At 37.9% G+C, this 72,089-nt stretch overlaps 4 protein-coding genes across 6 annotated transcripts; 1 reads left to right on the forward strand and 3 right to left on the reverse strand.

Moving 5' to 3' along the window:
* Positions 1-7,508: 7,508 nt before the first annotated feature.
* On the reverse strand, positions 7,509-17,517 carry LOC110900052 (DEAD-box ATP-dependent RNA helicase 1-like). The gene is made up of 9 exons (XM_022146957.2): positions 17,322-17,517; positions 16,124-16,358; positions 15,221-15,475; positions 14,988-15,142; positions 13,792-13,969; positions 10,900-11,087; positions 9,622-9,826; positions 8,709-8,814; positions 7,509-7,796 (listed from the first exon to the last, which is right to left on the reverse strand). The coding sequence occupies exons 1-9, from the start codon at positions 17,450-17,452 to the stop codon at positions 7,708-7,710; spliced, it is 1,542 nt and encodes a 513-aa protein (XP_022002649.1). The 5' UTR covers positions 17,453-17,517; the 3' UTR covers positions 7,509-7,707.
* A 3,860-nt stretch (positions 17,518-21,377) lies between these two features.
* On the reverse strand, positions 21,378-26,101 carry LOC110900051 (DEAD-box ATP-dependent RNA helicase 1-like). 3 transcript variants are annotated; one of them, XR_004876479.1, is made up of 4 exons: positions 25,888-26,101; positions 24,654-24,888; positions 23,691-23,898; positions 21,386-21,564 (listed from the first exon to the last, which is right to left on the reverse strand). XR_004876479.1 is itself a non-coding variant. In XM_022146955.2 (3 exons), exons 1-3 carry the CDS (start codon positions 26,016-26,018, stop codon positions 21,538-21,540), a joined length of 393 nt encoding a protein of 130 aa, XP_022002647.1. In that variant the 5' UTR covers positions 26,019-26,100; the 3' UTR covers positions 21,378-21,537. The 3 variants fall into 3 exon arrangements, 1 of the variants encoding a protein (XP_022002647.1); XR_004876478.1 differs by lacking the exon at positions 21,386-21,564 and adding an exon at positions 22,076-22,091; XM_022146955.2 differs by lacking the exon at positions 23,691-23,898 and having other exon boundaries at positions 21,378-21,564; positions 25,888-26,100.
* Positions 26,102-49,962: 23,861 nt separating this feature from the next.
* On the forward strand, positions 49,963-51,739 carry LOC110903490 (serpin-ZX). The gene is made up of 2 exons (XM_022149393.2): positions 49,963-50,505; positions 50,793-51,739. Exons 1-2 carry the CDS (start codon positions 49,963-49,965, stop codon positions 51,585-51,587), a joined length of 1,338 nt encoding a protein of 445 aa, XP_022005085.2. The 3' UTR covers positions 51,588-51,739.
* Positions 51,740-52,735: 996 nt separating this feature from the next.
* Positions 52,736-58,550, reverse strand: LOC110900050. The gene is made up of 5 exons (XM_022146954.2): positions 58,347-58,550; positions 55,496-55,610; positions 54,530-54,619; positions 53,109-53,207; positions 52,736-52,991 (listed from the first exon to the last, which is right to left on the reverse strand). The coding sequence occupies exons 1-5, from the start codon at positions 58,412-58,414 to the stop codon at positions 52,890-52,892; spliced, it is 474 nt and encodes a 157-aa protein (XP_022002646.1). The 5' UTR covers positions 58,415-58,550; the 3' UTR covers positions 52,736-52,889.
* Between the last annotated feature and the right edge of the window lie 13,539 nt (positions 58,551-72,089).

Raw genomic sequence — 72,089 nt, forward strand, 5'->3', positions numbered from 1 at the left:
TATTTTTTTGATTTTTTTTAGAATTTTTTGGATTTTTTCTTATTTTTTTGATTTTTAATTATTTTTTTGGATTTTTTAGAATTTTTTGGATTTTTATTATTATTTTTTATTTTTCTGATTTTTTGGAATATTTTTATTATTTTTAATTTTTTTATTATCTTTAAAATTTTTATTATTTGTGAAGCCAACATGTACGAACACTCGAATAGGATGAAAAATCTGTCTGTGATGCTCTTTTTGAGTTATCCATGTACTCTGTGTAATACCCATCATAACCCACGAATTATTTTAAATAGATATCATATAACCCATCCTGACCCATCCTTAGTTATTTCTTAACCCATTATAACCCATTCTCATTTTTAAAATGACCCAAAATAACCCAAAAAACCCAAATGGGTTTTATTTGCCAGGCCTAGTGTTAACGCCTATCGTACGCGCGTCCACACAGCAAGTTACATACACCTCCTTTAGTCGCTTGCCACGTGGCATCAAAAGGCACACACGTAGTTGGACCAATAGCAAACAACATGCCACGCACCCGCCGCTGCACGTGGCTTTAAATTAACGAGTTTAGTCATTTGATGTAAGGAGGTGGGGTATGGTGAGGCATGGGTTAACACAGTGGTTTGAGGGGTTTCGCTAGGCTGACCAACATTGAAGACGGTATGGTGGGGTGGGGGTTTGGGGCGTGGCCAGCCCAAATGGCTGTTTTATATTTTTAAAACAAAAAATTTAAATTTTTTAATGTTTTTTAAATAAAGAAAATTACATAAAAAATTCCTAACGCTTATAATTTTTATTTATCTCTTCTCTCGTCTTCAACATTAGTTCTAACTCTTCACCCTCTAAGTGATCAATGGGCTGGGCTAGAAATTTCATATCATCTCGTCTTTGTTTCAGGGCATCCCTAGCTTCTTTGCTCTTCCGAATTTCGGCCCTTTGTTGTTGGAATACGTTGAATGTATCTAACTTGCATGCAATGTCATCCAACTGATCGCTGTATATTCCCCTACGAGAGCCCGAACTCCCAACTGAAGGCGATGTCGTACCCGATCTTTATTTTTGAGCGCGCCTTTTTGCGGCATCTCTTCCGTATTCAGGCCGGTTTGGCGAATCATCCAAAAAGTCCTCTAACTCTTGATCTCGTGCATCAGATTGGGCTTGGGACGAGGCCCTTGACCTTTTGGAAGACGTGTTAGTTTCGCTACCACTGGGGATATTCGCCCACTTTGGATGGAACTTACAAATCTCCCAACAATGCATGAAACGGAAGTCGCTCCCCACATTTGTTTTGAATGTAACCAATGCATTTGTCACAAAGTCGGCTTCGGTTTCACCACTTTTTGGGTTTGGATACGGAAGGACCATCGTTGGGTGGTTGAGTTTCGGGGACGGTTTCGGTTTGGGAAAGGTTGATGGAGGTTGGTGAAAGGTTGATGGGCGTTTGTGGAGTCGGCCTAGGTATAGAATCGTTGGTGTGTGGGAAGTTAGTAAACAAACGATTCCCAAGATACGATGCATAACCCGCCATATCGGGCATAGAGGAGTGTAATAAAAATGGACGAGGCATTGGACGATTGGGTGGTGGGCTAGGATTTTCTTGGAATGCCCACATGTTGTTCGGGTCATAACCACGATTATGAGGATGCATTTTTCGTTTTGTAGAATGAGAATAGAGATGATTATAGAAGATGTGGAGTGTATTGTGGTTGAATGTGGTAAAAAAAAAAAAAAAAGAAGTGTGAGTTTTATAGTGAAAAATAAAAAAAAAAATTAACATAGACGTTGGCCAACGGCTAGTTTGGTTTGGCCAACGAGAACCCGCCATGTCATACTGATAGACCCGCCCCACACCCGGCTTTAAACTCCCGCCCCTTGGGCCACGCCCCAACCCAAGCCCACCCGGGGTGGTGGCTTGGGCGTTTTCAGCCAACCCACGCCCCAACCCAAGCCTCATACCCCACAGTCTAAGGTGATGGGTGTGGTATACCGCCCCTACCACATCACCCTTTTGGCGCCCCATAGCGTCCCTAATACATTTCCTGGGCGCCAAAGGGGGCGTTATCGTCCTCTTCGCCATTCTCTTAACGGGCGTTAAGGGCTGCATATATGATGGCCACTTTTCAAGAGCCAATCACATTTTTTTCTTCTTTTTTTTTTCTTTTTTCTTTATTAATAGATAAAGGGGCTTCATACCATTGCATGCAAGTTAAAAAGAGGGCTTTAAAGCCCCTGACATGGACCATACGTGATGTGGTGTGATAAAGCCCCTAGGGGCTTTATACCACACTCACTAGCCAAACTAGACAATGAATGTAGGTTGTATTAGTGACATTGGAACCATCTTATCGAACTCTACGATGTGAGATTTTAGGTTTTCACTTTTGGATTTATAAGTTGTAGATTTTAGAATTTTTGTTTATTATTATTGGAGTTAATTACATAGTTAGTCCATGTGGTTTACACAAAGTAACATACTTAGGTACTAATAGTTTAAAATCACCTTCTAGGGTATTAACCTTTCATTTTGTAACATTTGGAGGTATTAATTTTTAGGATATTAGCATAGTTAGTCCCTGTGGTTTGCACAAAATAACATATTTAGGTACTAATAGAATATGATTTTAAACCTACAAATAACGTTAATACCTACAAACGTTACAAAATGAAAAGTTAATACCCTAGAATGTGATTTTAAACTATTAGTACCTAAGTTACTTTGTGCAAACCACAGGGACTAACTACGTAATTAACTCTTATTATTGTGTCTTTTATTTATTATTGTGTATTTTCTATATTTGCGTCATTGTGTCTTTTTGCGACTTATTGTGTCTTTTTTCCTCGACATTGTGTTATATATTTTTTGGCGGTGTTGCTAGACATTATGTCATCTTGTATCATCCATTATGTCGTTGTACATTTCTTATTTTTAGGAGCATTTATAGAATAACTTAACCCTATGTTTTTATTTAGGGTAACTTTACTTTTATTTATTTTGAGTAAATTATCATTTGAATTTACGTGGCTTTGTATTTTTAACCTATTTGATCATTCACATCTCTTTCATCATTTTTTACCCTCTATTACACTAAAAAACACTATTTTTTATCTCATTTTCAATTAAATAATACTATTTTATATTTTTTCTCTCTCATTTTCAATTAAATAATACTATTCTATATTTTCAATTAAATAATACTATTCTATACATTATGTCATCCACATTGAAGGCCTAGGACAACACATGTCAGCGATGGAGTATTGAGTCATCCTTAAATATCGGTTAATGATCCCCTTGTTTTCAGTCGGTGAGTATTGTCCAGTTTGCCGCAAGGCTTGTTTGAATAACTTTGGGGAGCATGCGGTCCCATTGTAAGGAGTTGTTGGGTTTTAAATACATGCATGACTTAGTCAGGGATGTCCTTTATAATGTGCTTAAGCGGGCTGGAATCTCTGCAAAAAAGGAGGCCCTGTGAATTCCTGATAGACCCACTCGAAGAGAGGTCCACTCTACGGCCGACAGATGTTCTTATTTTCGGTTGGGCAGGAGGGAACCATGCCTGTATGGACCTTACCGAAGTATCCCCCCTTGTTGGGCCCTAGGGAAACCGTTTCGTGGTTAGTTGGGCTATGTTGAAGGCATAATAAGAGAAAGTTGCTAAGCATGAAAAAACTTGTGCTAAGAATCAACATGTCTTCATTCTCTTTGCCTTTGATATCTTTGGTTCCCTTACTCCTGAAGCTGTTGGGTTTTTGGATAGATTGTAGAGGGTCGTGCACAACAATTTCTCGACGCTAAAGAACCAAAACTTTATTTTCTGTAGAATTGGATTTGTTATTCAAAGGGGGTTGTGGTGCAGCTTGTTGCTCGTTTACCTGCCATCCTTATGTAATTTTTCTTAGGATTCAATTCTTAAATTCTTAACTATCTAAGCATCTAATATTTCCAAAAGCAATAATTTAAGTCCAATCAGCTAACTCTGTTACAATTTTTAATTAAGTAGAAGGTCGTTTTATTTTAATCATTAGACAAACGCTATCAAATACGCAAGCAATTTAACTCAAATTATTGCAATCGGAAACATCATATGCTTTTAATAGTTATAAGAATTTTAGAAATTGGCTCAAGTATTTAAAGCCATCAAACACAAGGACTCAAATAGTAATTTAGTCCTTTAACTTCTTTTTATTTATATGTTCTTACTTGACCCACTTTACATAAACTAATTAATTTGGTGGTATAAATGAAACTTAGAGAAAAGTGTGAGGACTAAGAGTGGAGGGTATATAATACTATAATGTGTTGGGACAACGGAGGGTTAACAAACAAGTTATTGTCTCATATACAAAACTAGGCTAACTAACGGCGTCTTGTTTTCTTGTTACACAACTAAAATGTTGTCAAATTTAATTCCAAAAGTTTATGTTTTATACAATAAATTATTGGAATCATTTAGGCCTTGTAAATCAAAATATTATATTTATATTCATACCGCATTCACTAAACACGAATGTTTTAAGAAAACGGGTTCATTGATGTAAGACGTACGAGGAATAAAGGTTGGTTTGGTCTCCAAACCTTGTTGACAAGCAAAGTTAGAAGACAATTATCGGTTATTTTTCACATGATTCATTTGTGTATGGTCCAGTAGCTAGTAACTAAACCGATTAAAAAAAAAATAAAAAAATTTGGTGTAATTTCATTTCGTTTATCATTCTAGCTTGTGATGGTTTGTATGTTTATTATTACTAATATTTTGTTGTGAAGGTTTTTAATAAAGTTTCTTGTTGTCATTTAATTAAAAAAAAACTAAACCAATAACTGACATATGTGTTTCTGGTTTTTTAAAGCATGGGTAAACATTACACAAACAATTATTGTAGTTAGTTGGAATAGCATCCATATTTAAACACATATTAAAGTTGCATCTACCAGCTGTTCTTTTTTTTTTTTTTGAACGTACAACTTAAGCAACGCTGGATACTCCGTACGCGGCAGCGGCGGCACCTATTGGCTGAAAAGTAGCCCCATGGCAGCCTAACCTGCACGTACGGAGCCCCTAGCCCACCAAGCCACCAGTTCCGGGGAAAACCCGACTCTTCACCCGCCCGAGTACACGACAATGAAGAACCGGTAAAACCCGAAGGGATCAGGAATCGAACTCAAGACCAAAGGCCAGGAGTCTTCCCATCAAACTCTACCAGCTGTTAATACTCTTTTGTATATTGGAACACTTATAAACAAATTTATAATAACAAGAATAAAAATATTATATATGATGCATGACAAGTGATTTATTATTCTACTAAGAAAAGGTTGCAACTCTTAATACGATGCATGAACAAGTGATTTAATATTTTACTAGATGTATAAAATGTTCAAAACTAAATAAACATGGAATCAATGAACGAAATTTGATTTTATAAGTTTATTATGAACTAGTAATAAGACCCGCACTTTGCAAATATCGAACGGATTAGTTCAAGCGTTATGTGATGTGTTAACCATATGAAAACACACGTTTTGACGTATCCGATTGAACTCAATGTATCCAATAGTTGTATTGCAATTGGATCAAAACTTAACGTAAATCGAATTTACATCGTAAAATCATAACGTATTATACGCGACCCGACTAACTTGAATTTATATCGTCAAGCCAAAAACTCTCGAGGGGGTCAAAGTGGCATTTACAAAGTTCATAAAAAGTTAAGTGGTTAAAAATTGCATTTCCTAAACTTAAAGGCTAAGAAAGGGTAAAGATAAAATTTGATAAAATTTTTGGGTAAGAAGGAAACTATAACAAACTTGGGGCTGAAAAGGAAACTACCACAAAATTGAGGTGTCAAAAGCAAACTATTTATAAAATGAAGTAGTAGTTTAGAGACTAAATTTGTCATTTTATGAAACTTTGACAATATTATGAAAGTATGAGGGAAGGGGAGGCAAAACTGGTAGTATTTCTACCGACTTTTTCTTTTAAGAGTATTACTAATATGAATGAAGGTTGTTAATATATAAAAAATAGTTTTGTGATTAATTATAGTATATCAATAAAGTAGATCTTGAAGGTAGTAACCACTTTCTATGTCACCTTTCAAAGAAAGTGGGCGCAACTACACCATGCCTTGGGAAAATAATGCTTTATAAAAAAATGTAGGCAACATAAAACTTTTTATGAACTGGTTTATGAGCATGTGTATTTTATGAATGATTCAAATAAATATTAACGTTATAATTATTAAAAAGACGACAAAAAACTTAAATTGTTCGTTATATTCGTCCATACTCATTTAGAAATTTCAATGCACATTATAGCCTGTGATGGGGTTGTTGGGGTTGTGATGTATACAATAATGGGTATTTATAACACTATCTCGGACATTATTGCTTATTATACGCATTGGGAGAGGCGCATTGTGGTGAACGAGTTATCCCGACATCAATGAATTATGTGTATCATATGTATGGTGTTATAGGTAAATTTTAAGCGACGTCATTCTTTTTTCTAAACTTTTTACATAATAAACAAATTTATGATTTAAAAATTAAGCTCACTTATTTAGTTTTTATAGTGGACTTTAAAGTTTAAACCATTAGTGGCCCATGTTTAATTTTAAACTTTTTAACCCAATAACCATTATAGGCCCATGTCCAATTAGTTTATTTCAATTGATTAACATAAAATGTATTTTTTTAATTTTATATGACTTTGTATTTTTATTATGATATTGACTTTTATTATGTGCTTCAAACCAACCCATCCAAAGTTTTGACTCTGGGTTATTATAAATCCGAGTATAGAAAAAAATGACAGCATAGAAAAATATTCATGGCTCCGTCAATTAACAAAATAGTTCATGTTGATGTTAAATTGGTATTTTGTGCCTAGCAAAAAGATGATATTACTTAAATGGTGTGTAATCAGCTGGCAAACGACACAAGACTCAAACGAGAAGACCCGGGATCGAATCCCACACTTGGCCGGTTGGTCTGACCGGGAGTTCCAAGCAGGGACTGACCCCCCCACAATCCTGTGCGGGAAACCGCCATAGACCGGGATCGAACCCGAGCCTATGGGGAAAACCCTCACACCTCCGTCCAGCTGGGCTGGACATCATTGGTTATTTAATTATTTAGAATTACGTTTTTATTACGATTTAATTATTCGATTTTTTATTGTATCACAAAAATGAGAAATGCCAAGCAATGTTTCCAAAGTTAGTTCGGTCATTGAACCGCTCACCTTATCAGTCTATTAGTCAGACGGTTTTGACCCGAACTTGGTATGACCGTTACCCCGCCCGACTGACCTGGCCGTTTTGCCAGGTATAATGCACACGGTGGCATTTATTATTCTTCTACCAAGGAAATACTCATATAACTGACTCGGATCAACCAGGAAAATCGCTCGGTTTGGTCATGGGTCAAAACGGCAATTTTGAAACGGGTCGAATGTAGAGTGACGCCTCATAAACCACTGTTCTGTGTAATTGTAATGAAAGAGGACAAATGTAAAATGTTTAAGCAATTAAACCCGAACGGGATGAATATTACATGCAATAATGAAGTAACAAATTAACCGAAACTGATCACCTGGCTCCCTATGAACTGCAAAACTGAAGCAGTTGATTAACTGCAACCACAAAACTAAGATAACTTGATTCAAACGAGTTAAAATACAACAATATTATAAGCGAGATTCATCGCTTCCTCTTGATTGAAGACTTGATTCCGGCCTTTTGTTTCTTGAACGTTTCCACTTCAACGCTCTCTTTTAGTTTCTCCAAAGCTGAGTGAGCATAAAATAACGAGGTTTAGAGCTAAGATAACGTCTTTAACACATACCCGTGAAAGTGAAGCTCGAGAATTGATGGTAAAAGTATATATAAGGAATAAAGAGGCTGAAAATGTTGACTTCTTCGTGTTGGTGCCCAGAAAGTCGAATCATAGCATATCTATTTTAGAATGTCTATTGCAATATAACAACATTCATTTTGAAAAGTTTTCAAAAACAATTATAATGCATAAATTTTTAAATAATTATAATAAAAAACGATATATAAAAAATATTACTACATATAATTATAATAAAATAAGTAAGTAATATATATTATGGTGTATATATATAGGGGATCGTTCAAATGAAAACCACTAGTTATTGTGAAAACTCGAAAACTAATTAAAAAAGCCAAAAAAACATACCAATTTTTTTTTTTGCATTGCATACCAATTTTCGCCATTTTTTATATATAAAAAAAAATTTTTGTAGTGCACATGTGTATTATTACACGTGTACTACAAATTTTTTTTTTTTTTTTTTTGAAAAAAAGTTTTTTTTTATATAAAAAAACCTGCGATTTTTATAAAAAAAAAAAATTTTTGGTGTGTTTTTAGGCTTTTTTTAGTTAGTTTTCGAGTTTTCACAATAAAAGTGGTTTTCATTTGAACCATCCCCTATATATATAATATGTAAAAAGTAATTATATAAATACATTTAAAACAATTAAAATGCATATAAATACTTAAATAAATGATAAACGAGCCGAGTCCAAGCAGAGGTCGAGTTTGTTTAATTGTCGATGAGTCGACCTTTAGGCATAGAGCTCGAAATAAGCTGAACTCGAGGTATGTTAAGTTATATGAGCTCGAGCTGACGAATGTCAAAAATTACTGTAGTTTAGAGATTAGAAAAAAAAATTACCTTCATCATAGGTTGAACGAAGTGACTGTACGGAATCCGATGGAACCGTATATGTCGGGCAAGAATCAATGTCGGCTTTCTTCAAGAGTTTCTTGAATTGTTTGACCTATATAAGATGTACAATGGATGGATAAGCACCAAACAACAAAAACATGCAAATTAATAACAAAGGAACACTATGAAAACCTTGTAAAATTTGTTCCTATCCTTTTTTATATACGACAAATAAAAACATTTTCTTCAATAAGAACAATTGTAGCAAGTAGGAACTGATTAAGACTTAAAACACCAACATTTAATACTAACAATTAACACTTAAGACATAAAACACTAATAGCAACAAGGAAAAATTTCAAGTTTTGTCCTTTATCTTCGGTATCCTTTTTAACGAATGTTGACAGACGGTGTCCTTTACTAGGTATTTTGTTGCAAGTTTAGTCCTTTACACCCAACCCAGTTAAAAAACCCTGTTAATTGTTGACAGGCGTTGTCCTTTACTAGGTATTTTGTTGCAAGTTTAGCCCTTTACCTAGGTATTTTGTTGCAAGTTTAGTCCTTTACACCCAACAATTAACAGGGTTTTTTAACTGGGTTGGGTGTAAAGGACTAAACTTGCAACAAAATACCTAGTAAAGGACACCGCCTGTCAACATTCGTTAAAAAGGACACCGCCTGAAAAGTGGTATAAAGATAAAGGACAAAACTTGTAATTTTTCCTAGTAACAATAAGAAGAAAGACGAATGTTAGAACTAAGAAGAAAGGTACTGATATCGAGAAAATAGGTGATATATCGGTCAATACCAATATTCTGACCGATATTTGATATTTGACACCGATATTTCACATAGGAACCGATAATCGATATATACCACCGATATTAACTGCATAGTTTACAGGTATGGAAAAAAATACCTCATCTTCATGTAACAAGGTGAAGCAGCGCCCATGATTCCCCGCTCTTGCAGTGCGACCAGCACGATGAATATACGTTTTAATGTATGGAGGCTTATCGTAATTAATTACATTTCTAACCCCTTTAACATCCATTCCACGTGTCATTGCATCGGAAGAAACAACAACTTGTATTACCCCTTCTCGGAATCCCCTCAATGTCTTGCTGCAAAATCAAATATATGGTCAAAAACTCAAAATAAATGATGTAACCCGAACACTATGTTTAACCCTTTTATCTAAGGTCTTAACGAGACAAACGGGTTAGCGAGTTGTGATAAGGTTGTAAACATGTTAAACAGGGTTGGAGGACTGTAATAAGAGGGTAAGACGGATTGGCAGGTCGACGCGTTTCATTAAAAGAGTTGATGAGTTAAGTTGTTTAATCAAATAGATTGATGGGTGGACCTTTTAATTAAACGAGTTAAACAAGTCAACCCAAACACAACCCGTTTGAATAAGCAGGTTAAATATATTAAAGCGAACACGGCCCATTTAATTAAACAGGATAAACAGGTCAACCCAAACACGACCCGTTTATCAAATGGGTTAGATATAACAACCCAAAACCTAATTATTTCAATGTCGTATCTCGGGTTGTGTTATAAATTGGCACCCCTGCGATGAACACAACTAAAGAGGAAAAAAAGGTATACAAGCTCTCTTGTATGAAAACTAGTAATTTCCCCTGCGCGTTAAGGCGGGAATCCAGTCGGTATCGGGACAGTATCAATACAGCACCGACACTCAGTATCACAACCGAAAGGAAAAAAATCCAAAAGTACAATACCGGCAATCGGTATAATTAACGAATGCAATTTATTTAAAGTATACAGGTGCGATTGAAAAGAAAAAAACATAAAAAGACAAAAACCAGAAAGAGAGGCTCATTGCGTTGCGGCAGGAATCCAATCGGTATCGGTACAGTTCGTTACGGTACTGATACAGTACCGACAATCAATATCGTAGCCGAAAGGAAAAACTCCAAAAGTACAATACCGAGAATCGGTATAAATGTATAATTAATGAACGCAAGTTATTTAAAGTCTAAGGGTGCAATTGAAAGTTTTAAAAACACAAAAACCAGAAAAAGAGGCTCATTTTAGTGTAGATAGGACGCTCATTTAAAGGAAGATGGTGCATTTTAGCACCACCTCACGATTCACAAGCATGAACTTTGTTATATATAATAGTAATTATAAACTAATTAAACAATGGATAGAGTATAATTAAGTTCACCTTCTAACACTTTGATGTTGATGACCCGAATACTCCTTGACCTTAATCCCTAAATCCCCGAAAAATTTAATCAAAGTGCATAGTCTGTGAGTTGACTCGACCGATGATGTGAAAACAATGCATTGCTCCCCTTGTAAGCTTTGTAAAAGAGAAACCAGGTACAGAGGCTTCAGCTTCGGTTCACATATCTACATAAGACGATTAAACAACGCATTATCTGATTGTTGCGACTTTCAGCTGTGATTATTGGTTTCTAGTGTTTGGATAAAGTTATTATGAATATAGTAACTGATTAAATAATCTTCGGAAATATAGATTATTATTTACCAATGTTTTCATATTAATAACAGTATGTTGGTAAAATACTAAAATATATGATGAATTATAAGAAAACGTTAGCATATAATTTATAGAAGAATGATTAACAGCTAATCAAAAGTTATCATATTTCAGATAGGGGTGAGCAGAAAACCGATTTAACCAAACCGAAAAAAACCGAATAAAAAAAACGAACCAAAATTTACAGTTCGGTTACGGTTTTGCATTTTATGAAAACCGGAAAAAAAAACGAATAACCTAAAAAGTCATTTTTTTAATGTTAGTTGCATATTGACTTAGGAATTATTAATTTTATTCTTGAATGTTAAGTATTAATAATAAAAATATTAACATGTTTATTTATCTTTGAAATGATTTATCCATTGCCTACAAGAAATAACAAAATGAGTAAATTACAAGTTTTGTCCTTTATGTTTGTACCAACTTGCAGGCGGTGCCCTTTACCTGACGAGTTTTGTCCTTAACGTTTCAAAATCCTGCACGTTATGTCCTTTAGCACTAACCTAGTTAGATTTTTTGGTTAAATCAAAAAACACAAGGGTATTTTAGTCCTTTTACCTAATTATTTAAAAATATTTAAATAAAATATATCAAAATTAAACAAGAGTCAAATTTACTGTATCATTTGGTCAAACAAATATGTGACGTCAACTCCATACCCACAAACCGTCAATTTGTATCTATATCTATAACACACTTCATCACAAATCAAAACCTAACAACTATACAGTCACTTACCTTAGCAGCAGTGAAAACAGTGGAAGCAGCGGAAGTTTGAATAACGACAGGACGCGTAGAGTTAGACGGAAGCAGCAGTACCACGGTGGGGAATCTGATCGCCGACGGACGGATCGGTGGTCCAATCCTGGACAACATCGGCGGTGGCGGAGGAGAAGGAAGTGGCTTCACGGCGGAGAAGTGGTGGCGATTTTTCGGAAGTTGAGGCCATTGCGGAGGTTGTGGTTCTCACTGTAACCGCTGTAGTCAGTCACGACTGTGGTGAAAGCAAAGCTGAAGAAATTAGGAAAACTATCAGTGATGAATTGGGGGTGTTATCAGGGTTTTAGGGGGGGGGGGGGGGGACAATGGATCAGAGACTGCAATGGATCCAATGGTGGTTGTGGTTCGCTATTGACTGCGATTTGGCGAATATGAAAGATCGAAGATGTAAATCAGTTCGTGTGTAAAAAATGATGTGATGGGAGGATGAGGACCGGAAGCGATGCATTCTTTCCTGCATAGAAAAAATGATGTGATTTGGGTTGAGAATTTTGTTGCAGACAGTTGATTTTGGAATTAGGGTTTGGGGTTGAAGTTGAAGATGAATCAGGGGTGTTATTAGGGTTTTAAAAGGGGGAAACACAAGTAGGGAGGGGAAATGACTGTTATACCCTCGTGTGCAATGCACATGACATAACTTAACAGAAAATTCTAACTGGGTTTGTCTTAAAAGACATAACGTGCAACATTTTCAAACATTAAGTACAAAAGTCATCAATTTTAAAGGTAAAGGACAGCGCCTGAAATTTGGGACAAACATAAAGGACAAAACTTGTAATTTACTCTAACAAAATTTAACATAAACACTAGATGATTTTCAAAGAATTTTAAAAGAAAGTGTCTTGATAAAAACTTTGGAGAAACATAAAAATAGATTAGAAGTTAAGTTTATGTGAACGATATTAATTAAAAAGGTTAAACATAATAACTTAAATGTAAACATCTAAGAAAGATTATTAAATCTTGGATTATACTTTTTATTTTTGAATCTTACTTATTTTTGTTCCAAAAACCGAACCGTCGCTAAAACTAAGAAAACCGAACCAAACCGTGCACAACCCTATTTCAGATATGAATACTTCCACAATATCTAAATGTGGATGTTATAGTCTTTTTTATCTATTAGTTCGACAAATTATCAATGTTTGTGAAGCATTCAACCAACTAATTATCTCGTAACTACATCTTCAAAAGGCACTTTTGAACACTATCTCCTACAAGACGTTTTATTACAACAGATATTTTTAATTAGAGAAAAGTGCCCAGATAGTCCCCGTGGTTTCCCCATATTTCACCTTTAGTCCCTAACATTTTGAAATTACAGGCATGTTCTGTGTGGTTCGGTCAGTTGTAACTGGGATAGTCCCTGAAGTAGATGGACATTAGTTTTCTCAGTTAAGTGGGTGTGAAATGAAAAAATTACCCTTTTTATAAAAAATGATAATTTAAAAATTAAAAGAAATATATTTAATTAAATTAAAAGGGTTGGACCCACTGTAATTAATATTTAATTAAGAGTACTCTTTATTAAATATATTTCTTTTAATTTTTTAATTATCCTTTTTTTTATAATTAGGGCAATTTTGTCATTTCACACCCACTTATCTGATAAAACTAACCTCCATCCACTTTAGGGACTATCCTAGTAACAACTAGTCAAACCACAAGGAACAAGAGTGTATTTTTAGAAAGTTGGGGTAAAGGTGAAATTTGGGCAAACCACAGGGAGTATCCAGGCATTTTTCTCGTATAACTAGTTAGACAAGAGAGTACCAATTTGAAGGACTCCAAGTGCTCTGGAAGCTGATAACGTATCTTCCCCGTAGTCAAGAACAATGGATGGTGCAGATCGAGTTGAGCAAGCTTGCTCGGATCTTGGGTTAGTGTGGCGGATAGAACCATCTTCACAAGCCTCGGGTACGGTTTATTCTTAAATCCCCTCTCAACGCCACTGTAACAATTTATTTGAAATTAAGCACAGTTGATGTAAAGCTATATGAACGTTGCTTAGTTACAAACTAATAATGCCACCCCACTTTCTATTTCCGCAATTTATCAACTGAACACACAAAAATTTTATATCTTGCTAGCAACACACAAAAGCCGGTTTATTCATATATAATGATTTATTCAAATAATAATCGCGAAAAAGTTTAGATAAAAACAAGATGATTAAATGTGAAAACTAAGACTTTGAATAGCTTAACTTTGTTATGAACAAAAATATATATAAAATAGCTCAAATTAGTTTTATAAAGCCTAGCAGATATAGGATTTTATGTTTATTTTTTGCATAACGAGTAAAACTAACTTAAATAAAAAAACATATCTAACTTAAATAAAAAAACTTAAATAACGAGTAAAACCACTGGGTGTCAGCCCAGTGGCCACCGACACCCATACAAACCGTGGGGACGCGGGTTCGACCCCTATGCGGACCCGTTGTCAACTCGGCTGGGGATTTCACTGCCAGGCTTGCTTGGTCGGGTAGCGGCTTGGGAGGGGTTATCTCCTCCGCAGTCAGGGGTACCGTGCATTTACCCTTTTTTTAAAACATATCTAATATTGCGTGGTAAAATAATTTTTCATACCGGGATTAGAGGTGCGCACACAAATAAACCGGTTCAGGTTGTGGTCAATTAAGTCAAACCGATTTGAGGGAGGAACTGGTTCAACTGGGAACCAATATGGAGGATTGGAAAGACAATGGGAACCGATTCGAGTTCAATAACTGATTAATAAAAAAGTTTTTTTAATATAAAAACTAAGTACATGATGCTCATAATAATCTATTTCTGTAAGTAATAAAAACACAATTTTATTTAAAAAACTGTTTCGGAAAACGAAACCAGATTTAAAGTTTAAACCCGACCCGAAAACTGGTTAGAAACCGATAAGCCTAGAAACGGGTTAGAGACCAATTTAAACCGACAGTTCTGAACCGATAACACAGAAAAATTGGCACTTACACTCTTCTTGTAGTCTTTAACGAACCAAAACCAAAAGAAAGTGGATTGCTGTTACACGCAAAGAGACCATCAACACTAGAGCTGGTACACTGAAGCACTGTAGGAAGCCATGATTGATATGCTTCACGTAGCAATCGATCTGTTTCATCAACTACCTGAATTACAAAAATTAAATTTCAAAACGAAAAACAAAAACTCGTAAGTAACCGCATATTGTTAAGTAAACGACTTACCAGAAAACGAAGATGCTCAAGTGTAAAACCCTTAGTGTTAGTAATATGATCCATAAGTCGTCCAGGTGTGGCGACTAATATATCTACGGCACTTTGCAACTCAACGGGACGTGATTCGGGATCGTAACAGATTCCTGCCTCTAACTTCGGTCTCTCGATTAGCATTGAAATTTCGTCTGATATTGACGATTGACCAACTGCCAAACCGACAGATAACCCGACTGCAGGTGCAATAGTCGCAAAAACATCCCTAACCTGAGAAGAATAACAAAAGAATACACGTTGATGAAACGGCGTACTAACAACATTGGAAGTTATTCTTGATAGGCCTGTAAACGAACTGAACGAACACGAACATATAATAATCGAACACATTTTTTTCATGTTCGGTTATTAAGAAAATGAGCATGGCCGTGTTCGTTTATGTTCGTTTGTTTAAAACCTAAACGAATAGTTTACGAACGTAAATGAATATAAACAAACAAACTTACACTAACATATAACATAATGAACAAAAATGAACATAATTGACCTTTGACCAAACATAAACGAACATAGAGTAGTTTTTTTATATAAATTAGTTATTAATTACGACAAGCTCAATTCGAAAGCCACTTTTTATTACTAGGAAGTCCAAATACTAATTAGTTATTTTTATATAAGTAGTTGAAATCCTGTTTGATGTTTATATTTATATAACGGTAACTATTTATGTATTATTAAATTTTAAACTAACGTGAATGAACGAACATAAACGAACGTCGGCAAACATAAATGAACAAAAAAAAAATTCATGTTCGTTCGTTTGTTTAAATAAACGAACATAAACAAACTTTCTGCCGAACAGTTCATGAACTTTCGGTTCATTTATAGGCCTAATTCTTGAGGAATGATATGTCCAACCTGCAAAGCCAAATCGCGAGTTGGCAAAACCACTAACGCTCGAAGACATTTGACAGCACGAGTTGAAAGAATCTGTACGATTGGCAATGCATAGGCTAAGGTTTTCCCGCTTCCAGTTGGTGAATTCACACAAATATCTCTTTCAAAGGAGCCAGGGCCCATGGTCTCTTGCCATACAGCAACTTGAACAGGAAAAAGTGATTCAATTCCACCATTGCACAAAGCCTCTTCCAGCCTAATGTTAAACAAGGTATACACAAATGAGTATATATCACAAAACAACAACAACCGTACCCAGTAAATCCCACAAATGGTAGGGTATGGGGAGGGTGAACTGAACAGTTCGTGAACCGTTCGGTGTGAAGTTTGTTTGTGTTCGCCCGTTTAATACATGAACGAACACGAACAAGAAATTTCGTTTAAATAAACGAACATGAACAGAGGCCGCTTTTGTTCATCTATGCTCGTGAACATTCGGTAACGTATTCTCATATGTTGGTTTGTTTGCAATCGTATGTTTATGTTCCTTGTGTAAGATAGTTCATTAAGGTTTTTAATTTTTGTATTATATTTACGTACTTCTAAATTTCCATGAATAAATATTTAATAGATATTAGTGTAGAGTATTTTATTTAAATATTTAATGAATGTTAGGTTAGTCTATTTTAGCGGGATCTACGTAACTTAACATATGTTCGTTTGTGTTCGTTCTTGTTCATGAACGCTTATTTGCGTTCATTTGCTTTCATTTGTGTTCATGAAGGTCCGTTTGTGTTCATTACTTAAAGTTAACGAACAAACACAAACAAGTTCATTTCCTTAATTACGAAACACGAACAAAAAATCTCGTTCGGTAAGTGTTCATAAACAATTCGTGAACACGCTTACTCCTTCGTTTTAAGCCCTACATATATGCAAAAACACAATCACATGCACTTTCAAACATGAAGGAATAAAACTCTGACAACAGAGCAACAACAATCAACAATCAACAATCACAAAACAATAGATGATAAACTTTCCCCCAATTAATAAACAATTAAACCTATACCATAGGGCAACAAATCAATCGGCTAATTAATAATTATCAAGTGAATGAATTGCTTACTGACTGTTTCAATTGCGTAACCTAAGTGAGTATAGGTTATCAAATTGAGCAAAATCATAATCATAAACAGAAACATAACGGAATCGATACCTAGGGTGAAGAAACGGAAGCTGAGTAAGAGGACACTTGTTAAACGAGCTAACGTCAACTGGATTTCTCATCCATGGTAGCACTGCTACTTTTTTTCTCGATGTTTTCTGCTCTTTTGGTTCTACCTCCATTGTTACAGAGAAGAAGAAGCTGTTATTATTGAGTTTGCAACGAACGAAGAAGGACGATGCCCTGACTCACTATACATAGCCGGCCTAGTTTCTCTTTGGGCCATAGTTTGGAGGCCCAAAATTGTTATAGGTGCACAAACCGGTTAATTTCCATAATTGTGCGGTTATCTGGTTATGATGGTTAATTTCACCTTTTTACTTTAATCGGTTAATGTTTTAACCGGTTATTGCTTTAATTAGTCTGGTTAATCACTTTAACTGGTTCGTTTAATAACGTGTTTTTTGTCTTTTATTTTAGAGTAAATTGCCAAAATCGTCCTTGAGGTTTGGACATGTTTGTCATTTTCATCTAAAACAACTTTTTTTGTACAATATTGTCCTTCATTTTTGGGATTTGTTGTCATTTTCATCCAAACATCTAATTTATTTTATTTTTTCTATCAAACATTTGGATGAAAATGGCAAAAAATCTCAAATCTTAGGGACGATTTTGGCAAAAAAAAGTCAGACGTTTAGATGAAAATAGCAAAAAATCCGAAAAGTGAAGGACTATATGATTCAAAAAAAATTGTTTTGGATGAAAATGACAAACATACCCAAACCTCAGGAACGTTTTTGGCAATTTACTCTTTATTTTATTTTTTGGTTAACAGGTCTACCGGTTCCTATACTAAATATATAAAACCGGTTACTAACCGGTGGTTAAAATTAACCACTAACCGGTTAATTAACCGGTTTTTTTGCCCCCCTCTAATTAAAGGTGTAGAAATAAGTTTTTTTAATGACTGGAGGAAGAACCCTCTTGCTTCTTAGCAATAAATTCTTTGTTTGTCTGCTTCCTAAACAAAAATGCTCTTTTTCTACTTCAGATGATGTTCCTGAAACAAAAACAGTTTTTGGTTTATAAATTTTCTCATTTTTATGATTTTCTGGTTGAATAAAACCTAGACCTTTCTTTTTGAAATTACCGTTATGGTTTGGTTTCTTTCGATAACCAGAACCAGAACTGCAACTGTTGGGTCAATTTAGAGAATGATGTTATCAATTATAGCGACCTTATTAGCGATATTATTGTTCGTATGATGTAGCGAGATTATTTTATATAGTTTGTATTTTTAGCGTCTTTAGGTGGTTTTCCAAGCAAGGGGCGGCTTGTTTGGAGAACAAGGCTCAGGGACTATAAATAGTGGACTACACCTCACTTGTAGGGTGTGCATTTGTGAGCCACCACCTCGGGGGAGCTCACCCGGGGTAGATGAATATCTTGTAATCTTTTGTCACTATCAATGAAGCTTTCTTTGTTCAAATCCTTATTGTTCATATATCTTTTTGTGTCTTTGTTTGTTCATGGCTCGAAAATCACCCGTCTCACTATTTTTCACCGAACCGAGACTGAAATCGGATCGTTTCGGACCTATTATTTGGTATCAGAGCCTCGGTGGCTCGTTTCAGTTTCGATTTGGTCGGATCTTCACCGGAAAACCGCCGGAGACGTAAAACTTATTGTAGATCGGTTTGTTTTGAGATGTTTCAGATCCGACATAGTTGAATCTAGTGTTTTTGTTCATAACAGTGTTATTCAAGATACACACTCAGTTGTGTGTGTGTTTTGTAAAAAGGAGAGAGAGACAAAGTCGGAGGGTTATATGTAGCGGCTTTGTTCTTAATCAGATCTTCAAAAACACACAATTAGTGTGTGTTTTCGTAAATAGTAAGCAGAGAAGAGAGAGAACTAGTTAGAGAGAGAACTGGTAAACAAGAGAAGATTAACGGAGAGGAAGGCGGCTATGGCCTCCGACCAGCTTCCCTATTCAGATGCGTTCATTGTGTTCTCATATCAGTGGTTGGTTTCGGAAATAATGGTTACGTGATGATAAGCAGTTTGTTGCTTTTAACAACCACCGGCCGGTGATAATTGTACCGTGCTCGTGATGATGAATCTGGTTTGATTGTGGTAAACGCTGGTGAGAGATGATGAAGGCGGAGCACGGTGTTTGGTGATGGATATGGCAGTTGGGAATGATCTCCGATGACAAGATGGATTTTCCGGTGGTGAGAGAGACGAAGACAGGTGATGACGGCTGGTGCACCAGTTTTGCGGCTAGGGTTTGTCAGTTGATACATTTGCATGGGCCTAGGGTGAAGTTGGCCCACTTTCCAAGACCAAACGGAATTACAGGTTTGTTTGCACAAGTTATTTGGGGTATTATAGGTCCACTAATAATTAGTGCATGATTGCAATAATTTCGATGGCCCTACCTAGTGTTTGAAAGCTTCTGATAATGTGTGCCAGCAAGCATCTCTTGCCATGTTGGGCCAATCTTTTATTATTGAAGTATTTTGGGTCTGTGATAATAGCAAATGTATATTGGGCTGGGATATTTTTATTTGGGCCGTATAGATATATTATTGGATGCATTTTGGTAGGAGAGTTAATGATGTACTTTTGGGACGTCGATATTTATGGTGTTGGGTGATTTTTGTGATGGATCGGGAGCTCAATGCAATCTGACAGAATTAAAGATCCTCACGATGAAGCTAATTATTTAATTTTTGTCATTGAAGTTCGAACCCTATCACATGCCTATTACAATTGTATCTTCAAAAGTAAGATAAGGAGCTTTGATCGACAAAATGTAGGAGGGTCTACATTTGCGGGGGAAAATGAAAATGAAGATTTTGGGTATTTAGCTGATTTGTGAAGATTCAAAGAAGATGTCAGATTTACTTTTGAAGATCATTTGAAGAATTGATAGCATCATTCTCGGGGGAATATTGTTGGGTCAATTTAGAGAATGATGTTATCAATTATAGCGACCTTATTAGCGATATTATTGTTCGTATGATGTAGCGAGATTATTTTATATAGTTTGTATTTTTAGCGTCTTTAGGTGGTTTTCCAAGCAAGGGGCGGCTTGCTTGGAGAACAAGGCTCAGGGACTATAAATAGTGGACTACACCTCACTTGTAGGGTGTGCATTTGTGAGCCACCACCTCGGGGGAGCTCACCCGAGGTAGATGAATATCTTGTAATCTTTTGTCACTATCAATGAAGCTTTCTTTGTTCAAATCCTTATTGTTCATATATCTTTTTGTGTCTTTGTTTGTTCATGGCTCGAAAATCACCCGTCTCACTATTTTTCACCGAACCGAGACTGAAATCGGATCGTTTCGGACCTATCAGCAACCTTTTTTCTTGTTTAACCTTTGTTGATCTCTTGAGGTGTACTTTTTAGGTTTTTCAGAAAGATTTACACCTTTTATTTCAGAAATATTAATTTCTGTTAGTTTGAAAACCTTTTTAATCATTTCAGTTTTAACACCTCTTATTGGAAATTCTTCATCAGAATATAATTTGTCAGAATCATTCAATGTATATGCTACTTTGAATGTTTCGTCATTCAAATTATTTTGTGATAACAGAAATTCTTTATTATAAACTCGTTTGCCCTTTTTGACTGTTGGACTTGAAGTTTTGGACTCAGACTTTGACTCCTCCGTCTCATCTTTATCCAACACCTGATCGACCATTTTCTTTATTAACTCGGACTCATGATCAGTGTCGGATGATGTGAACGTGACATCAATGTTGTCTGGCAATTTATTTGAAGGCTCGGATTCCCACTGTAAGTTGGTTGCCTTTTTAACTCTTTCTTAATTTGGATTTCGTGGAGAATATCCATTTTCAAACGTAGGTGGACATTTATTATAGCCAACACTTGGTTTCTTACCAGAATTCTTCACTTCAGTATTCTTTTTTGTTTCGAACTTCTTCACTTCAGATGTGTCTTCTTCAAACGCCTTCATGCCTTCAACTGTAGGATTGTCACACCCCGATATTTCCACGTTTCACCGGTGGGGGATTATCGTGACGTAGTTGGTAACATTACAGTCAAACAACACAATATTTAAATGCACAACCGAAGCAAAAGATAGATATATTTCAACTTTAATAAATTGTAATATCAAGTATCACAACAGTTGAAAGTAATCCACAGGGGGATCAAAATAAATAGGAAATATTGTTCAACAGTTTTGACATCCAAGCTTGCGAGACTTATTGTGGATGCTAGGAGAAAGCCAGCCTAGTTCGCGTAGTACCTGCACTTAACCTTTTTGAGAAAATACGTCAGTTTACACTGGTAAATACATTCAACCGACTCAGTTTGAAAAGTTTAATAAAATTGATTTGAATGCACGTGGCACAAACTTTTATAACTTGGGATAATTATTTGAATATAATACTTGTAAACGAATTACATGTTTCTTATGCATTCAGTAGCCCGATCCGTAGACCGGGTTAAAGATCAATAAACACACCACATTATTTATTCATTTATGCACTGACGGGTGTACGCCTACACCCCGTGCTCAGGTCGTGGCCATCTCGTAAGATGATGCCAAGGATATCCGGGACATGGTCATTAACCCCCCAAAGGCTTTAAGCAAACAAAACATTTCAAAACGAAGCATATCAATGATTTAATCTCTATTCGATTAAAGAATCAATGCTGGACCAAGCGGTATTTCATATACCGTACCCCAAGCCCGTAAAAGGGAAATTAAGTTAAAAGTATTTACCTTTGCAAGTATCAATCACAATTAGCAAGTGCGTGTAGCTTTTACCGGGTCTCCTATTCTGGAACGAAGGTTTATAACAACCTATTAGAATCCTAACGGGTCTTTAATTAAGCCTAAGCATAGACCGGTTAGTTTTAACGAAAGATACGGTTCGAACGCACGATTAGGCGAAGACCGGAATAGGAAGTGTTTTAGTCCCGACAAGTTCAAAGACTTGTATAATATGGGTGAACTAAACACCTCTTGGATTTTGAGATAAAAACGATAAGGTTTGACCCGTTTCGGCTAATTTATGTAACCTAGTTACATAAACCGAACCGAACGCGTAGGAAGCGTAACGGGTAACCATGAGAGTCATTTACAGGTTTCCTAAGTTAATATGCCCTAAATATGTTGTGATATCAGTAGGATACCTTCCATTATGCCCAAAATGAGTTTAATCTCAATATAAGCCCCGTAGGGGTATTTTGGTCATTTTAAAGATTATAAAAGCGATTAATTAAACTCCTGTGATTCGGGTCTGAATAAATCAGTAAAATAACTTATTTTAACAGGGTAAATCAGTTGGTGTTAAGTCTTATGTGACAAAATGGTTACAAACCCATACTATGCGTTTAATACGCGTATAAAGTCGTTTTTAAGCGATTTCCGGGTTATACAGGAAATCTGATTTTTCTGATCAAGCTACAGGTTTCAAAATACTTTATTTGTTATATAAAATCAGTAGCAATTGGATTGGTGTCAAAATACTATGTAGAACTCATTTTATGCCCGAAAAGGGTATAATCGGTATTTACCAAATCAACGCCATAACCTTAGGTTATGAGCAGGTTAAAAATAATTAAAAATCTTTAAAAATCTCAAAATATTATATTACATCAGTGGGTAAAAGGTTTGGTGCCAAAAGTTGGGTTTAGATAGGCTTTATGCTAAGTGCGCCGTTTAATTAACAAAAGTTTCTTAATTGCACTATTTAGCATAACTCCTATTCTGGACCTCGAACTGCTATGAAACTTTAGGGACATGCTTAATAATCAGTAACGAAGATTATTGTCCTTTCACATTTCCAAAATTCTCGTTCTATGGTAAAAAGGGCATTATGGTCAAACATTAGGCAATTAACGGAAACTTGTAAACGAAGCGGACAATCAATGAACCAGTCACAGAGGGTTATACTATCATGTAACCTGGTCCTAAGGAAGTCCTAAGGCATTTCTAGACTCTACTAAAACGGGTCAGAACTGAAGTCAAAGCAAAAGTCAAAGTTTTGCGACTTTCGGTTCCGAACCGGGCCTAAACAGAAAATTGTCGGATCAAACAAGCTTAGATCAGTTCTTATACTTATTACCAAGTTATATGAGTGATAAAATAGGTCACATGCCTTCTACATTGTTAATTATGTGTTAATTCATAAATTAGCATTCTGTTGACTTTTTCTAAACAACTGACCCGACATTTGATCTAGTTAGAGTGGGAATCAGAGGGTGCCCTTTTGAGGGTGTAATGCCCACATAATTACCAACTTATAACTACCTTTGATTCGACTAAGCACTGGACCATTAATGATTAATCGTTAAGTCAACCGCTAATTACGACGGTTTGACTTCTAAGCTATAAACTAAGAAAAACTCAATTAAGGAAGGTCAAGCATACTTACTGAAGTCCTATGCACGATTTGGGATGCTTAGGGTCTGCTCTTATGCTCCAGGAAGCTCCAAGAATGCAGATGGAATGAGTGAACATAATGTTGCAACACAAGGGCCTTTTATAGTGTTCTTAATCCATCATGACAAGCAAGTCTAGCATGGATCCCAGATCATTACAAGTGTTTCCTAGTGCCTAGGAATTGTTAGGGGTCGCCCATGCTGCTGAAAAGATCTGTTAAAGTCGGTTATAAGGCTGAACAGGCTGTTGCCTGTGTTTTCTGTATCTGGGCGTCTGACGCGGCCCGCGTAAGATTCTGTTAAGTCTTACGCGGCCTGCCTGAGACCTGCTGTCAACATTGGAAGAATAACAAAAGAATACGCGTTGATGAAACGGCGTACTAACAACATTGGAAGTTATTCTTGATAGGCCTGTAAACGAACAGAACGAACACGAACATATAATAATCGAACACATTTTTTTCTTCATGTTCGGTTATTAAGAAAATGAGCATGGTCGTGTTCGTTTATGTTCGTTTGTTTAAAACCTAAACGAACAGTTTACGAACGTAAATGAATATAAACAAACAAACTTACACTAACATATAACATAATGAACATAATTGACCATTGACCAAACATAAACGAACATAGAGTAGTTTTTTTATATAAATTAGTTATTAATTATGACAAGCTCAATTTGAAAGCCACTTTTTATTACTAGGAAGTCCAATTACTAATTAGTTATTTTTATATAAGTAGTTGAAATCCCGTTTGATGTTTATATTTATATAATGGTAACTATTTATGTATTATTAAATTTTAAACTAACGTAAATGAACGAACATAAACGAACGTTGGCAAACATAAATGAAAAAAAAAATTGTTCGTTCGTACATAAACAAACTTTCTGCCGAACAGTTCATGAACATTCGGTTCATTTACAGGCCTAATTCTTGAGGAATGATATATCTAACCTGCAAAGCCAAATCGCGAGTTGGCAAAACCACTAACGCTCGAAGACATTTGACAGCACGAGTTGAAAGAATCTGTACGATTGGCAATGCATAGGCTAAGGTTTTCCCGCTTCCTGTCGGTGAATTCACACAAATATCTCTTTCGAAGGAGCCGGGGCCCATGGTCTCTTGCCATACAGCAACTTGGACAGGAAAAAGTGATTCAATTCCACCATTGCACAAAGCCTCTTCCAGCCTAATGTTAAACAAGGTATACACAGATGAGTAAATCACAAAACAACAACAACCGTACCCAGCAAATCCCACAAATGGTAGGGTATGGGGAGGGTGAACCGAACAGTTCGTGAACCGTTCGGTGAGAGGTTTGTTGTGTTCGTCCGTTTAATACATGAACGAACACGAACAAGAAATTTCGTTTAAATAAACGAACATGAACAGAGGCCACTTTTGTTCATCTATGCTCGTGAACATTCGGTAACGTGTTCTTTTATGTTGGTTTGTTTATGTTCGTTTACGATCGTACATTTATGTTCTTTACTTAAAGTTCATTAAGGTTTTTAATTTTTGTATTATATTTATATTTACGTACTTCTAAATTTCCATGAATAAATATTTAATAGCTATTCGTGTAGAGTATTTTATTTAAATATTTAATGTTAGGTTAGTATATTTTAGCGGGATCTACGTAACTTAATATATGATCGTTTGTGTTCGTTCCTGTTCATGAGCGCTTATTTGCATTCATTTGTGTTCATGAACGTCCGTTTGTGTTCATTACTTAAAGTTAACGAACAAACACGAACAAGTTCATTTCCTTAATTAAGAAACACGAACATAAAACCTTGTTGTCCGTAAGTGTTCATAAACAATTCGTAAACACATTTACTCCTTAACAAACGAAAACGCACAAGGCCTCGTTCAGTTCGTTTTAAGCCCTGCATATATGCAAAAACACTACACAATCACATGCACTTTCAAACATGAAGGAATAAAACTCTGACAACAGAGCAACAACAATCAACAATCAACAATCACAAAACAATAGATGATAAACTTTCCCCCAATTAATAAACAATTAAACCTATACCATAGGGCAACAAATCAATCGGCTAATTAATAATTATCAAGTGAATGAATTGCTTACTGACTGTTTCAATTGCGTAACCTAAGTGAGTATAGGTTATCAAATTGAGCAAAATCATAATCATAAACAGAAACATAACGGAATCGATACCTAGGGTGAAGAAACGGAAGCTGAGTAAGAGGACACTTGTTAAACGAGCTAACGTCAACTGGATTTCTCATCCATGGTAGCACTGCTACTTTTTTTCTCGATGTTTTCTGCTCTTTTGGTTCTACCTCCATTGTTACAGAGAAGAAGAAGCTGTTATTATTGAGTTTGCAACGAACGAAGAAGGACGATGCCCTGACTCACTATACATAGCCGGCCTAGTTTCTCTTTGGGCCATAGTTTGGAGGCCCAAAATTGTTATAGGTGCACAAACCGGTTAATTTCCATAATTGTGCGGTTATCTGGTTATGATGGTTAATTTCACCTTTTTACTTTAATCGGTTAATGTTTTAACCGGTTATTGCTTTAATTAGTCTGGTTAATCACTTTAACTGGTTCGTTTAATAACGTGTTTTTTGTCTTTTATTTTAGAGTAAATTGCCAAAATCGTCCTTGAGGTTTGGACATGTTTGTCATTTTCATCTAAAACAACTTTTTTTGTACAATATTGTCCTTCATTTTTGGGATTTGTTGTCATTTTCATCCAAACATCTAATTTATTTTATTTTTTCTATCAAACATTTGGATGAAAATGGCAAAAAATCTCAAATCTTAGGGACGATTTTGGCAAAAAAAAGTCAGACGTTTAGATGAAAATAGCAAAAAATCCGAAAAGTGAAGGACTATATGATTCAAAAAAAATTGTTTTGGATGAAAATGACAAACATACCCAAACCTCAGGAACGTTTTTGGCAATTTACTCTTTATTTTATTTTTTGGTTAACAGGTCTACCGGTTCCTATACTAAATATATAAAACCGGTTACTAACCGGTGGTTAAAATTAACCACTAACCGGTTAATTAACCGGTTTTTTTGCCCCCCTCTAATTAAAGGTGTAGAAATAAGTTTTTTTAATGACTGGAGGAAGAACCCTCTTGCTTCTTAGCAATAAATTCTTTGTTTGTCTGCTTCCTAAACAAAAATGCTCTTTTTCTACTTCAGATGATGTTCCTGAAACAAAAACAGTTTTTGGTTTATAAATTTTCTCATTTTTATGATTTTCTGGTTGAATAAAACCTAGACCTTTCTTTTTGAAATTACCGTTATGGTTTGGTTTCTTTCGATAACCAGAACCAGAACTGCAACTGTTGGGTCAATTTAGAGAATGATGTTATCAATTATAGCGACCTTATTAGCGATATTATTGTTCGTATGATGTAGCGAGATTATTTTATATAGTTTGTATTTTTAGCGTCTTTAGGTGGTTTTCCAAGCAAGGGGCGGCTTGTTTGGAGAACAAGGCTCAGGGACTATAAATAGTGGACTACACCTCACTTGTAGGGTGTGCATTTGTGAGCCACCACCTCGGGGGAGCTCACCCGGGGTAGATGAATATCTTGTAATCTTTTGTCACTATCAATGAAGCTTTCTTTGTTCAAATCCTTATTGTTCATATATCTTTTTGTGTCTTTGTTTGTTCATGGCTCGAAAATCACCCGTCTCACTATTTTTCACCGAACCGAGACTGAAATCGGATCGTTTCGGACCTATTATTTGGTATCAGAGCCTCGGTGGCTCGTTTCAGTTTCGATTTGGTCGGATCTTCACCGGAAAACCGCCGGAGACGTAAAACTTATTGTAGATCGGTTTGTTTTGAGATGTTTCAGATCCGACATAGTTGAATCTAGTGTTTTTGTTCATAACAGTGTTATTCAAGATACACACTCAGTTGTGTGTGTGTTTTGTAAAAAGGAGAGAGAGACAAAGTCGGAGGGTTATATGTAGCGGCTTTGTTCTTAATCAGATCTTCAAAAACACACAATTAGTGTGTGTTTTCGTAAATAGTAAGCAGAGAAGAGAGAGAACTAGTTAGAGAGAGAACTGGTAAACAAGAGAAGATTAACGGAGAGGAAGGCGGCTATGGCCTCCGACCAGCTTCCCTATTCAGATGCGTTCATTGTGTTCTCATATCAGTGGTTGGTTTCGGAAATAATGGTTACGTGATGATAAGCAGTTTGTTGCTTTTAACAACCACCGGCCGGTGATAATTGTACCGTGCTCGTGATGATGAATCTGGTTTGATTGTGGTAAACGCTGGTGAGAGATGATGAAGGCGGAGCACGGTGTTTGGTGATGGATATGGCAGTTGGGAATGATCTCCGATGACAAGATGGATTTTCCGGTGGTGAGAGAGACGAAGACAGGTGATGACGGCTGGTGCACCAGTTTTGCGGCTAGGGTTTGTCAGTTGATACATTTGCATGGGCCTAGGGTGAAGTTGGCCCACTTTCCAAGACCAAACGGAATTACAGGTTTGTTTGCACAAGTTATTTGGGGTATTATAGGTCCACTAATAATTAGTGCATGATTGCAATAATTTCGATGGCCCTACCTAGTGTTTGAAAGCTTCTGATAATGTGTGCCAGCAAGCATCTCTTGCCATGTTGGGCCAATCTTTTATTATTGAAGTATTTTGGGTCTGTGATAATAGCAAATGTATATTGGGCTGGGATATTTTTATTTGGGCCGTATAGATATATTATTGGATGCATTTTGGTAGGAGAGTTAATGATGTACTTTTGGGACGTCGATATTTATGGTGTTGGGTGATTTTTGTGATGGATCGGGAGCTCAATGCAATCTGACAGAATTAAAGATCCTCACGATGAAGCTAATTATTTAATTTTTGTCATTGAAGTTCGAACCCTATCACATGCCTATTACAATTGTATCTTCAAAAGTAAGATAAGGAGCTTTGATCGACAAAATGTAGGAGGGTCTACATTTGCGGGGGAAAATGAAAATGAAGATTTTGGGTATTTAGCTGATTTGTGAAGATTCAAAGAAGATGTCAGATTTACTTTTGAAGATCATTTGAAGAATTGATAGCATCATTCTCGGGGGAATATTGTTGGGTCAATTTAGAGAATGATGTTATCAATTATAGCGACCTTATTAGCGATATTATTGTTCGTATGATGTAGCGAGATTATTTTATATAGTTTGTATTTTTAGCGTCTTTAGGTGGTTTTCCAAGCAAGGGGCGGCTTGCTTGGAGAACAAGGCTCAGGGACTATAAATAGTGGACTACACCTCACTTGTAGGGTGTGCATTTGTGAGCCACCACCTCGGGGGAGCTCACCCGAGGTAGATGAATATCTTGTAATCTTTTGTCACTATCAATGAAGCTTTCTTTGTTCAAATCCTTATTGTTCATATATCTTTTTGTGTCTTTGTTTGTTCATGGCTCGAAAATCACCCGTCTCACTATTTTTCACCGAACCGAGACTGAAATCGGATCGTTTCGGACCTATCAGCAACCTTTTTTCTTGTTTAACCTTTGTTGATCTCTTGAGGTGTACTTTTTAGGTTTTTCAGAAAGATTTACACCTTTTATTTCAGAAATATTAATTTCTGTTAGTTTGAAAACCTTTTTAATCATTTCAGTTTTAACACCTCTTATTGGAAATTCTTCATCAGAATATAATTTGTCAGAATCATTCAATGTATATGCTACTTTGAATGTTTCGTCATTCAAATTATTTTGTGATAACAGAAATTCTTTATTATAAACTCGTTTGCCCTTTTTGACTGTTGGACTTGAAGTTTTGGACTCAGACTTTGACTCCTCCGTCTCATCTTTATCCAACACCTGATCGACCATTTTCTTTATTAACTCGGACTCATGATCAGTGTCGGATGATGTGAACGTGACATCAATGTTGTCTGGCAATTTATTTGAAGGCTCGGATTCCCACTGTAAGTTGGTTGCCTTTTTAACTCTTTCTTAATTTGGATTTCGTGGAGAATATCCATTTTCAAACGTAGGTGGACATTTATTATAGCCAACACTTGGTTTCTTACCAGAATTCTTCACTTCAGTATTCTTTTTTGTTTCGAACTTCTTCACTTCAGATGTGTCTTCTTCAAACGCCTTCATGCCTTCAACTGTAGGATTGTCACACCCCGATATTTCCACGTTTCACCGGTGGGGGATTATCGTGACGTAGTTGGTAACATTACAGTCAAACAACACAATATTTAAATGCACAACCGAAGCAAAAGATAGATATATTTCAACTTTAATAAATTGTAATATCAAGTATCACAACAGTTGAAAGTAATCCACAGGGGGATCAAAATAAATAGGAAATATTGTTCAACAGTTTTGACATCCAAGCTTGCGAGACTTATTGTGGATGCTAGGAGAAAGCCAGCCTAGTTCGCGTAGTACCTGCACTTAACCTTTTTGAGAAAATACGTCAGTTTACACTGGTAAATACATTCAACCGACTCAGTTTGAAAAGTTTAATAAAATTGATTTGAATGCACGTGGCACAAACTTTTATAACTTGGGATAATTATTTGAATATAATACTTGTAAACGAATTACATGTTTCTTATGCATTCAGTAGCCCGATCCGTAGACCGGGTTAAAGATCAATAAACACACCACATTATTTATTCATTTATGCACTGACGGGTGTACGCCTACACCCCGTGCTCAGGTCGTGGCCATCTCGTAAGATGATGCCAAGGATATCCGGGACATGGTCATTAACCCCCCAAAGGCTTTAAGCAAACAAAACATTTCAAAACGAAGCATATCAATGATTTAATCTCTATTCGATTAAAGAATCAATGCTGGACCAAGCGGTATTTCATATACCGTACCCCAAGCCCGTAAAAGGGAAATTAAGTTAAAAGTATTTACCTTTGCAAGTATCAATCACAATTAGCAAGTGCGTGTAGCTTTTACCGGGTCTCCTATTCTGGAACGAAGGTTTATAACAACCTATTAGAATCCTAACGGGTCTTTAATTAAGCCTAAGCATAGACCGGTTAGTTTTAACGAAAGATACGGTTCGAACGCACGATTAGGCGAAGACCGGAATAGGAAGTGTTTTAGTCCCGACAAGTTCAAAGACTTGTATAATATGGGTGAACTAAACACCTCTTGGATTTTGAGATAAAAACGATAAGGTTTGACCCGTTTCGGCTAATTTATGTAACCTAGTTACATAAACCGAACCGAACGCGTAGGAAGCGTAACGGGTAACCATGAGAGTCATTTACAGGTTTCCTAAGTTAATATGCCCTAAATATGTTGTGATATCAGTAGGATACCTTCCATTATGCCCAAAATGAGTTTAATCTCAATATAAGCCCCGTAGGGGTATTTTGGTCATTTTAAAGATTATAAAAGCGATTAATTAAACTCCTGTGATTCGGGTCTGAATAAATCAGTAAAATAACTTATTTTAACAGGGTAAATCAGTTGGTGTTAAGTCTTATGTGACAAAATGGTTACAAACCCATACTATGCGTTTAATACGCGTATAAAGTCGTTTTTAAGCGATTTCCGGGTTATACAGGAAATCTGATTTTTCTGATCAAGCTACAGGTTTCAAAATACTTTATTTGTTATATAAAATCAGTAGCAATTGGATTGGTGTCAAAATACTATGTAGAACTCATTTTATGCCCGAAAAGGGTATAATCGGTATTTACCAAATCAACGCCATAACCTTAGGTTATGAGCAGGTTAAAAATAATTAAAAATCTTTAAAAATCTCAAAATATTATATTACATCAGTGGGTAAAAGGTTTGGTGCCAAAAGTTGGGTTTAGATAGGCTTTATGCTAAGTGCGCCGTTTAATTAACAAAAGTTTCTTAATTGCACTATTTAGCATAACTCCTATTCTGGACCTCGAACTGCTATGAAACTTTAGGGACATGCTTAATAATCAGTAACGAAGATTATTGTCCTTTCACATTTCCAAAATTCTCGTTCTATGGTAAAAAGGGCATTATGGTCAAACATTAGGCAATTAACGGAAACTTGTAAACGAAGCGGACAATCAATGAACCAGTCACAGAGGGTTATACTATCATGTAACCTGGTCCTAAGGAAGTCCTAAGGCATTTCTAGACTCTACTAAAACGGGTCAGAACTGAAGTCAAAGCAAAAGTCAAAGTTTTGCGACTTTCGGTTCCGAACCGGGCCTAAACAGAAAATTGTCGGATCAAACAAGCTTAGATCAGTTCTTATACTTATTACCAAGTTATATGAGTGATAAAATAGGTCACATGCCTTCTACATTGTTAATTATGTGTTAATTCATAAATTAGCATTCTGTTGACTTTTTCTAAACAACTGACCCGACATTTGATCTAGTTAGAGTGGGAATCAGAGGGTGCCCTTTTGAGGGTGTAATGCCCACATAATTACCAACTTATAACTACCTTTGATTCGACTAAGCACTGGACCATTAATGATTAATCGTTAAGTCAACCGCTAATTACGACGGTTTGACTTCTAAGCTATAAACTAAGAAAAACTCAATTAAGGAAGGTCAAGCATACTTACTGAAGTCCTATGCACGATTTGGGATGCTTAGGGTCTGCTCTTATGCTCCAGGAAGCTCCAAGAATGCAGATGGAATGAGTGAACATAATGTTGCAACACAAGGGCCTTTTATAGTGTTCTTAATCCATCATGACAAGCAAGTCTAGCATGGATCCCAGATCATTACAAGTGTTTCCTAGTGCCTAGGAATTGTTAGGGGTCGCCCATGCTGCTGAAAAGATCTGTTAAAGTCGGTTATAAGGCTGAACAGGCTGTTGCCTGTGTTTTCTGTATCTGGGCGTCTGACGCGGCCCGCGTAAGATTCTGTTAAGTCTTACGCGGCCTGCCTGAGACCTGCTGTCAGATTTCAAATCTTTCAATTATTACAGCTTGGCTCTTGGCTCTTCGAAAGGGTATTCTTTGCATTATGAGCCCTTCTTATTTACGTATAAGGGCCTCGAGACTTTTACCCACTTTGATAAGTCCTTGGTCACTTTGTTATTACCCGAAAAGTCAAAATTTTCAACGTTGACGCTTTAACCCCTCCTTATACGAATTTGATCATAACTTTCTCATATGATAACGAAACCTTATGAAATTTTTATCGTGCATTCTAGTGAGCATAATTAATCGTTACAAAGCTCCGGGTTTGCTAAAAGGTCACTCAGAGGTATAACTTAAACATGTTGACACATTTAACCCCTGTAGTTTGTAATCTCGCACTTTCTTTCATATTTAGTCCCGTATGATCCATGATTTATTCGTTTGAAGGTATATACATTTTGTAGGGCCATTCTAGGATATATTTATCCTTTGTTGACAGTTTGAACCTTTATATTCACATACTTTCCATGTTTGTCAACTTTAGTCCTTGTAGAGTATTCTTTCTCACGTTCAAGCTTGTGACACGTGTCAATACATTATAGGACGTGAATTTTCGAGGTGTTACATCCTCACCCCCTTAAAAGAAATCTCGACCTCGAGATTTATTGAAACAAATGAGGGTACTTTTCTTTCATTGTGGATTCTACCTCCCACGTATACTCGGGACCTCTACAGGCATCCCATTTAACCTTTACAATCGGTACATGCTTCCTTCGAAGCTTCTTAACCTGTCGATCCTCGATCGACACAGGTTTTTCAACAAACTTCAAGCTCTCTTCTATGTGCACATCTGTGTGTGGTATAACTAGTGAATCATCAGCGACACACTTCTTCAGTGCAGATGTGGAATACATTGTGAATACCACTGAGCTCTTCAGGTAAGTTTACCTTATATGCAACTGATCCGACACATTCGATGACCTCGAATGGTCCTATGTATCTCGGGATTAACTTACCCTTCTTACCAAATCGCATCACTCCCTTCCAGGGTGATACTTTAAGCAACACTTTATCACCTACCTCGAATTTCAGAGGTTTACGCTTTAGATCTGCGTAGCTTTTCTGCCTATCCCTGGAAGCTTTCAGGCGTTCACGAATCTGGACAATCTTGTCCGTCGTTTCAAAGACTATTTCCGGTCCTGACAGTTGGACATCTCCAACTTCCGCCCAACACACGGGAGTTCTGCACTTTCTACCGTACAAGGCTTCGAAAGGCGCGGCCTTGATGCTGGTGTGATAGCTATTGTTGTATGAGAACTCGATTAATGGCAGGTGGTTATCCCAATTACCACCTAAGTCAATCACACATGCATGAAGCATGTCTTCCAAAGTTTGGATTGTACGCTCACTCTGCCCGTCCGTCTGAGGATGGTAAGCCATACTGAAATTTAAGCGCGTGCCCAAAGATTGTTGGAAACTTTTCCAAAAATGAGATGTGTACCTAGTATCTCTGTCAGAGATAATAGACACAGGTACGCCATGTAGAGATACAATCTTATCTACGTACAATTGGGCTAATATGTCGGAGCTATAAGGGCATACGGTGTGGTTGAGAGATGGGGGCGGCAAAGCTGTTTGCCGCGCGGCAAACACCGCCGCCAACCAACATCATCTGCGGCAAAACATAAAGGGCGGTGAGGGATTACCGAAGCGAGAAAGAAGAAAGTTGGCAAATTAATTACCCCCTAACGGTAATATTACCGTTTGACCTTAAAAAAAATTGTTTTTAAAATTTTTTTTCACCCTATATAAATACCACTCACACATTTTATTCTACACTTTTAAAAAAATACACCTATCTCTCTATACTCTCTCATTCTATTCTACCTATCTCTCTATACTCTCTCATTCTATTCTATTCTATTCTACACTTTTTTAAGTTAGATTTTATTAAAAATGTAATGTTTTATTTTTATTTAAGATGTAATGCTTTATTTTTAATTATAATGTAATGGTTTATTTTTATTTTTAAAAAGTTTATTTTTTTCCATTTTATCTTAAATATAAAAAAAACATAAAATAAAAATAAAGTTTGCCACTCAGCAAGTGTTTAAACCAATGCCAACAATTTTCAGCAAAGTTTAAACATTTTTGCCTAATTGACATGGCACGCTCTGATTGGTCGGTTTAATGTTTTGCCACTTTAAACTGTTTAACCACTCCTTATACCCTAAGTCTCTTTAATGGGTAGGAAATGTGCTGACTTAGTCAACCTATCAACTATCACCCATATCGTATCATTTCCTTTCCTTGTCTTCGGTAACTTGGTGATGAAATCCATCGTCACCATTTCCCACTTCCACATGGGAAGTTCGGGCTGAAGTAGCAAACCTGACGGCTTCTGATGTTCGGCTTTGACTTGCGCACACGTCAAACATTTAGCTACATAGGTAGCTATAGACTTCTTCAAGCCTATCCACCAAAAGTTTGCCTTCAAATCCTGGTACATCTTGTCGGCTCCAGGATGAATGGAGTATTTGGAACTGTGAGCTTCCTGGAGGATAACATCTCGAAGTCCTCCATAAATTGGAACCCATATTCGTCCATTTAACCTTAGAATTCCGTCCTTGCCATAAGATAACTGTTCTTCAGTTACTCCTAGCTTTTCATTAGGATAGTTAGCTTCCATCACAGCTTCCTTCTGTGCAGCTAACAACCTTTCATTCAAACTATTCTTTATCTCAATGCTCTTGGCATTGATTCTTATAGGCTTCACCCTTTCCTTTCGACTCAAGGCATCAGCGACTACATTCGCCTTGCCAGGATGGTATCTTATCTCACAATCATAATCATTTAAAGTTTCCATCCATCGTCGCTGCCTCATGTTCAAATCCTTTTGGTTAAACAGATGCTGGAGGCTCTTGTGATCAGAATAGATCACACACTTGATACCATATAAATAGTGCCTCAATAGCTTCAGTGCAAATACAACGGCACCCAACTCCAAGTCATGGGTGGTGTAATTCTTTTCGTGCACCTTTAATTGTCGAGAAGCATAGGCAATAACCTTGCCTTTCTGCATAAGCACACATCCCATCCCGGTGTGTGATGCATCACAATATACCACAAACTCTTCTATTCCATCAGGCAATGTCAACACCGGTGCATTGCTTAGCTTCTGTTTAAGGATATCAAAGGCTTCTTGTTGCTTCGGTCCCCAGTCGAACTTAATTTTCTTCCTAGTCAGAGAAGTTAGGGGCGCAGCAATCCTTGAAAAATTTTCAATAAAACGCCTGTAATATCTTGCCAAACCCAAGAAGCTGCGAATTTCTGTGGGCGTCTTCGGCTCTTGCCAATTCGTGACAGCTTCCACCTTAGCGGGATCCACTTGGATACCTCGCTCACTAACCATATGTCCAAGGAATTGGACTTCTCGAAGCCAGAATTCATACTTCGAAAATTTGGCGTAAAGCTTCTCCTGTTGAAGTAGTGAAAGAATACATCGAAGATGCTTCTCATGATCAGCTTGGTTCTTTGAGTAGATGAGGATGTCGTCAATGAAGACGATGACAAATTTGTCTAAGTATGGTTTACAGACACGGTTCATGAGATCCATGAATGCCGCTGGTGCATTAGTGAGCCCGAAAGGCATCACTAGGAACTCGTAGTGACCATAACGGGTCCTAAATGCAGTCTTGTGTACGTCTTCATCTCTAACCTTCAGTTGGTGATAGCCGGACCTTAAGTCAATCTTAGAGAAGTAACTTGCCCCTTGAAGTTGGTCGAACAAATCGTCGATCCTGGGCAATGGATACCTATTCTTGATGGTGACCTTGTTAAGCTCACGGTAATCGATGCACAGACGCATCGATCCATCCTTCTTCTTGACAAATAAGATTGGTGCTCCCCAAGGAGACGAACTAGGTCTAATGAAACCTTTGGCAAGCAATTCATCCAGTTGTGTTCTTAATTCTTTCATCTCTGTTGGTGCCAACCTATAAGGCGCTCTAGCAACAGGTGCTGCTCTAGGGATAATGTCGATTCTGAATTCTACTTGTCTATCTGGTGGTAAACCAGGTAGTTCTTCAGGAAAAACTTCAGGGTATTCAGAAATGACGGGGATATCCTCAATCTTGGGTTTAGGCTCATCAATAGTCACTTGTGCCATGTAGATGACACAACCCTTCTTCAAACACCTAGAGGCCTTGAGCATAGTAACTTGCTCAGGTAATCCATACTGGGTATCTCCCTGAATAGTAAGTGATTCACCAGACGGAGTCTTGATCACCACTTGCTTCTTATTACAGACAATCTGGGCCTGGTTATGAGATAACCAGTCCATACCCAAAACTATGTCGAAACCGGCTAACTTCAAAGGAAGTAGGGACAAAGGAAAAGAGTGGTTCTTAATGGATATGAAACATCCATCAAATATGGTTGAGGCGGTTTCTAAGGTGCCATCTGCTAATTCACCTCGTACTTCACACTTAAGGTTTTGACAGGTATATTCAGCAATTTGCAAAACTTATTATCTACAAATGATTTATCAGCTCCTGAATCAAATAGCACCCTCGCATAAACATCATTTATAAGAAAGGTACCTGTGATCACGTTATCGTCCTGCACAGCTTCCTTTGCATCCATTCTAAAGACCCTAGCATTGGTCTTCTTTCCTTCATCAGCTTTCTTTGCATATTTTGGGCAATTTGTCTTGATGTGCCCCTTTTCGTTGCAACTGTAGCACGTTGCGTCTTTCAGTTTCTTGCATTCCAGGATCTTATGTTCCGAAGATTTGCAAATCCCACAAGGTCTTGACTGAGATTGGGATTTTGAGTCAAGTCTACACTTCCCAAAGTGGTATTTCTGACAAGTCTTACACTTGGGCTTATCTCCAGATTGATGCCCATCCTTCTTTGAACCAAATCCCTTCTTGTGGTCATTGTTTCCTCGGTGCTTCTTGTTTAACTGACGTGAATTGTCATCATCATGCTTTCTTTTCTCGGCATCCTTGTTCCTCAGCGATCTCTGCCTGACCGCGTCCAGTGTGAGGGATAAGGATATATCAGCTACAGACCTGAAAGTAGCTGGCCGAGAGGCTTTTACACTTGCCTTTATCTCTGGGGCTAAACCCCCGATGAAACGAGCTATTCTTTTGGGTTCCGGGGTCACCAGATAAGGAACCAACCTTGACATTGTATTAAAGCTCGAAAGGTAAGCTTAGCAATCCAGATTCTTCATAGCCAATGACAGAAAATCCGACTCAATCTTCTCTACCTCATGCTGAGGGCAGTAGTTCTCTCGGATGAGGGCAACAAATTGTTCCCATGACATACTGTAGAGTGAAACCTTCCCAGTAGCCTGAATCAACGATCTCCACCAGGCTAAGGCCTCACCCTTGAACGATTGAGACATAAACTTTACTACATCCTTCTCAGCGCACCCGCTGATATCAACCACCGTGTCCATCTCATCCAACCAAGTCATGCATTCTATAGCCCCTTTTTCCCCGGTGAAATCCCTGGGTTTGCATGACACAAAGTATTTGTAGGAGCAACCCTTATCACGGGGTCCTTGATTCAGCACGATACCTTGAGATGGGACACTATGATGGTTTGAAGAGTGACGATCGTCATCATCTTTCTTTGGTTCTTCCTTCTTGGAGGGAGGCTTGCTATGCGCCTCAGAATGAGTCTTGGGCTTAGAATGCGGTGCGGATAGGGTCCTACTCCTAGTACCGCTCGATTCGCTATACTGCCTGTCCAAGGCTTTTGCAACAGCATTGTCAATTAATGCTTGCAGTTCAGCACTCGCTATATTAATCCGAGCATCATTCTGGTTCTCCATTGGGTGACTATTTATTTCATTCGAATCAGCCATTCTATCTTGAACTGTTACATAAGATATCGGCAAAAATTTTATTTGGGAGTTTATTATGGAATTTGCCTTTTTGGGCAATTCATTAACCATGGTAAACATAAGCCATATTTGGTTAATTTACTACTCACATTTATTCAGGATTTTTATTATAATTTATCCTAATTACAAAACGACAATAGTATTATTAGCACAAGAGGCCTAGTCACAGGGACATTTCGATTCATAAGCCCTGATTTCAGGAAATCAAAGCATTAAGGTTTGAACACAGTTCTTTACCTTTTCTGACAGGGAGTCATAGACTACTACTGTCTTTTGTCTTATATGACAATGAGTATGGCCCGTAGGCACTATACTACTAACATATGATCATCTTAATTGATGATTTAAACCCCTGATTTATAGATCATTAAGTTAGGTTTTGGAATCTTTTGAAGAATCCTTATATAAGAATGACGTGTGTGATTTTTAACAAATCACGTCTGCCAGGAGTGTTAACATATTTACAGAGGTTAACAGGGATCTGAATCTTTTAAACAGGTTTTACCATCTTGGCCAAGTCTTATAAAGACATGTAAGCTAGGTTATACCCTTGAGATTCTTATTTAATATTTGGTAGGCAGATTATTTTAAAAGGAATGATTTTGAATTATTTATTTCATATATAACGTATTTATGCATATAATGGCAAAGATGAAAATTATAAACTTAACATTCCATTAGTTATAAAAAGGATTACACACTGCCCTAAACGGGACTTTTAAATAGACGAATTACCCATACAGAGGTTAAACTAGAAAACAAGTCCACGCAGGGACCAATACTAGGATAGATGTCCTCACAGGGACTGAAAGATAGGTCCATGCAGGGACTAAAAGACAAGTCCACGCAGGGACTGAAAGACAAGTCCACGCAGGGACTAAATACACATATAAATGTCCACGCAGGGACTTGATTAAAATAGGAATTGCAATAATACATATAGAGATTAATGATCTCGCTTCTTCTTTCCTTTTAACAGGTTTTCCAGGCCTTTAAGGAATCCACAGTTGTTCTTACGTTCTTCTTCAAAATCTCGTTCCACCGTGTTTAACCGGTGAAGGATCTCTTCTTGCTCCGGTGGGGAAAAACGTGGCGGCTGCGACTGTTGTGGAATCGGAGGTCGAACAGGTGTTTGATACCCATGAGCTGGGTGTCCCATTCCCCAGGGAGTTCCATATGGTCCTTCCGGATGAAGGGCGTTGTAGTTTGCCGTCGCTACTAGGTATGGGTCGGCATCAATATAATTATAGTGAGTGTGAGCTGGCTGCTCAAATGGGTTATATGCCGTGGAACCGGCGTATGTAGGTATCGGGTTATCATAACCAAATGGTGGCGGAGGTGGTGCAACTGGTGCAGAATTCACCTCTGCAGCTGGGCTAGAAGGTCCACCTATTTGTGGGTCTTCATGCAGTGGCGGATAATGACTGCCACTGGAGTGTCGAGGGGTGCTAAAGTGAAAATCCCCTCTTCGTGCGGATATCCGTGTGCCTGTTCTCCTACGCCTTGGTGGTTCTGGAGGTGCTTGATGAACTGGCGGCGGTGGAGGCGGTGGCGTGACTGCCACGAAACGCGAATCCTCGGAGGGATCCTGCTGCTACTGTTGTTGCTGCTCATGAGGCGATAAATGGTGAGAGGGTGTAAAGTACCATTCATACTGGTTGAACCTTGCTCGGTAACTGTCTGGACCCTGATAGGGTGTTCCGTGGGAGGATGATCCATCAGAGATCTCGATGGGATGGTTGGGGGTACCTCTTGCAGGCTCGACGGGATCCGTGTCCTCGTCCATGTCCATTGCATTGTCTTCTAAGAAATGGTCCTCTGGTCCGAGAGGGTTAAAACTCACTAGTTCTTGGATAAAGTTTGCCGGGTTGAACCGGCCCTGAAAGACAGGAGTCGGGTCGCCGAAGGAACGATGCGAAATGGAACGCTGGAGAGGTATGTATGAAGGTTGAGGGTTATCGGGCTCGTTTTCCGAGTGCGGCCCAAAAGCGTGACGGTAAGAAGGTGTTGAACTGTGCGAGATAGACCGTCTAGCGGGCTCAAAAAGGTTCCTCCTGTTTCTCTGAGGTTCGGCACTCATTGTAATGGAAGGAGTTCGCAGGCGAGAAGGCCCGACCTCGTGATCGTTGTGGGTAGTGATTGGCCCTTTGCCTCTTCCTCCTCTTCTGATTCTCGGTGGCATATTTCCTGATTAAACAATTGAAATAAATAACAAACAATAAAGGGCAAACTAAAGCAATAATTTGGATTCGTCCTAAGTTCTTGTCTAGACTCGAGTATGTGCAATTGTGTCATTGAGATTAAACACATAAGGCTAGTGTTTAATTCACTCAACGTTGGCTCTGATACCAACCTGTCACACCCCGATATTTCCACGTTTCACCGGTGGGCCCGGTGGGGGATTATCGTGACGTAGTTGGTAACATTACAGTCAAACAACACAATATTTAAATGCACAGCGGAAGCAAAAGATAGATATATTTCAACTTTAATAAATTGTAATATCAAGTATCACAACAGTTGAAAGTAATCCACAGGGGGATCAAAATAAATAGGAAATATTGTTCAACAGTTTTGACATCCAAGCTTGCGAGACTTATTATGGACGCTAGGAGAAAGCCAGCCTAGTTCGCGTAGTACCTGCACTTAACCTTTTGAGAAAATACGCCAGTTTACACTGGTAAATACATTCAACCGACTCAGTTTGAAAAGTTTAATAAAATTGATTTGAATGCACGTGGCACAAACTTTTATAACTTGGGATAATTATTTGAATATAATACTTGTAAACGAATTACATGTTTTTTATGCGTTCAGTAGTCCGATCCGTAGACTGGGTTAAAGATCAATAGACACACCACATTATTTATTCATTTATGCACTGACGGGTGTACGCCTACACCCCGTGCTCAGGTCGTGGCCATCTCGTAAGATGATGCCAAGGATATCCGGGACATGGTCATTAACCCCCCAAAGGCTTTAAGCAAACAAAACATTTCAAAACGAAGCATATCAATGATTTAATCTCTATTCAATTAAAGAATCAATGCTGGACCAAGCGGTATTTCATATACCGTACCCTAAGCCCGTAAAAGGGAAATTAAGTTAAAAGTATTTACCTTTGCAAGTATCAGTCACAATTAGCAAGTGCGTGTAGCTTTTACCGGGTCTCCTATTCTGGAACGAAGGTTTATAACAACCTATTAGAATCCTAACGGGTCTTTAATTAAGCCTAAGCTTAGACCGGTTAGTTTTAACGAAAGATACGGTTCGAACGCACGATTAGGCGAAGACCGGAATAGGATGTGTTTTAGTCCCGAAAATTTTAAAGACATGTATAATATGGGTGAACTAAACACCTTCTGGATTTTGAGATAAAAACGATAAGGTTTGACCCGTTTCGGCTAATTTATGTAAACTAGTTACATAAACCGAACCGAACGCGTAGGAAGCGTAACGGGTAACCATGAGAGTCATTTACAGGTTTCCTAAGTTAATTTGCCCTAAATATGTTGTGATATCAGTAGGATACCTTCCATTATGCCCAAAATGAGTTTAATCTCAATATAAGCCCCGTAGGGGTATTTTGGTCATTTTAAAGATTATAAAAGCGATTAATTAAACTCATGTGATTCGGGTCTGAATAAATCAGTAAAATAACTTATTTTAACAGGGTAAATCAGTTGGTGTTAAGTCTTATGTGACAAAATGGTTACAAACCCATACTATGCGTTTAATACGCGTATAAAGTCGTTTTTAAGCGATTTCCGGGTTATACAGGAAATCTGATTTTTCTGATCAGGTTAAAGGTTTCAAAATAGTTTATTTGTTATATAAAATCAGTAGCAATTGGATTGGTGTCAAAATACTATGTAGAACTCATTTTATGCTCGAAAAGGGTATAATCGGTATTTACCGAATCAACGCCATAACCTTAGGTTATGAGCAGGTTAAAAATAATTAAAAATCTTTAAAAATCTCAAAATATTATATTACATCAGTGGGTAAAAGGTTTGGTGCCAAAAGTTGGGTTTAGATAGGCTTTATGCTAAGTGCGTCGTTTAATTAACAAAAGTTTCTTAATTGCGCTATTTAGCATAACTCCTATTCTGGACCTCGAACTGCTATGAAACTTTAGGGACATGCTTAATAATCAGTAACGAAGATTATTGTCCTTTCACATTTCCAAAATTCTCGTTCTATGGTAAAAAGGGCATTATGGTCAAACATTAGGCAATTAACGGAAACTTGTAAACGAAGCGGACAATCAATGAACCAGTCACAGAGGGTTATACTATCATGTAACCTGGTCCTAAGGAAGTCCTAAGGCATTTCTAGACTCTACTAAAACGGGTCAGAACTGAAGTCAAAGCAAAAGTCAAAGTTTTGCGACTTTCGGTTCCGAACCGGGCCTAAACAGAAAATTGTCGGATCAAACAAGCTTAGATCAGTTATTATACTTATTACCAAGTTATATCAGTGATAAAATAGGTCACATGCCTTCTACATTGTTAATTATGTGTTAATTCATAAATTAGCATTTTGTTGACTTTTTCTAAACAACTTTGACCCGACATTTGATCTAGTTAGAGTGGGAATCAGAGGGTGCCCTTTTGAGGGTGTAATGCCCACATAATTACCAACTTATAACTACCTTTTATTCGACTAAGTACTAGACCATTAATGATTAATCGTTAAGTCAACCGCTAATTACGACGGTTTGACTTCTAAGCTATAAACTAAGAAAAACTCAATTAAGGAAGGTCAAGCATACTTACTGAAGTCCTATGCACGATTTGGGATGCTTAGGGTCTGCTCTTATACTCCAGGAAGCTCCAAGAATGCAGATGGAATGAGTGAACATAATGTTGCAACACAAGGGCCTTTTATAGTGTTCTTAATCCATCATGACAAGCAAGTCTAGCATGGATCCCAGATCATTACAAGTGTTTCCTAGTGCCTAGGAATTGTTAGGGGTCGCCCAGCTGCTGAAAAGATCTGTTAAAGTCGGTTATAAGGCTGAACAGGCTGCTGCCTGTGTTTTCTGTATCTGGGCGTCTGACGCGGCCCGCGTAAGATTCTATTAAGTCTTACGCGGCCTGCCTAAGACCTGCTGTCAGATTTCAAATCTTTCAATTATTACAGCTTGGCTCTTGGCTCTTTGAAAGGGTATTCTTTGCATTATGAGCCCTTCTTATTTACGTATAAGGGCCTCGAGACTTTTACCCACTTTGATAAGTCCTTGGTCACTTTGTTATTACCCGAAAAGTCAAAATTTTCAACGTTGACGCTTTAACCCCTCCTTAGACGAATTTGATCATAACTTTCTCATATGATAACGAAACCTTATGAAATTTTTATCGTGCATTCTAGTGAGCATAATTAATCGTTACAAAGCTCCGGGCTTGCTAAAAGGTCACTCAGAGGTATAACTTAAACATGTTGACACATTTAACCCCTGTAGTTTGTAATCTCGCACTTTCTTTCATATTTAGTCCCGTATGATCCATGATTTATTCGTTTGAAGGTATATACATTTTGTAGGGCCATTCTAGGATATATTTATCCTTTGTTGACAGTTTGAACCTTTATATTCACATACTTTCCATGTTTGTCAACTTTAGTCCTTGTAGAGTATTCTTTCTCACGTTCAAGCTTGTGACACGTGTCAATACATTATAGGACGTGAATTTTCAAGGTGTTACAAGGAAAATCCTGTCAATCACATAAGAAGAACATGAGTAACTTTTTAACAACTTATTTACTCTTTCAGTTTCTATCCTCTGAGTTTCCAATTTCTTTTCAAGCTCAGCACACATATCAATATAATAATTAACTATTTCCTGCTTTATCATGTATGCTCCATTGAGTGTCTTCATGGCTGTAGCTTGTTCACTGCTCGACTCGTTATATTGATTCATGGCTTTGTTTAAGACATCATACGATTCTTTTAATCTGTTCATGTTGTGAATCAACTCGTTGTTGTGCTTTTTCAGAGTCTCACAGTTTTCACAATTCTTAGACACCTTTTCTGCATCAACTTCCTTTTTAATCTCGAAAATTGGAATTTCCTTGTCCTGCTTGTTTATCACACGAACCTCTTCTTCATCATTCTTATCTTTCATTCTTTCTTTATCTCTCTCGGCTAGAAATTTTAAGTGTTCTTTCATTCTTTCTGCATGATACGAATTATCATCATCACGATCATCTTGTTTTTCAACCTTCTTTTTTGCCATTCTAGCTTTTTCAGCATCTCTCTCGGCTAGATATTTTAAGTGCTCTTTCATACTATCTGCCCAATACGAGTTATCATCAGTACTATCTTCAACGATTTGAGCAACAAAAGCTTTAGCCTTTAAGATCTCTTCATCCGGACAATATTTGTCCCAGCTAAAACCTTCTGGCAATCTTTCATCCTCTTGATCTATTATACCATAGCAGGCTTTTCTTGATGACTTTTCGATCGCCTTCTGAGCATGAGTAGTTTGTGTTTGTTGTTGATACGGCTGTTGAGCAACTTGATAATAAATCGCTTTTCGATAATAATCATTGTTTCCGAAAGGATTTTGAGCTCCACTTGCTTCGCGGTTTGTGCATTCTCGCTTGAAATGGCATTTTTCCCTGCAACGAAAACAAGTAACTTTAGATTTATCTAATCCTAAAGTAGAAACATTTGCATCACGAAAATCATCTCTTCCTGTAATCTGTTTAAACTTCTCAGCTCTTCACAACACGCTCGCTAAACACCACTTTATATCCATTAACTCCATCTCCTTAGCATCGATCTGATCGTAATCCTCTTTTGTCAACATTGGATTTCCGATCCTTCCTGCAACTAAACTCCCATATGACTCTAACACAGTCACCAACAAAGACATATGACTTTTGGCTACTTCTTCAGAGTAATTTTGATCATTTTCAAGATTTAAAGCAATGTTGCATTGTAGTACTTTGCCACTATTTGTTGCTGAAAAATTTGGATCGAACGATGGATATGAAGAAAATCCAGTTTTGCTACTTGATCCTTGAGATGAACCTTCAGAAGAGCTTTTTGCATTGAAAACAGTTTCAATCTTTGGTGCAATGTTGGTCTTATCACTAGTACCTCCTTTGTAATACAGACCAATGTCTTGTTCACCATCATAGTTCTTCATTCTCGCCATATTTCGTTGTTCCATCTCTTGAGCTTCAAGTTGTTCAATAAACTCGCTCAGCGTTAGATTGTCAAATTCAGGTTTATTTTTCAACATCATAAGATACGTGCCCCAAACATCTTGTAGCAACGCATCGGCCAACTTTTCAATCAATTCTTCTTTATCTTTATTGATGTTCAATCTTTTCATATTCATCACCAAATTGCAATATCTTTCTATAATCTGCTTGGTGTTTTCAGTTCTTAATCCACGGAATAGATCAAATTCTTTCTTCAAAAGCGACATTTTGTTTTTGATCATCTCTTTACTTCCAACAAACTTTGATTTTAAATTTTTCCATATCGAATGTGCACTTCCGTTGTGTTGAAGTAAAATCAAGATTTCTTCCTTAATAGCTTGCTGCAAGAGACTAACCATCATTTTTTCATTTTTGTATTTCTTTTTCTCATCAACACCTAGATCTTTAACATCAACCTTCTGTCCGTTATCCTTAACCGGTCTAATATATCGAAATTCAATATATTCCCATGCATCTAAGTAATACGCTTGAACCCAATTTTCAAAATGTTCTGCCCATCCACTATACTCCTCAATACTCATAAGCTTAGGCGGTTTTTGCGTTGTCCCCGTCTCATTTTCTAGCATCGTACTCTGAGTCACAGTCATTGGAGTAGCAAAGGCATTGTAAAATTCATTCTCCATGTTTCGGTTTCAAAAAAATCACAAACTTAGACTTTCAAACGAAATGAAGATGTTTCACACGATTTGGAACAATCCCAAACGAAATGGAAAGCACTCTCACACGAAATGAACCTGATACGAAATGCCTTTGATGCGAACTGAGGTATTTCAAACGAATTGACACCTTCAAGCGAAATGGGGACACTTTCAAACGAAATGAATTCAATAATGTTTAATCCATGCGAAATGGGTAATCAATTCGTGCGAAATGGATAATTTTCAAACGAAATGGTTTGGAGCGAAATGGAAGCCTGTCTCATGCGAAATGAAGCAAATTTAAACAATCTGATATCCAATTCGTGCGAAATGGAGCTGACGACACACGATCGGACAGTTTTTGATAAAATTGATCAAGTTTTACTTCGATTTTAGGTCTGATTCTTTCAAGGGTTTGTTAAAACAGTGTTTCGCACGTTATATGTGAAAATTAAGCCATTTTATCCATGAAAACTTGGTTAATTTTGAAAAATGTGAAGAAAGTGAGTAGAAATCAGAAATTTTCAGCTGAAATGGTAAGAACTCTTCCTCCTGAGCTCTGATACCACATGTAGGATCTTTTGCACGACCAAACGAGTCGTTCAGAAGAGATCTCGTCCAATACGAAAGGCGGAAACAAACGTATCGGAGTTATTTCAGCTGGTTTGCACTTAGATTCACTTAAACTGTCTCTTGTATTGATATCAGATCGTTTTACAATGCTGGAGACACTTCGGCAGAGCTTCGCTACCGGAATCGAAACATTACAAATGAAAGACTCAAGGCTCCTATTTATAGACAGCCCCATTTCGCACGGGATGGTTCACACGAAATGGTCTTTCCATTTCGTGCGAAATGGCCCATATTCCATTTCGTGCGAAATGGCCTATCCTACATGTTTTCACAATTTTCTTGTATAGCGTGCCCTGATCTATCTAATCTATTACAAGACTCGATACAAGACGAAGTCGACAGACATATGCACCAACAATGTTCATTATGCTTGGTTTATTGTTGGGAAGATTTTGGTGGCGATGGAAGAGCAATTTATATGCCAGAACTAGAGACTTAATAATGCAGGGGTATTTTGGGCATATTTTGGAAGTTAAGATAAACCATCAACTGTGTCCTAAGATTTGGTTAGGAATCAATGTTGGCTACAAATTCTGGGAAATAAAAGCCAATATAATCCTAGGATTGAGTGGGTTACTATAAAGTTTTAGTGGGAAATAATTCTAAAATGTAAAAGGTATACTTACATTTGACTGCTGGTCAAAATCTAAAATGTGAAATCATGTGAACCTCATGATACTTATATTTTGAAACGATTATCAAAGGCAAATGGTTATATACTGTTGTCACTTATAGTTGACACTGTTAAAATGCTTATATACTATGTTCGGCAAAGTACTTTTGAAAGATGATGAGGTATAAATTATAGTACTACTTTTGGTAAAATTGATTTGTTTTAATCCAACACTTATTTTATTTAGAAGTTTATCTCAAACACCATTAAATAATATTATGTATTGTGAGACAACCCCGTATAACACACGGGTACTTAACGAATTTTAAAATGTTGTATTGGTTTTGACCTGACCCGTTTCAACATGTAGAATTTTAAAATGTTAGTTCTAAAGAAGTGTATAAAGAAGTCTTTAACGAATTGTGGTGTATATAGGGACGTTAACCCTACGAATAAAACAACCAATGTGGTTTATAAGGAGATTTTCAACGAATTGTTTGTACTCTAATATATTTGTTTGTGTTTTAACGTGTATATAAAGTCATAACATTTATGTCAACAGTGATAATGAAGATATTTTCTTTTGCTAACCCGTGAAATTCGCGGGTTCTTAAACTAGTGTAATTAATATTTTTATGATCACGTGTAGGAATTATCGTGCAATTGGAATTTAGTGGTCAATATGGACTTTAGTGAATTTCAATTGGAATTCAAGTGGGCTGCATTACATTATCTCCCAACAATTAAAATATACGAACATATGGTTATTTGACTTTGGGCCTGTTGTTTATCGATTAGCCTAAAGCCTAGAATCGTGGAGCTAGGATAGGGAGTCCATATCAAATACAAATTGCATGAGGTATAGAATAGATACATGGGACGAAACAGAAGAAAGCGGCAATCTTGATTATTAATTGGGAAGGAGGCTACGAACAGAAAGAAAAGGTCGCGGCTGATATATTTTATCCGGAGAAGAGGACGATCAAGATCAAGATTCGAGTTCCGTTCGCAAACAGTTAGTGTTCGGTTTCAATTGCTTTGTGTGTTTCAAACTTGATACTATGTTTTGTTTATGGTGTGAGACTTGTTTATTATTAACACACAATGAGATTCGACTACAATTGATTTCTCAAACAACTTTGAAAGTATCTAAAAGGTTGGGAATGTATTCGCTCCCTGTTTTCTCTTTCTAGGCGATTGCAAAAAAAAAATATATATATATAAAATAAAATAAATAAAATAAATAAAAAAAAACGCTCAAATTTTATTAAAGAAACCAACCCGCAACTCGGTGAATCAGTTCTAGTTAATTATAACCCATAACCAAACAAACCGATAATCGATGAGATTCTACCCCACTATATAAATGTCATGCAAGTGACCATGTGGAAGTTTAAATGCCTATTTCGATGAGAATAGGTAAATAGTTTTTTTTCTTTTCAACTGAGGTAAAAAGTAAAAAATAGGTTGAGTATTGCACAAGAAAATTTTGAAAAAACTGAGATAAAAAGTAAAGAATAGGTTGACTATTGCACAAGAAACCCAATATTTAAAAGGGTTTCGAAAAGTATCATTCTCCACAAGCCACAGGTATGTGTGTATAATAAGTGTATGTATGTATGTATGTATGTATGTATGTATGTATGTATGTATGTATGTATGTATGTATGTATGTATGTATGTATGTATGTATGTATGTATGTATGTATGTATGTATGTATGTATGTATGTATGTATGTATGTATGTATGTATGTATGTATGTATGTATGTATGTATGTATGTATGTATGTATGTATGTATGTATGTATGTATGTATGTATGTATGTATGTATGTATGTATGTATGTATGTATGTATGTATGTATGTATGTATGTATGTATGTATGTATGTATGTATGTATGTATGTATGTATGTATGTATGTATAGGGGTGAGGTTTTTGGATATATGGTTTTGGGTTATTCGGGTCGGGTTGGAAGAACAAAAAATTTCAACCTATTATTCATTATCATGATGAAACATGTGTAAAGATTGTTTCTTGAATATTTCAGTGCCGTTTTATATAATTCTCCTAGCGTTTATGAAATTCAAAGAAAGCTGAATGAATTTCAGCCCAATGAGATAAACGGTTATATTAATCATGAAATTGTTCCAGCTTGTTTCCGGGTCGGGTCATATGACTAGTTTTTTTTCTCTTTTTTTTTCGAAGAAACAATAAGTTTTTCGTTGAACAATGTGGATTATAATAAAAAAATAAAAAAAATAAAGTGGCAGGGTAAACAGGCAACAAGTTGTGTCGCACCTTTTGATACTGTATACATTTAGAATCTCTGATTCATATGAATATTTTTTCTTCCTTGTTTAGGTAGCAATGGCTTCTATTTTCCGCCCTTCCACCTTCAACAAGCTCAAACCTCTCCTCCAAGCAAAGGCGACCGCTTTTGGTACCTTTCGACCAAAATCTCTTATGGGTCTCCTCCCGCCAACTTTGTTACCAATGGCTGGCGCGTCTAGAATGGCTCACGCCAAGGCCCTTCAACAACCAATCAGAAATCAAACCCACGTCTCAACCACACTCGCAGCCCACCTTCTCTCCAAGGAACCCGACTCCAATGTTGTTTTCTCTCCCCTTTCCATCCATGCCGCCCTAAGCTTACTAGCCGAGGGTACCAAAGGTCAAACACACAACCAACTCCTTGATTTCCTCAAAACAAGTACCCGCTATGACCTTAGCTCGCTTTATTCGCAACACGTGTCCTCCATCTTAGCGGACGGTAGCCCCAATGGCGGACCTCGATTGTCTTTTGCAAGTGGAGTTTGGGTTGACAAAACCCTTTCTATCAAATCTCCTTTCAAACAAGTTGTGGATAACGTTTATAAAGCCACTTGCGAACATGTTGATTTCCTGAACAAGGTCAGTTCTTGCTTTTTCGTTTTGTTATAAGTGGTTTTCTCGAAGTTTTCTAGTATCTTTTAAGTTTTCTAATGATCTCTTCCATATATATATATATATATGTGATGTAATATATTTTGTTTATTATATATTTGTTTATTATATATTTACATAATCCAAGTTTTGTGCAACATGGTGTTTGAAAGATTGCCCCTTACTTGAATGTTCTATGAATGGTTCCTACATTTAGTGTTTTATAGATCTTTCTTTTTTTATATAGCTAACACATTATTTATTGATTATCGAAGGCTGGCGAGGTACGCAAAGAAGTGAATACATGGGTCGAAAAACATACAAACAACCTTATCAAGGAACTTCTTCCTAATGGTGCAGTTACCAATCTCACTAGGCTCATCTTTGCAAATGCCATCTACTTCAAGGGAGCATGGCGTGAGAAGTTTGACCGATCGAAAACAAAAAAATCGGTTTTTCACCTCCTTAATGGCAACAAAGTTCAAGTCCCATTCATGACTAGCAAAGAAAACCAATTCGTGCGCGAATATGATAATTTCAAAGTACTAGGCCTTCCTTATTCACGAGGTAAAGATAAGCGTCAGTTCACAATGTACTTTTATCTCCCAAACGCAGAAGACGGGCTTAAATCTTTAGTAGAGAAAATGGGTTCCACATCTAACTTTTTAGACAACCACATTCCATACCAAGAAGTAAAAGTCGGACGGTTTTTGATACCCAAATTCAAGATGGGATTCGGGTTTGAAGCTAGCAATATATTGCAAGAATTAGGACTTGTATTGCCTTTCAATAGTAAAGATGGTTTGACCGAAATTGCTGACTCGTCTCTTGGGGAAAAACTTGATGTTTCGAGCATTTACCATGAAGCTCTTGTGGAGGTGAATGAAGAAGGTACAGAAGCAGCAGCCGTTACAGCTATGGTGGTGATTGGTTCAGCCCGGAGGGTACAGATTCCCAAAAAGGTGGATTTTGTTGCGGATCACCCATTTATGTTTGTGATAAGAGAAGATGTGACCGGGGCTGTGTTGTTTATGGGACAAGTGACTAACCCGAGTGCGACAAGTGACTAACCCGAGTGCTGGTTGAAACAATAGTTGAATTCTCTAGTATCATGAATACATTGTCTTTTGTTTATAGTTGGACTCCTTTACATGAAACCATTTCTTTTGTGTTTGCCATTGACTACCAAAATAGACCTTCATCATTGAATTTTTTAAGTAAACATTGACATGGATTAATGAGATCGTGACACGTGGCCCTAAGTAGGCACAATATCCCCGCATAAACCAAACAAACCAATAGTGACACACCACATGGAGCGAGTTGACTCATTTATGACCACCTGCTCTGCTTAGTTAAAAAAAACTAAGTCAATCATCAGTTTTTAACATGTTACGTTCTTAGTTAAAAAAACGTGTTTGAGGTGTCCCTAGGCGTGAGGCGCCCTCAGGCGCACAGGGTTACGCTTCGGGTGACTCGAGTGTTTTACATGAGGTGTAGGTAGAGATGTATAAATCAGTTTTTTTAAACCGGTTTCATTTTTTTTCTTGGTACAAAAAAACGGTTTTTCGAAAACTTGTTTGATACGAGAACCCGAACTGGTATTGACCGGTTCGGTTTGGTTTTAATACCAGTTTGGGCCAAAAAAACCGGTTTTTAATCGGTTCAAACCGTGTTTTTAATAGGTTCGGTTTTTAAACTGGTTACAAATGCCGCGAAGAAGAACCAGTCTATAACCGCTAGGTCGGGTTGAGCCGAACCGGTTTTTTAAAAAACCGGTTTCGTTTTTTTTTCTAATTTCGATCCTAAAACCGGTTTTTTTGTACATGTCTAGACCCGGGTGAGTCACGACTTTTTTTTGGCAAAAGTTCGACATCAAGAGCATGCGAAACACGCGCCTATGTACATGGTCTTTTTTGGTACAACAATTTATATGTGAAAACAATACATAAAACTTATTTATAGCGACGCTCATAAAGAAATTAGATAATCACTTCGCATCTCACGTACAAAAAACACACCGCTTTTACGCTCTACGCCTCAGTTTTAGACCTCGTCGTCTTGTTGCATTTCTCGCTTTTTAAACAAAGGTTACATTGCACATTTTTGTTGGCACCTCGTTATCCAATAACACTATAAATCAATCAAAAACTATTTATAGTTTTAAATTAAGAAAAACAAAAATGAACAAAATTTTTATTTCTTAAACATCTTCTCGTGTTAAGAAAAATACCCAATTAAGAGTTTGGTAATAATAAAATCAGAATTACATCCAACAAAAGAAAATTACAAACCAAAAATGTTCTAAAAAGAATCTTTGGAAGCACATTCTAACAAAAGTACTTACCATCCAACAATAAAAATCAATGAATCTAAGTTGTCTTGGTTTTTATATGCTTCTTTTTCATTACTTTTCTTGGAACCACACTCTTCATTCCAATGAAAAACAAAAGCGCACCAAGCAGTGCAACGTTCTGTAACAGACGCGTGACGGTTAGAAAAATAAAATAAAAATAGATGCATAACAAACCTTGGAGAAATTGCAGGTAAAAGGAACATACTTTCGGTTTTTATATAAATAAAAAACAAACCTGCACGAAATCCGCAAGAAGAGGGTGAAACCTTGAATCGTCCATTTCATAGTTATAGAAGTCGTGTAACAATGGAGTCATAAGTAGCAGGTGATACGTCTGCGGATGAGGAAGAGAGAAAAATATTAAGCAATTATATTTTATTTATATACATATAATTTCGACAGATTTCAATGCTACACGTTTAAATAAGACGGGCGTTTTGTGGGTCCCGTTTCATTAAGGACAATAGTGAGAAGATATGATTGTATAACGTCAAACCGAATAAACTATGTTCAATTAGTTAAAAGTAGGAGTAAACTTCCGTTTTGCTTCCTGTGGTTTGGTCACTTTAACGGTTTTGCTCCAAACCTTTAAAAAATAGCCATTTTACTCCCTGATGTTTCGGTTTTTTTGCCAGTTTGCCCCCCGCCTCTAACTCCATCCAAATTGTTTGTTTTTCCATTTTGCTCCCCGCAGGGAGCAAACTGGCAACAAAACCAAAACATCAGGGAGTAAAATGACTATTTTTAAAGGTTTGGGGCAAAACCGTTAAAGTGACCAAACCACAGGGAGCAAAACGGAAGTTTACTCTAAAAGTAGTGGTATTATGGGTCATGTTACGGGTTGACGGGTCAGAACCCAAAATTTGAGAAAATGAAGTCATTACATGAACCCGGCATGTCACAAGTTTTCGTGGGGTGACAATGACACAAACATGACCCGTATAACCCAAAAATAGTATTTTATTTTTTCATGTTAATACTATATAATTAAAAAAAAATTACAACCAAAAATGTGCATGCATATAAAAATGATCATGTTTGAACTATAAAACTACGCAGTTAATATCGGTGATATATCGGTTATATCGGTCTTCTAGTAAAATATCGATCAGAATATCGGTACCGATATTATCGGCGATATTTGACCGATATAACCGATATATCACTGAATTATTAGTGTTAAATTGCTATATATATAAATTCTGCATTATATTAAAATTACCGATATCCCACTGATATCTCACCAAGATAACCTATATCTCAAATATTGGTCCTTGACCGATATCCGATATTTTATTGCATTAACTGCATAGCTATAAAACTTGCTCGTTAGAGTTTGGCAAAAAAAAATATCCAATAAGTTTAAGTTATGACATAAAACACATTTTTTAATTATTAATAAATATAAAGGGTTAAACGGGTACGGGTCAACCAGAAAACCCGCCAGGTTGATCCAAACACAAACCACTTAGCTAATTGTATTCACAGGTTTGACCCAGACGAGACTAAGGCACTAAACCCAAGTCCCAAACCCATGAATCTCGTGTTAGATTCTTGCCGTGTTTTTGTCTACTCTTTGCATACATTTACCGAGTTAAAGCCAAATTACTGGATAAAAATGTGTGAAGATAACACAAAGAAGGATAAAGTAGGTACCAGCAAATAAGCGCCAGTAGTGCTTCCAAATACAAATAAAATCCCACCAAGACCTTTAAGAGCCATTGAAGCCAAAACAACATGCTTAACCTATATTAATGCATATATCAAAATACGAAAAAAAAAAAAAAAAAAAAAGTTAAAAACTCATAATGTGAAAGCATAACCTGAAACAAAAGTAAACGAGTAACCGAACATATCATCAAGCTATAGTTTTTGTTGCATAAATACAATCATTCTAGTGAAAACACACAACAAACACTACATTTTGTTGCTATAGGGGTGCAAATGAGCCGAGCCGAGCCCGAGCTCGACCAGGCTCGAGCTCGCGCTCGATTAACTTATGAGAGCTCGGGCTCGGCTCGTTTCGAGCTTTGTTTTCAAAGCTCGAGCTCGGCTCGTTTGTATTTTCTCAAGCTCGAGCTCGGGCTCGGCTCGTTTGTATTTTCTCAAGCTCGAGCTCGGGCTCGGCTCGTTTATTATCTATTAGTTAGTATATTAAATAAAATAACATAAATAATAGACATTTTAGGCTTGTGAGCTCGATAAGTGAAGCTCGGGCTCGGGCTCGTTTACTAAATAAGCTTATTTTTAGGTTCGAGGTCGGCTTGTAAACAAGTTTAAATAAGCTCGGCTCGACTCGGTTCGTTTACAGTAAGGCTCGATAAGGCTCGACGAGCCTAACGAGCTTCACATGCGAGGCTCGAGCTCGGGTTCGATAAACAAACGAGCTTTGTTTTAGGCTCAAGCTCGGCTCGGACTCGATAAGGCTCGGCTCGTTTCGAGCTTTTTCTCGAGTAGCTCGCGAGCCGCTCGGCTTGTTTGCACCCCTGAAGTAAGATAGTTATTTTCACATTTAAATTTCAAAGGTTTATCCAATAACACCTGTTATTACTAATACGTGTAGTGTTATTTTTGTTTTTACATTCTGTCAATTAATCAATTTGGTATAATTAAGAGTCTCACATCAATTTTTGGAACCCCGTCACCAATCTTAGCGGCAAGAAATCTTTGTATAGACGAAATTTTTGGAGCTAGTTCCTTTGCAGCAGGGCCACCGTCATCGCCAAAATCATTGAACCTAATAAACAAAAAAAAAACAGGCACCCATCAAATATGTGTATAATATAGCTAAAGGTTCACCAGATGTGTTTAAATGTTGCACAAATATCTTAAGCAACGTCCATAACAACCAATAAGTATGTATATATAGGCAAAAGATCAAATACAAATAATCTTAACATACTAAACATACAAATTGAAGGAAAACCCAAAAAGACAAGGTGGCATTTTTGTAATTACCACCAACTATCAAAGTTACAACCAAAAATACCTAAAAAAACACAAATTTTTTTTTAACATTTTTTATTAAAAAATCGCTACATTTCGTTAGCAAAAAAAAAAAAAAAAAAAAAAAAAAATTTTTTTTTTTTTGCTGCTACTAAAAGTAGCGATTTTTTAATAAAAAATGTTAAAAAAATAAAATAAAATAAAATAATTTGTGTGTTTTTTTTATTTTTTTAGATTTTTTTAGGTTTTTTGGGGGGTTTAGTTTTTAGCATTTTAGCTTGGGTTGGGGGGGGGGGGGGGGGGGGGGGGGGTTAGGTTTTTTTTAGGTTTTTGGGGTGTGTGTGGGGGGGGGGGGTTTAGGTTTTTTTTGGGGGTGGGGGGAGTGGTTAGGTTTTTTTTAGGTATATTTGTAGAGTAACTTTGATAGTTATTGATAATTACAAAAATGTCACCTTGTCTTTTTGAGTTTTCCTTCAATTTGTATGTTTAGTATGTTAAGATTATTTGTACAAGAACTTTACCCTGTATATATAATGGCGCAATTAATACAAAACCAAATTTAACAAGAGAATAGCAATAACAACCTTATTGTCACGATTAACGCAACCTGTATAAGTGCTTATGTGGTTATCGCAGTTTTCTACCTAAAACTGGCTCTATATCATATGGCCTTGTATACCATTCGTCTTTCTTCTTATTGTTGCTATTGGTGTTTTAAGTCTTAATTGTTAATTGTTACTTGTTAGTGTTAAATGTTGGTGTTTTAAGTCTTAATCCGTTTCTACTTGCTACAATTGTTAGTGTTTTGCACGTTCCAAAAGGTTAATTTGTTAATGGTAGGAGTATATACTGAACTGTTAGGTGTTAAATTGCTATATATATAAATTCTACATGATATTAAAATTACCGACATCCCACCGGGATAACCTATATCTAGAATATCGGTCCTTGACCGATATCCGAATTTTTACTGCATTAACTGCTTAGGCAAAGGTTTAACTTTCCGGTACAAAGAAATTTTCAATCGTATCAAGCATTTTAAAGAAAAACTTGTATTTAGGAAGATGTAAGACTTAATACCCAAAGCAAATAACAAAACCGGGTCCCTTTTTGTCATTCTATATGTATGTATGTGCTTGGCGCACTTAAGCGCGAGGCGCAACAGTAAGACTTAATGCCCAAAGCAGATAACAAAACCGGGTCCCTCTTTGTCAATCTATATGTATGTGTATGCTTTGCGCGCTTAAGCGCGAGGCGCAACAAGGCGCACACCCTAGGGCTTTTTCACTCATCGCCTATAGTAATTACAAGAAGCGCCAAAAAGGCGTGCTTTTTTGGGATTTTTCTGGGCTTTTTTGGCCAGAGGTGCGTGCCTCTCGTACCCAAGGCGTTTTTATGCATCTAACTGTTGTACCTTGAGCTTTTTGGCTTGTACATGCAGCTAAAATTATACAAAAACCTTACTTATAGCTATATTTTGGGTAGGGAAAGCTAAAAACCTATGTGATATGTAAAAAATATATATAATTAGCTTGCGCCTCAGGTTTAAAAAGCCCGCCGCTATTGCGCTTTGCGCCTTGGTTTTAGACCTCGTCGCTTTTGTGCGCCTCTCGCTTTTTTAAAACCAAGTGTGTGTGTATCGCTTTCGATCCTCTAATTCCTATATCATATGTGTGTCAGTGAACTTGACCGCCAACAATCCCAAAGCCCACTTTTTTTCTAGATTTTGGGGCCCTAAGGAAATGAGCACCAAACCCCGGGCTTTATTTCACTCCCCCTTGAGCCACCCTATGACATTAAGTATTTGTTCTTTTTAAACTACATGTTACACTAAGGGACTGTTTGGCAACCTCTGAATGGTTAAGTGCTAAACAGTAAGAGGTCTGAACCAGTAAGAGGTCTAAACCATTAAGAGCCAATATAATGTTTCACCGTTCAGAGGCAAATGTCTGACCAAATCAGATTAGAGGTCTTAATCATTCAGACTCAGTATAATGCTTAACCATTCAGAGACAAATGTCTGAACCATTCAGGCATATGCTCACGAAACAAACAGTCTGAACCAGTAAGAGGTCTGAACCATTAAGAGCCCCGTTTAGAGGAAAACAAACAGCCCCTAAAACTACAGCAAAAACTTCACTAACCGAAACTTCAACGATGAAATATCCTAAGAAATACAGGTTTCAAGCTATGTGAAGCTTTGAGAACAATTTGGAATAAACAATAAATAGAAGCTTAACTATTAAATCAATTGTCTTGAAAACCCTATGACAACAACAGAGCACACATCAGTTTATGCAGCAAGATCGCCCCTTTCACACAAGTCAAGATCAAATCAAACCCTAAACAAAACGACACCGTATACATTAACATCAAATCATCTTAAAAACCAACATCAAGTTCGCAAGATTAGGTTACAAAGCATGCTAATAACAGATCTACAGACGCGTGATTTGATGCATTCGTTCGAATACTACGAATTGGGTTGTGAAGATGCAGATCTAAATATAGGGGTTTGAATACGTACATTTGCCAAGCGGAGAGGATGAAGAGAGACGCAAAGAAGAGCCTTCCGAGGAAGGAGAAGAAACCCATTTGGGATTTGGGCCGCTGCTGGTGTGGCCGCTGTTGGTGGTGGTGGTGGTTGACGGTGGTCGGAACTCGATTGAAGAGAGGAATCCAATAGAAGTGGGTGGGTGGGTTGTTTTCAAAGGGGTAAAGAGGGTATTTATGACATTGGGTTGATCCACTTGGAATTTGTAACTTCATATATTTTTTGAAAACTAAATTACAAAAATCGTCCTTTATGTATGTCACTTATTACAAAATATATCATTTATCTTCAATGATTACAAAAAACGTACTTGATGTTTGCAAACCCTTACAATTATGTCTTTTAGGCCTAACTCAATTAATTTTTTGTGGTTAAATATGAACAAATGAACCCCCACACGAGGGTATTTTAGTCATTTTACTCTCATATTGGGTCCATTTGGTTAGATTTAACCACAAAATACCCTCATGTGGGGTCCATTTGATCAGATTTAACCACAAAAAATTAACTGAGTTAGGGCTTAAGGACATAATTTGCAAAGGTTTGCATACATAAATGACGATTTTTGTAAGTTACTCTTTTTGAACTTTCATCAAACCCAATCAATCGTTTATATCCATTGACAAAAGGTCTCTCACGTTCAGGATTGCAGATAGCGCGGGTAATTCAGTCTATCACTAATTTTAAAGGAAATTCATCGCCCAAAAGCTCACTGTGATAAAACTTTGATTCACACATGACATTTTATCACGAACAAGACTCCATCCGGTGACCTTACCTACATGGTTACTCATATATAAATTATACAACTGTTATTATAAGTTAATTTAATTAAACTAGAAATTTATGCTTTTAGAATGGCTAAGTTACGCACTCCCTAATTAAACTTCTAAATTTGTATCTTGTGTTTGTTATCGGACTTGAACCCTCAGTCTAATGAGAATGAAAATGAACATTTTTTTAATACTTTAGTACCAAAAAAATAGATAGCACATTATGCTAATAAAACTTAATTATGAAGTTTTAACTTCAATTGAAACTTACAATTATGTTTCCCTCGTATAGTTATAGGTACTAATAAAGTATTTATAGAGTGAATGAATAATGCAAAGTTTGCAAACTCTTTGTATATGTATAAAACTAGTTTTTGCCCTGCTCGTGTTGCGGGGCACTTAGCCGAATATATCTCTCTCATAATATGTATGTTTGTGTTTTGGTTACCTGTACATGCTATTGATAATACGATCTCAAAAAAAATTACACCGAGTCAACCAATTAAACCAAAACACTACCATACTTTTATTAAAAAAAACTAAAATGATGGAAATGCTATAATTTTAAACTGAGAGCAAACTTGTAATTTTCAGACATATGAGCATGTGTCAGGCCGCCGCTACCTGACACGAATAAAAGTTACACCGAGTCAACCAATTAAAACAAATCACTACCATAGTTTTGTCAAAAAAAAAAAAAAAAAAAAAAAAAAAAAAAAAAAAAAACATTGCATAACTATAATTTTACACTATGGGCAAAATTGTAATTTGGCAGGGGGAAACGATAGGAAAACTGTAAATTTGAACTGAGGCCAAAATCGTAATTTGGTTAGGGAAAGAAAAACAAAACCAATGGCAAAACTGTAAATTTAAATATGGCAAAATTGTAATTTAAAAAGTTGTCTGACACTATTCACCCTCATTGTATTTTGTAGCATATATATATAACTTTATTGTATATATATAAATATAAATATAATTCGGATCATGCAACACATGTTTGAGAACAAGCTCCAGAATAAGCAACACATGCTCGGGGCAACCCCCCATATCATAGCACAATGTGCTCTGGGCAACCCTCATATCATAATAGCACATCTCTGATCAAACCCATAAAGGAGACCTATAGCTCCGATAAATTAGCAAAGTTATATGTGGACGAAATTATGTCCCTTCATGGAGTGCCAGTATCTATTGTATCTGATAGAGATAGTAGATATACATCTCACTTCTGGAAAAGTTTCCAGCAATGGGCGCTCGTTTGAATTTCAGTACGGCTCACCATCTTCAGACGGATGGACAAAGTGAGAGTACTATTCAAACGTTGGAAGACATGCTTCGTGCATGTGTCATCGACTTGGGTGGCAGTTGGGATGACCATCTCCCCCTAGTTGAATTCTCCTACAATAACAGTTATCATACGAGCATAAAAGTTGCGCCTTTCGAAGCACTGTATGGGAGAAAATGTAGAACACCCGTATGTTGGGCTGAAGTTGGGGAGGCCCAACTATCAGGACCTGAGATAGTTCTCAAGACGACAGATAAGACTATACAAATTCGTGATTGTCTGAAAGCCGCAAGGGATAGGCAAAAGAGCTACGCTGACAAGAGGCGTAAACCTCTAAAGTTCCAAGTAGGGGACAAAGTCTTACTGAAAGTATCACCCTGGAAAGGTGTGATGCGTTTTGGTAAGAAGGGCAAGCTAAGCCCAAGATATATTGGACCATTCGAGATCATCGAATGTGTCAAGTCTGTAGCATATAAATTAAACTTGCTTGATGAGCTTAATGGAATTCATAATGTGTTCCACATTTGCAATTTAAAGAAATGTCTAGCCGATGAGTCGCTAGCAATGTCTCATAAATCCGTGCAAATAGACGAAAACATACAGTTTACTGAAAAACCAATATCGATCGAGGACCGGCAGGTTAAGAAGCTCCGAAGGAAACATGTGCATATAGTAAAGGTAAAATGTGATGCCCGTAGAGGCCCCAAGTACACGTGGGAGGTCGAGTCCACTATGCAACAAAATCAACCCAAATTTCAGATCAGTGTAGATTATATACATAACGCGCATAACTAAATCATCGATTTTAATCAAAATTCACACAATGTCGTACCAATAACATGGAGAGTCAACAAGATTATCGCGTATTGCCTCATGACTTTAATGATAAGAGCTGTTCTAATTATCGCCGGAGCTGGAGATGGCCGACAGAGCGTGTGGCTTGAAAAAGGGATCGAAATTATGCTTCTCAAAGAAGCTAGAGGATTAAAAAACTAGCCAGGGTCAAGTTTTGGTGAAAAGACCAAACTACCCTTCACTCTGTTAAATAACTAAACGACAAACTAACAGTACAACCACTGGACCTGAACACTTTTGCAAATAGACGCTGAATGTTCAAAAACACACTGCAACCAAACGGAACTTCTTCATCTTCACAAAGAAGTTGATACAACGTCCCTTTTCACCTCCCCAGACTGCTGATACCTCGTATCTGCTAACTCTAATCTCCCAATGGTAAACGAAACACACACTATTTTCTACAATCTTTCAATTATTACTCCTCATAATGCATATAATACTTTTAGTTTTCCAATTTACAGTCATCAATCAATCTCAGTTACTCGTTTTATATGCAGGTTTACTCCAAATCAGTAATCCCCTCACACCTATTCGGCGGCCGAGGCTCCAATCTTGTGGTAATCAATCCAGGTGATTGCATTTCTAAACCCTAATCTCTACACAATTGGGATAAAATTTTAATGAAGTCTCAAAAACCCTAATTTATACTCTAAGGTAGGTAGAAATTTTTGAAATGATACAGTTTGTTAGATTCTGTTAGTAGTGTAAAATTTAAGTTAATTAATTTAAGGGGTAGGGGTGGTCATCACTCATCGCTCACTCACAACTTCCAATCAAGTTCCGCCACGTCATCAAGCTTTATTCCATCACTGGTGATGGATTTTAGTGGAAATGGACATCACTCACAACACCCAACAATAAACCCTCACATTCCCTCACATTCTTCCATTCTAAACGCGTGATACATTCAACGCGTTATCAAATTGACGCGTGATACAATCGAGTGGCGGTGGTGTTTTGTTTTGTTTTGTTCCACGCGTTATGGGGGCTCATCACGTACACAAACTCAACCGCCCCGGGTGGCCTAAAAGTGTTACTTATATTTGTGATCTAAATATGTTGTGCAGTTTGCTGCTCGTTTGCCTATGATTTTGATGTTTTAGAACTTTGGTCTGTTTAAATAACTTAGACTTTAATAAAAAAACAGAATTTGAAGTCTAAGTTGCATCTTTTAGTTTGTGTTTATGGACTTGAGGGATAACAAGTGTTGAAAGTTGTTCATGTTATTAAAGTTGCTTTAATTTAGGGTCTGCGAGTATACGAATTGGGTTGGCTCAACAGGATGCCCCCTTTAATATTCCTCATTGCATTGCAAGGCGTATGACCGGTGTCATACCCCAACCGATGGCGGAATCATCGGGGCGCGGCACTGAGCGAAACAGATTGTCCAGAAGTTTCCACAACAACTATTAATACAAATTCAGTTTAAATGATACGTCCCATACCGTATCCCGAATAAATAACAAGTCATTACAGATAACATCCAAACAATAAATCTTGTTCCGACAACTCAGATTCAAATATTATTACAGCAATTGTTTATCTGCTTCTAGACCCCTATTCTGTTGACTCCCTGGCTGTAATGCCAGTGAACAAGATCTACAGACAACTATGCCCTAGGAGCTTATTCAGGGCCGACAACTATTTGTTGGGGGCTTCTAGAAACTTATTATAGCCTCGCTTTCCTAGCAAGAAAGCATCCTAATTACCTGTTACATACGTTAAAATAAAGTCAATACATATAATGTAAGGGTGAGCACACAAGTTTGATAATAACATATAGAGTTTGAATAGTTTACACATAACCAGCACGTACACAGAGGAAAACGAAGCATGTTAATTATCGACATGGACCTATCGATACCAATGACTGCGGGTTGACCGTCCGAGACGGTTCGCAATACATGATTACCACTGTAATCCATGCAAGTAATTGTCCTTAACAACCCCCGTGTGAACGGGTGCTGAGTCCAAACTATAGTACTACGTCGTTAAGACAGGTAGACATCATTCCACGTGTAAACACAATCAACAAGCATTCATTAAGTCACGTAATACATGCACATTGGTTAGCGTTCGAATAGTTTGAGTAGTGTGATCGATTGTGATTTGATATAAGTAACGTATGTAACACCCAAAAGTGCTAAAAGCAAAAAGGGATCGAGTATACTCACAGTGATTGATTGTGGATTGAAGGGAGCGTTGAGAGTAAGATTAGCCTGAATAGTTCGATAGCACACGATAAGTAACGCGGAAAAGTAAACAAGTGGAAACGTATCGAATAGGCTGGTCGATCGAACGACAGGTTCGATCGAACGGGCTGTTCGATCGGCTGGCATGTCCGTGAACAGTCCTGTTCGATCGGCCGGTAGGCTCGATCGGCTGGGCCATTCGAGTGGATTGTTTCTTCCTGTGGTGTGTTTGTGTTTGAGGATTTGAACTTTCGAAGTTTTCGTTGCAGTATATGAGAACACTAAAGTGTTCCCCCCTTTCAGGTCGGTGTCCGTTCGATCGGCCGGCTTAACTGATCGGCTGGGAACCTTAGGAGTGATTCACAACAAGACGTCGCTCGATCGAACAGACTGTTCAATCGGCTGGCATTCCCTACTACGAACGAACTGTAAATCGATCAAGTGTTGAAGCATAGTATCTCATGATCCGAACAGTAATGTTCACCAGTCGAGTAACATATTCGATCGAACACTACTTCGTCAATACTATACCTCAGGAAGTTTGAAAAGTGAGACGCCATGAGTTAGCCGATCGGCTGGCCCGGTCGATCGGCTGGCATGTCCGATTAACTGGGCTGTTCGAACAGCCTAGCTTTTCGGCCAGCAAGTCTGACCTGGTCGGCCTTTCGTCTAACACTTGGCTGTTTGATCATTTGACGTTATATTGAGGTAGTTTGATAACGAGTTAAACTATGATACCTTCGTTCTTACTCGTTTCTCCGGCTCGGACAGGAATCACCCAAGTCCGTCCGTTGAGCGGTTCGGAACGTCGGCTTAGAGTTTAACCCATTGTCGGTGAATCCTCATAGATAGAACCCGAATCTTGAACCATCCAACCATTGGAATGATCGGTGGGTTGGCTCAAGCTCCGTCTCTACCGGTTTAAAGGCATTAAGTGTAAAAGAGTTGAAAGAAAGTTGGGATTCCTTCTTTCAGTCCTTCTCAACATGTGGATGTTTAGATCTTTGATAGATCTTAACTTGTTTATGTGGAAATCGGTTAGATCTAAGCTATTCACGGTTGAATGAGGCCAAGACATGATGTTCCTCAAGAACACCATGATGACATCACCCAAGAACACTTAGATCTTGGTGATTTCACGGTTAGAAATCGAGTTTTGAAAGATAGAAAGGTGTAGAATCAAGTAATGATCAAAATCGTACAAGAATTAGAGTGAAAACTTACCCGGATTGAGAGAAATCTGAGAAAAAATGGAGAAGAAGGCTGGTTCGGTCAGAGCTTTCCAAAAATAGAAAGTGTGACAATGACAGCCCTTTTTGTAGGCTCCAAAAGAGGAAAGTGGCAACCGATCGGCCAGGAGTTCTGATCGGATGGGCTGCTCGATCGGCTAGGAACATGTTAGCCGATCGGTTGGCCTGTTCGATTAGGACGTCTCCTGTTCGATCCGCGATCCACTTTGGGTATTTCGCGACGATTTTCGATGTTTCGAGTTCGATGGACGATGATACGAATACGATAGAGTTCCTAGTCAAATTACTTTCAGTCCTAACCACTATATCTAACATACAATCTTGTATAAACCACGTTTCGATGTCGTTTTCGATTGAGTTCGATTGCGTTTCGAGTTTCGATTCGATTGATTTGCTTGAGTACCACCCCAAACATAAAGTAAACACGCACAAGTAACACATAAGGCACACACACGTATAACAACACCAAAATTCGCATAATTCGAGTCTCGAGTTCGATGATTGTTAGATCGGTTTGATTACTGATTAGCTAACTTTATCGCATTGTTACTTCCTATCATTCACAGTCGTAGATCGGTCATATTGATTAAACATTCAATTACTTCGATTCTTTGGATTATAGTACTTACTCCACAGAATACAAGTAAAACATAAAATAGACTATCTACAGTCAAAGAAAGTCAAAGTTGACTTGGACTTTGACTTTGACATTCGAAAACACGGGGTGTTACAGCCTCCCCTTGTTTAGGGAAGTTCGTCCCGAAATTAGGCTCGAAGCTGCACATCACCGTGTGTCGCTTGACCAAGTCGACGCTTCAGATCTATTTAAACAACTGCGGGTACTTGGCCTTCATGTCGCTTTCGAGTTCCCAAGTGAACTCCGCGCCTCGTTTACCTTCCCATCGGACTTTCACGATAGGGATGCGTGAGCGCCTGAGTTGCTTGGTTTGACGATCCATGATTTCGACAGGCTTTTCCACGAAGTGCAAGGTTTCGTTGACCTGAAGATCGTCGAGTGGTACGATTAGATCATGATTAGCAAGGCATTATCGGAGGTTAGAGACGTGGAAAGTCGGGTGGACGTTACTGAGTTCCTCCGGTAGTTCGAGTCTGTAGGCGACTTTTCCGATCCTTTCCAGAATCCTAAAAGGTCCAACATATCGAGGCGCTAGTTTCCCTTTCTTGCCGAATCTGACCACACCCTTCCAAGGGGATACCTTCAGAAGTACGTAGTCGCCAACGTCAAATTCAAGGGGCTTGCGTCTATTATCGGCGTAACTTTTCTGTCTATTCCGAGCTTTCACCAAGTTGTCTCAAATCTGGTGGATTTTGTCAGTCGTCTCTTGTAGAATCTCGGGACCGGTTAGTTGTGAGTGACCGATCTCGTGCCATACAATAGGCGATCGACATCTTCTACCATACAAAGCCTCGAAAGGTGCCATTTGGATGCTGGCATGATAGCTGTTAGTGTACGAGAATTCGACCAACGGCAGGTGTTTGTTCCAACTACCACCAAAATCTATGACACACGCTTGGAGCATGTCTTCAAGCGTACGGATCGTTCTTTCAGTCTGTTCGTCGGTTTGAGGATGGAATGCAGTACTCAGATTAAGCGACGTACCAAGGGCCGCTTGAAACGTTTCCCACAATCGCGAAGTGAACAGAGCGTCACGGTCTGAAATGGATGGAATGCAGTACTCAGATTAAGCGACGTACCAAGGGCCGCTTGAAACGTTTCCCACAATCACGAAGTGAACCGAGCGTCACGGTCTGAAATGATATCACGAGGTGTACCGTGATTACAAATGATCTTGTCGGTGTAGATTTGGGCTAGTCGTTCCACCTTATAGTCTTCTCGTATCGGCAAGAAGTGGGCTGATTTCGTTAGACGATCGACTATGACCCAAATACTGTCGTGACTTGATGGCATGGGCGGGAGTTTTGTTATGAGATCCATAGCTATACTCTCCCACTTCCATATAGGTATCGGCGGTTGTTCGAGTAAGCCAGAAGGTCTTTGATGTTCAGCCTTGACTCTTGCACAAGTTAAGCAACTTCCAACGTATAGGGCGATATCTCGTTTCATGCCCGGCCACCAGTACTTATAGCGTAGGTCCTGGTACATCTTGTCCGCGCCGGGATGAATAGAATACCAGGATTTGTGGGCTTCATTCATGATAATCTTTCGCAAATCGGTCCGCATGGGGATCCAAATTCGGTCCAGATAATAGAATATCCCATCGGGTTTACTTACTAACTGAGCTCCATCGTGATAGATCCTCTCTTTCTTCAATGTACGCTCGTTAAAGCACGCATGTTGAGCTTCGCGGATAAGGGTTTCGAGATTGTGCCGGGCTTGGATGTTTCGGATACTGAGCACATAACTCTTTCTGCTGAGCGCGTCGGCAACCACATTCGCCTTGCCTGGGTGATAACGAATCTCACAGTCGTAATCGTTGAGAAGTTCTACCCATCGGCGTCGACGCATATTAAACTCTCTCTGATTAAAGATGTGTTGTAAACTCCTGTGATCAGTGTAGATTGTACACTTAGTGCCATACAGGTAGTGTCGCCAGATCTTTAATGCAAAGACAACCGCACCTAGCTCGAGGTCATGGGTTGTATAGTTCTTCTCCTGGATCTTGAGCTGACGAGATGCGTAGGCTATAACCTTGTCTCGCTGCATGAGGACACAGCCGAGACCAAGGTTAGAAGCATCACAGTAGACAATGAAGTTGTCGCTTCCGTCGGGCAGCGTAAGAATTGGAGCGTTGCACAGCATATGCTTGAGGGTTTGAAAGGCAGTCTCTTGTGCGTTTCCCCACACAAAAGGCTTGTCCCTATGAGTAAGAGCGGTAAGTGGCACAGCGATCTTGGAGAATCCTTCAATGAATCGTCGATAATAGCCCGCTAGTCCGAGAAAAGAACGGACTTCTGACGGGTTCTTAGGCGTAATCCAGCTTTTGACAGCTTCAATGTTCGCGGGATCGACATGGATACCCTGACTATTCACGATGTGACCCAGAAACTGAACCTCCTCCAACCAGAATTCGCACTTGGAGAACTTGGCATAGAGTTGGTTCCCCTGGAGTAACTCGAGAACCAAACGTAGATGCTGCGCGTGTTCGGCTTTCGTTTTGGAATAAATCAAAACATCGTCGATGAACACGATGACGAAACGGTCAAGATACGGCTTACACACGCGATTCATCAGGTCCATAAAAACCGCGGGTGCGTTGGTTAGACCAAAGGGCATAACAACAAATTCGTAATGACCATAACGGGTTCGAAAAGCGGTTTTGGGAATGTCTTCCTCTTGAATCCGTAGCTGATGATATCCTGAACGCAAATCGATCTTAGAGAAACATGACGCACCTTGTAGCTGATCAAACAAATCGTCAATTCGGGGCAAGGGGTATCGATTCTTGATGGTTAGCTTATTCAATTCCCGATAGTCGATGCACATCCGGAACGATCCATCATTCTTTTTGACAAAAAGGACTGGCGCACCCCAAGGAGAGGTGCTTGGGCGAATAAAGCCTTTTTCGAGTAATTCCTGGAGTTGATTCGAGAGTTCCCTCATTTCGGATGGTGCGAGTCGGTAAGGGGCTTTGGCAACAGGGTTAGCTCCAGGAATGAGGTCGATACGAAAGTCGATATCACGACTTGGTGGTAGTCCGGGAAGATCGTCAGGGAACACCTGAGGAAATTCACGAACCACTGGAACGTCTTCGACTTCAACTTTCTTTTTCTTTTCCTTCTCCGCTACTACAATGTTGGCCAAGAAGGCTCAGTATTCCATGCGGAGATACTTGCTGGCTTGAGTGCATGACATGAGTTTGAGACCTTTCGACGCTGTTTCACCGTATACACATAGAAGATCACCATTTGCAAGCGAGAATCGAATCATCTTTTCAAAGCACACAACTTCAGCATGGTTTTCATGAAGAAAGTCCATGCCTATTATGACATCAAAGCTTCCGAGTTGCATTGGAATAAGATCGATTGGGAAGATGTGATTGTTGAGTTCGAGAGTACAATCACGGAGCACTGAATTAACGGAAATGGTTCTTCCTGTAGTGACTTCGACTTCAAATGACGGGGACAGATAAGAGCGCTTACGACTAAGGAGCTTCTCGATTTCAAATGACACAAAGCAGTTATCGGCTCCAGTATCAAACAAACATGATGCATAAATACCATTCACAAGGAACGTACCATTAACCACGTTGTTATCTGCCTGAGCCTGACGGGCATTAATGTTGAAGGTTCGGACATGGGCTGCTTGCTGCTGTTGCTGAGGCTGTTGTTGTTGCTGCTGCTGTTGTTGCTGCTGGGGCTCTTGCTTAACCACCCTGTTCGGGCACCTGTTTGCAAAGTGGTTAGGGTCACCACATGCAAAGCAGACTCGAGTGTCGGCTGCTGGTGCTTGAGCTGCTTGTTGGCCTTGAGGGGCAGGGAGTAGAGCCTGGTTGACAGTGGCTTGAACTGGGGTTTGACGGGGACCATAGCGACAGTTCGCAGTGAAATGACCGTAAAGGTTGCAGTGAGCGCAAAAGAGACAAGCCAGACCCACTGGATGATGATAAGAGCATGTCGGGCAGAGTGGGTGAGGGCCTGTGTATGCACGCTTTGCTGGCGGTGCATTGATCACTGGAGCTGAGCGGTGGTGCTGTTGCTGCTGAGCTGGTACAGCTTGTAGGGGAGCAGCAATGGTTGTCACAGTACAGTTCTTGTTGCTGGTGATGTGCGTGAAGTGTGTTATATTTTTAGATATATATTTAAGCCCTTTTTACACTTTTAGCCAAGTTTTAAATTTATAAAACACGATATTTACTAACACTAAACACACATATGGGCAAGTGCACCCATCGTGGACGTAGTATAGTGTTGGTAAGATACCGAGGTCGTCCAAGGACACAAGAGCTTTTAATACCGGTTTATCCTCAACGTCTAATCAAATCAAAAAGTTAGAAAAATGTTTTAAACTAAGAAAAATAAAAACTAACTAAATGCTGAAAAAGAAAATAAAATAAAAACAGATAGACAAGATGAATCACTTGGATCCGACACGTGTATTAGTATAACCTTTGATTATTTTCGCACTTTTGCACTTGTTTAAGAGATTATCTTAGTTATTGTAGTAGGCCCCTTTTTCGAAGGCGACGTTACCCTCAACCCAGTAGTTTGAGTCAGCAAGGATACAATCCTAAAGGGTCGGATTATTGAAAGATAATGAATTAAGTTATTAATGCAAATTATGGTAGGCCCCGTTTTCGGCGGTGACGTTACCCTCGGCTAAGTAGTCTGAGTCAGCAGGGATACAGTCCTAAATAGCCGGGTTATAGTATTAATAGTAGTTAGCTTATGAGGGGGTCAAAGAGTTTGGATCCCCGCCATCCAATACCTATGGGCATTGAAGGAGATCCTACTAAATTTGACCCAGGTCCCAAGCAGGACCTCTAAACGCTGAACAAGGGCAAGACCTTTACCAAACCGTTCCCTTAACCCCCGACCAGGTAGCCAACATACCTCCATATAGACCGTGGAGATATGAATGGTGAAAATCTTTTATTTTATATAGACAGTAAAATAATGCCAAGACACCACGGACAAACGATAAGGAAAGATCACCTTCAACATAAGTAACTAGTTATTAAAGTCATTAATACAAAACCAAATAAAAAGTGCAAAAGATTAAAAATAAAAAGTATTATACTAAACACTTGTCTTCACCAAGTGATGTAAGAGACTTAGGCAAACATGGCCTTGATTGTCAAGAACTCTTACGATCAATCTTGGATCCCGAGACGACTCACACACTCTATGATGGACAATGGATGATGGTGGTGGATGATGGTGTTATGGTGGTGGTGGGTGGTGGATGAAGTGTGAGAGAGGTGGTGTGCCAAGGGATGAGAGAGAATGAAGCCAAGCTCCTCTATTTATAGGCTGAACAGAACGCTGGACACGGCCCCGTGTTCGCTGAACACGGCCCCGTGCCCGTCTGACATTCTCTCTCTTCATTAATTGTAATTGCGAATTACAATTAATGCGCCTGCTGTACTTTCAACACGCCCCCGTGTCCGCTGGGCACGGCCCCGTGGTGAGCAATGGAAGCTTCTACTGGTTTGTCTTTTCTGCTGCTTCCTGGGCACGCCCCCGTGTTCACTGGACACGGGGCGTGTTCAGACTTCTGTTCTCTTCTCTTTGTCTTGGGAGGTGCCGTTGAGGGTCCGGGCAGTTTACTTTTGTTCCTTTTCTTGTATTTATGGTAGAATTAGTGGTCTTTTTGCTTCTTTTGTGATTTTGAGCTCATTTCATCCTGAAAATACAAAAGGAAGACAAAAACACTCTTTTTCCAACATTAGTACTTAAAAAGGGTTAGTTTTATGCCTTAAATGATGTGTTTTATATGTTGCATTTTACACACATCAAATACCCCCACACTTGAACTTTTGCTTGTCCTCAAGCAAAACTCTTTTAATGTGGCTTACACTCCCAAATGGAATAGGTAGAAGAGAGGTTTTTTAACTTGTCCTAGAGTGTCGGGAATCCAAGGTTTGTATAGGTTCTATTTTTACCTTATTTACAATCTTATTCGTCATGGTTTATTTTGAACTTTTCATAAGATAAACTACTTATTTGGGCATAGCATGCCTTATTAAAATTCCATTTATATACAAGTTCACATACCTCACGGGAGATCACTCAATCACTCGGCCGAGGGTGTATATTTAAGTGAATCGCTCGAGAGCGGCACGGATTTACATTTTCCATATGCTTGCCAAGCGATCAATCCTCCTCCTTTTTAACTTTTTACCTTTGTAAATATCAAGAGGTCTTTTGGGGTGAAGGCTTGGGTTTAAAGGTGGGTGGTTGGTTAGTGGTTAGTAAAAAGGGCGAAAATCGTAACAAATGTCGGTTTTCGTGAAATACCTTATTTTTTTGGTGACATTTATTTTTGAAGTATTTCTCCAAACAAGCTTTTTGTAGCTTATGTTTGTTTTTGACTTCATATATATATATATATATATATATATATATATATATATATTTTTTTTTGTCACGTAAAGGTATGTTTATGAAAAACCGAGTTTGTCACTAAAATAAAGGTGAAAAAATGAAAAAGGTTTTTGGTGGGTAGAAAATTGTTTTGGGGGTAATGAAATGAAAGGTTTAGGCTCAAAGGGGTTTTCTAGGGGGGTTTTGGGTAGGTAAAAAAAATAAAAAATAATGGTTTTGAAAGAAAAATAGTTAGTCCTAATGCCTCCATCATTTACTTACTTGGGTTTAAGTTGGTAAGGACCGGGAATGTATCGTCGTGGCAAGTTCTAGATTTGTAAAGACCGAGC

Source organism: Helianthus annuus, chromosome 13 (genome assembly GCF_002127325.2).
Source record: "Helianthus annuus cultivar XRQ/B chromosome 13, HanXRQr2.0-SUNRISE, whole genome shotgun sequence".
In the NCBI taxonomy this organism is placed as follows: Eukaryota; Viridiplantae; Streptophyta; class Magnoliopsida; order Asterales; family Asteraceae; genus Helianthus; species Helianthus annuus.

Coding starts and splice junctions, on each gene's coding strand:
- LOC110900051 (XM_022146955.2), bottom strand. CDS start 26,018: ATGGAGGTAGAACCAAAAGAGCAGAAAACATCGAGAAAAAAAGTAGCA. Junction 24,889..25,887: donor CTTCCGTTTCTTCACCCTAG/GTATCGATTCCG, acceptor GTTTAACATTAG/GCTGGAAGAGGCTTTGTGCA. Junction 21,565..24,653: donor CTCGCGATTTGGCTTTGCAG/GTTAGATATATC, acceptor TTTCTCAAAAAG/GTTAAGTGCAGGTACTACGC.
- LOC110900050 (XM_022146954.2), bottom strand. CDS start 58,414: ATGGGTTTCTTCTCCTTCCTCGGAAGGCTCTTCTTTGCGTCTCTCTTC. Junction 54,620..55,495: donor ACGGGGTTCCAAAAATTGAT/GTGAGACTCTTA, acceptor GCATTAATATAG/GTTAAGCATGTTGTTTTGGC. Junction 53,208..54,529: donor CTACTGGCGCTTATTTGCTG/GTACCTACTTTA, acceptor CCTCATCCGCAG/ACGTATCACCTGCTACTTAT.
- LOC110900052 (XM_022146957.2), bottom strand. CDS start 17,452: ATGGAGGTAGAACCAAAAGAGCAGAAAACATCGAGAAAAAAAGTAGCA. Junction 13,970..14,987: donor TTAAAGACTACAAGAAGAGT/GTAAGTGCCAAT, acceptor AAATTGTTACAG/TGGCGTTGAGAGGGGATTTA. Junction 7,797..8,708: donor TCGTTCAACCTATGATGAAG/GTAATTTTTTTT, acceptor ATGCTCACTCAG/CTTTGGAGAAACTAAAAGAG.
- LOC110903490 (XM_022149393.2), top strand. CDS start 49,963: ATGGCTTCTATTTTCCGCCCTTCCACCTTCAACAAGCTCAAACCTCTC. Junction 50,506..50,792: donor ATGTTGATTTCCTGAACAAG/GTCAGTTCTTGC, acceptor TGATTATCGAAG/GCTGGCGAGGTACGCAAAGA.